The sequence below is a fragment of the Salvelinus fontinalis genome, chromosome 24 (genome assembly GCF_029448725.1).
Source record: "Salvelinus fontinalis isolate EN_2023a chromosome 24, ASM2944872v1, whole genome shotgun sequence".
Classification (NCBI taxonomy): domain Eukaryota; kingdom Metazoa; phylum Chordata; class Actinopteri; order Salmoniformes; family Salmonidae; genus Salvelinus; species Salvelinus fontinalis.
In genome coordinates this window covers 24,166,808-24,238,264 of record NC_074688.1, presented here as the reverse complement: position 1 = coordinate 24,238,264, position 71,457 = coordinate 24,166,808, and the positions used below count along the sequence as shown (strand labels likewise).

The 71,457-nt window shown below is 44.1% G+C and overlaps 3 protein-coding genes and 1 pseudogene across 5 annotated transcripts in view; all 4 read right to left on the bottom strand.

The window, feature by feature from the left end:
* LOC129822195 (multidrug and toxin extrusion protein 1-like) overlaps window positions 1-4,924 on the bottom strand; it is a 13,495-nt gene extending 8,571 nt beyond the window's left edge. For both annotated transcript variants that reach the window (XR_008754462.1, XM_055880262.1), the window contains exons 1-10: window positions 4,684-4,924; window positions 4,216-4,317; window positions 3,535-3,603; window positions 2,325-2,473; window positions 2,030-2,072; window positions 1,311-1,355; window positions 1,123-1,220; window positions 899-996; window positions 241-354; window positions 1-2 (exon numbers count right to left, since the gene is read on the bottom strand). The exon at window positions 1-2 is cut by the window's left edge and continues 66 nt beyond it. Coding sequence is in view for 1 of the 2 variants with exons in the window: in XM_055880262.1 (XP_055736237.1) it covers window positions 1-2; window positions 241-354; window positions 899-996; window positions 1,123-1,220; window positions 1,311-1,355; window positions 2,030-2,072; window positions 2,325-2,473; window positions 3,535-3,603; window positions 4,216-4,317; window positions 4,684-4,842 (879 nt within the window). In the remaining variant the exon portion in view is untranslated. The remainder of the gene's footprint in view (window positions 3-240; window positions 355-898; window positions 997-1,122; window positions 1,221-1,310; window positions 1,356-2,029; window positions 2,073-2,324; window positions 2,474-3,534; window positions 3,604-4,215; window positions 4,318-4,683) is intronic.
* An 8,034-nt stretch (window positions 4,925-12,958) lies between these two features.
* LOC129822193 (Na(+)/citrate cotransporter-like) lies at window positions 12,959-27,796 on the bottom strand. Its single transcript, XM_055880260.1, has 12 exons — window positions 27,688-27,796; window positions 26,207-26,355; window positions 25,863-26,081; window positions 24,927-25,144; window positions 24,545-24,701; window positions 24,299-24,421; window positions 23,967-24,179; window positions 19,369-19,439; window positions 19,066-19,187; window positions 18,070-18,231; window positions 16,680-16,817; window positions 12,959-16,426 (listed from the first exon to the last, which is right to left on the bottom strand). Exons 1-12 carry the CDS (start codon window positions 27,787-27,789, stop codon window positions 16,301-16,303), a joined length of 1,800 nt encoding a protein of 599 aa, XP_055736235.1. The 5' UTR covers window positions 27,790-27,796; the 3' UTR covers window positions 12,959-16,300.
* Window positions 27,797-32,290: 4,494 nt separating this feature from the next.
* Window positions 32,291-37,062, bottom strand: LOC129822192 (alpha-2-antiplasmin-like). Of its 2 annotated transcripts, none has more exons than XM_055880258.1 (9): window positions 36,955-37,062; window positions 36,025-36,098; window positions 35,859-35,936; window positions 35,460-35,766; window positions 34,911-35,054; window positions 33,972-34,160; window positions 33,705-33,847; window positions 33,205-33,409; window positions 32,291-32,985 (listed from the first exon to the last, which is right to left on the bottom strand). In XM_055880258.1, exons 2-9 carry the CDS (start codon window positions 36,085-36,087, stop codon window positions 32,621-32,623), a joined length of 1,494 nt encoding a protein of 497 aa, XP_055736233.1. In that variant the 5' UTR covers window positions 36,088-36,098; window positions 36,955-37,062; the 3' UTR covers window positions 32,291-32,620. The 2 variants fall into 2 exon arrangements, with proteins under 2 accessions (XP_055736233.1, XP_055736234.1); XM_055880259.1 differs by having other exon boundaries at window positions 35,859-35,933.
* Window positions 37,063-38,424: 1,362 nt separating this feature from the next.
* LOC129822494 (WD repeat-containing protein 81-like) lies at window positions 38,425-70,863 on the bottom strand (annotated as a pseudogene).
* Between the last annotated feature and the right edge of the window lie 594 nt (window positions 70,864-71,457).

The window sequence follows — 71,457 nt, the reverse complement described above, 5'->3', positions numbered from 1 at the left end:
ACCTGCCATTGAGAGGTAGTGAGACTGGATATCAAACCAAAGCAGAAACACTAACAGCTAAACAGTGTGTAACGTGTAGAAATACCCACAAGCAAACAGTAAAATCTAGAACACCATTTCACATAAAACAAATAACAATAGAGAGACATGACATTCATAGACTTCAATGCAAAACAACCAGATAGCTAAATAACAAAATAACCAGACACCAAATAGACCTGCTTCCATCTGTTGCCGTACCTGCTAGAAAACCTCCAATCTCATAGGTCCACCACTCCACACACAGCATGATCATGCTAGGAATGGCCAGGTGGACGTATGTGTCCCAGTCTTCCAGGCACTCCCAAGACCAGCCTACAAGGAACACAAGGCTCAGACACTGGGATCCTCACCGAAAGGTTCATGCTCATGTTCTCACAGAAGGTGTTTGGGTGTGAACCAAAACCATGCTGTGTTAATACATTAGGAAGCCAAAAACAGCACCCTTGGTTTGACATTGCACTGCTGTCCCGCAATAAATGCATACTAATAAATGCATCACTTTGTATTGGGTCCATTCAAGTGGCAGATAGTTTACATTTACATTTAAGTCATTTAGCAGACGCTCTTATCCAGAGCGACTTACAAATTGGTGCATTCACCTTATGACATCCAGTGGAACAGCCACTTTACAATAGTGCATCTAAATCTTTTAAGGGGGGGGGGGGGTCGTCTGAAGGATTGCTTTATCCTATCCTAGGTATTCCTTAAAGAGGTGGGGTTTCAGGTGTCTCCGGAAGGTGGTGATTGACTCCGCTGTCCTGGCGTCGTGAGGGAGTTTGTTCCACCATTGGGGTGAGTTTATGGATTTGGTGGTATTTGGTGGTATAAGACCTACTTTAGTGTAATCATGTCTCACCTGCCCAGGTGGCTTTGTGGAGTTCCTTCCATATGATGTAGGTATAGAGCATAGCAGCCAGAGAGAGCTGAGAGATGGTGTTGGCCCACGCAGACCCACTGTCACCCGAAAACAATCCACAACATACATTACATCCTATAGCCCTCAGTGCTAACAACTACCATCCCATCCTATATCCCTCAATGGTAATGAGAGAATAATCACTGTTTGGGGATGACACTCACGCTACACCCAGGTCCAGAAGATAGAGGAAGATGTAGTTGATGAGGGCATTCAGTAGGTTGGCCACCACACCTGTGATGACCTGCGGCCATAGGATTCCCTGAAGGACAATAAAGTCTCATTCAGATCAAATGGTCAGGTGATAATTCTCTTTGCAGGGCGACTGACTGAGGTCTAGGTTAGCTCTAACCTGATTCTGTAGATATCTGGCCTCCAGCTGGTAAATAAAAGTGGCCTGTTAAAAAATGTATGATGAACATGTTTCAGTTTTGACATGGTAAATTCATTATTATCTTCATTGCAGTGGTGGAAAAAGTACCCAATTGTCATACTTGAGTAAAAGTAAAGATAAAGAAAAGTAAAGATACCTTAATAGAAAATCAAGTAAAAGTGAAAGTCACCCAGTAAAATATTACTTGAGAAAAAGCCTAAAAGTATTTGGTTTTAAATATACTTCAGTATCAAAAGTAAATAATTATTTTGAAATTGCTTATATTACGCAAACCAGAAGGCACAATATTCTTGGTTTATGTCATTTACAGATAACCAGGGGCACACTCCAACACTTAGAAATAATTTACAAATGAAGCATTTGTGTTTCGTGATTCTGCCAAATCAGCGGCAGTAGTGATGACCAGTGATGTTCTCTTGATAAGTACGTGAATTTGACCATTTTCCTGTCCTGCTAAGCCTTCAAAGTGTAACGAGTACTTTTTTGTGTCAGGGAAAATGTATGGAGTAAAAAGTACATTATTTTCTTTAGGAAGTAAAAGTTGTCAAAAATAGTAATAGTAAAGTAATGTACAGATACCCCAAAAACTACTTAAGTAGTACCTTAAAGTATTTTTATTTTAAACTACTGCTTAATCGACTGTGTTCACGTGTGTCTGGGTAGATAGATGTACTCACTGGGAGTGCTGGCATAAAAATCTTCACATACATCTGAGACAACCTAAAGTGACATAAGAGAGCGCTATCAGAATGATCCAAAACAGTAATCACATTCTACAAACCAATCTCTACATGTCACTTGTGAATCACAGAAAACAGACACATTCAGAGACATAGCCTGCGTCCCAAATATCATCCTATTCCCTATGGGTCCTGGTCAAAAGTACCACACTATGTAAGGAATAGGGTGCCATTTTAGACATCTATTAGATCTGGGGTAACTGTGTGCAGTGACTGGAGGAGTCTGACCTACCTGGCGACCTCTGGGCTCTGTTTGACTGCCAGGAGGATGGGTTCTGTGTTGATGAGAATAGCCCAGCATGGGAAACAGGCCAGAAGTTGAATGAGGATGGCTCTCTGTAGTATGACCCCAACTTTCAGGAGGTTGCGGCTCCCAAAGGTCTGCAGGGAGAAATAATCAAGTTAATCTTTGAGTGGAATGGCAGGATACTGTAGCTCTGGTCCAGGGTGCTACATCAATCAATCAAATGTATTTATAAAGCTCTTTTTACATCAGTCAATGTCACAAAGTGCTGTACAGAAACCCAGCCTAAAACCCCAAACAGAAAGCAATGCAGATGTAGAAGAAAGCTGGCTAGGAAAAAACTCCCTAGAAAGGCAGGAACGTAGGAAGAAACCTAGAGAGGAACCAGGCTCTGAGGGGTGGCCAGTCGTCCTCTGGCTGTGTCGGGTGGAGATTATAACAGTACATGGCCAAGATGTTCAAAAGTTCATAGATGACCAACAGGGTCAAATAAGAATAATCCCAGTGGTGATTACATGCTGATACTGATGCTGATACTGATGCTGATACTGATATGCTGATACTGATACTGAGCAATAGCAAGCTGTGTATGACCCCCTGGACCAGAGCTATGATGACAATGCTATTGGTAACATTTTGGGGACAGTGGTCTGTATTATCCTTCTCTCTTTCTTTCTCTCGGAGGACCTGAGCCCTGGGACCATACGTCGGGACTGCCGGGCGTGGTGGCTCCTTGCTGTCCCCAGTCCGCCTGGCCTTGCTGCTGTTCCGGTTTCAGCTGTTCTGCCTGCGGTTATGGAACCGCCACCTGTCCCAGACCTGTTGTTTTTCAACTCTTAATGATCGGCTATGAAAAGCCAACTGAAAATTATTCATGATTATTATTTGACCATGCCACATTTTTGAACATCTTGGCATAGTTCTGTTATAATCTCCACCCGGCACAGCCAGAAGAGGACTGGCCACCCCTCATAGCCTGGTTCCTCTCTAGGTTTCTTCCTAGGTTTTGGCCTTTCTAGGGAGTTTTTCCTAGCCACCGTGCTTCTATACCTGCATTACTAGCTGTTTGGGGTTTTAGGCTGGGTTTCTGTACAGCACTTCGAGATATTAGCTGATGTACGAAGGGCTATATAAAATAAACTTGATTGATTGATTGATTGATATTAGGAGGAGGAAACGGACTAGGTTTCATACCTACCTGAGATATGAGTGTGTCACACGCTGATGATAAACCAGACCCAATGGAGATACCTGTAACATTAATCACCTGGAAGACCAGAACAGAGATTGAGAAATTTTGAAATTGGTTGAAACTGTAAATTTCATAGTGTGCTGTAATTTCAACATTTATGCAATACTACCACAGCTAGGTACCAGTCTGTTTGTGCCATCATGTTTGGCATGACACGAAGTGGCAGAAGTCACATTATGGTGTAACGATTTTCGTTGGTGGAAGGAGAGGAGGACCAAAATGCAGCGTGGTAAGTGTTTGTCATATTTAATTAAAACTGAACACTACACAAAACAACAACGAGGAAAAACGAAAATGAAACAGTTCTGCCAGGTGAACATACACTAAACAGAAAACAATCACCCACAACACACAATGGGAAAACAGGCTACCTAAGTATAGCTCTCAATCAGAGACAACGATAGACAGCTGCCTCTGATTGGGAACCACACCAGGCCAAACAGAGAAATAGACAACCTAGACATACAACATAAAATGCCCACCCACATCACACCCTGACCAAACAAAACATAGAAACATACAAAGCAATCTATGGTCAGGGCGTGACATATAGCACAAACATACTGGTACCCAGTATAATATTACCCACAATTGTCGAAATAAACTCATAAGTCAATCAATACTTACAGCTATGGCGAGAGCCACCCCTGCCAGTTTTGTCTTCCCCAAATGGCCACAGAAAACTGTACTGACGAAACTCACTAAAAAGACCATGAGCTGAGCCATAACCTGATGCCGATACAACCACAACATTTGATAAATCAGTTCATGTAGTTGTGTATACTATCAGGAATATGTGTAGTGAATAGGCCTAACACTGAAGTGTTATACATGCATCAAATGTATGGTTTGAGGTCATTCAAAGTAATTCAGGTTAAACAGGCAAGGTGATAGATGAAGCAATGAAAAAACATCTATAGTGTGCCAGATGCCAGTAACCTATAATTAGCCAGTGTGCCAGTGGCCTTAAAGTGAATTCAATATTATATAAGAAACACTGCTAAATAACAATAATAATTGAATCTAGAAATGTACGGTTTCATATAACTTTGAACTAATTGTGGACACAAAAAATGTAATAAAGATGTTTCTTACCACAGGCCCAGCCAATGTTGATAATTCAATCATTTCTTTTTTGAAGTCAACAGGAATCAACCTGCGAATACATCTCAAACAGTTCCCAAATATTGTCAATGAATATGAAGAGCTTTCATTCCCATTCGTCCTACTCTCCACAATTACATTAGTATCCATTTCTAAAGACTGTCATTCAGAAAAGTCTGTATGGTCAAGTAAGAACAAGGTGGTATTCTAGCTACCAGCTTCCAGAATGAGACTTCCGATCTGATGACAGACTATGTCACTTCCTATCTCTGATTTAGCTGTACACAAGCAATCTCAACTAGCATTGTTAAACATGACTGCCAATCCACTGCTGGACAAAGTTCACAGTGTTTTGCCAATTCTGCAACTGCACCAGATGATGGAGCTCTTTCCTTATGAACTCTTCATTTTTTCTCTGAGGCCGTGTTCGAGAGCATCAATTTTTCTCAGTAGCTGATCAATGACTGAGAAGACTGGCACGTCTACTAATAATGAGTAGTCATTTAAGATGATTTGTAGATCAGTAAGTATTTTGTCACCGACTGCAATGTAGTCGATTTCAAACACAACTAGGCACTTTTAACAATGACATTCACAAAGGTCTAAAGCTGTAAAAGCCTCTGAAAGAAAGTCGATGGTAGGTGACAGTCCCATCAGTTGAAAGATCAAACATATGAGGCACTAGAGGGATGACACTTCCTCTGCCTACCTTACTGTAGACTCAGAGTATGGCCCAGTGAACACAGTAGTGTAGATAATAGTGTTTGTCTAAAAGTAACACAAGACCTGGCAGCCTAATGGGCCTCTAAGACAGTTTCAAATATGTTTAAATCACAGTTAAACTATGAGCAATTTCTATCATACAAAAAAAGGTGCTGTCTACAACGAAAACAGGTTCTTCGACTGTCCCCATCGGAGAATCCTTTCAAGAGCCTTTTTTGGTTCCAGGAAGAACCCCTTTGGTTCGAGGTAGAAACCTTTTGGTTTCCTTGTAGGACCATTTCCTTGTAGGACCATACATGGACACCAAAAGAGTTCTACCTGGAACCAAAAAGGGTTCTCCTACGGGACAGCTGCAGAACCTTTATGGAACCCTTTTTTCTAAGAGTGTATACTGTAGGCCTACATTTTGTTTGACACTATATGTACCACAGTGTAGGCTCCTCAGAGGAGGAAGGGGAGGACCATCCTCCTCAGTGAATTTCCTTCCAAATAAAAATAGTGAAACATGAAAAAAGTTATCCTTTTTAGATAAAACTGTACTAAATATATTCACATCACCAAATAATTGATTATAACACTGGAATGGAGGTCTACAGGAGCCTCAACTGCACTCTGTAGTGTAGCACCATGGTGTAGCTGGTGGACAGCTAGCTTCCGTCCTCCTCTGGGTACATTGACTTCAATACAAAATCTACATTACATTTACATTTAAGTCATTTAGCAGACGCTCTTATCCAGAGCGACTTACAAATTGGTGCATTCACCTTATGACATCCATAGGAGGCTTGTGGTTCTCACCCACTTCCATAGACTTACACAGTAATTATGACAACTTCCGGAGGACGTCCTCCAACCTATCAGAGCTCTTGCAACATTCTCTGATCAAAGGATCAGAGAATTAATCTAGTACTGAAAGCATAAGCTACAACTAGCTAGCACTGCCGTGCCTAACATATGGTGAGTAGTTGACTAAAAGAGAGAGAAAGACAATAGTTTAATAGTTTTGAACAAAGTAATTTCTTCAAAAATGAAGAAGCAAGAGAAAAAGAGAGAGGGGGAGAGATTTTGATATATTTTGTTGTGTCTTTTTTCACTTTCACTTACTTAGCTAGTGAATGCAGCTAGCTAGTTTAGCCTATTCAAAACCCCGGCTCAAACAGAGAGGGATGCTATGTTAGCTAGCTGGCTATAGCTATCCAACACTGGAACTCGTCCAAGTCAAGGTAAGCTTTTGGTTTTATTAATTTATTGTCACCAGGACCCGCAGGTGTAACTGCTAAACTGCTTGCTGCTGACTGTACACTGTACTGCATGATTGTAGCGGGTTTGCTAACATGTTAGTTGTAGTAGCTATGTTGACTATGACGTTATTATGGTGACAACCATGTAGGCTGTGTGTAGCGGTTAGCGGTTATGATATGGTTTGGCTTGGAAAGGTTTTTTGCCTGGTCACAGAAAGCTGATGTGTTGTGCACTGAAGTCCACAAACGAAGGGAAAAGGTGAGAGGAGAGTGTGTAGATGTGGGAAGGAATACAACAATGCTTTTTTTATGTGGCTGCTACGAAAGTGAACTGTGTTTGCGTGTGATCAGGGGTGTATTCATTCCACTAATTCTTTTGAAAAAAGTTTCTTAAACAGAAGCAAACGGAACAAAACAGGGATGAACATATATGAATTTGCCCAATAGAAACTCTCGTTTGCAACTGTTGGACTAATGATTACACCCTAGATCAGCTAGATGCAAGCAAAAGCGTGCAAGGCAGTATTGAATGTGTCAATGTCTGTCACCTTAATTACTCTAATTTTTAGGTTTAGACACACCTACTCATTCAAGGGTTTTTCTTTATTTTTACTGTTTTCTACATCGTAGAATAAAATAACACCTATGGAATCATGTAGTAACCAAAAAAGTGTTAAACAATCCAAATATATTTTATATTTGAGATTCTTCAAATAGCCACCCTTTGCCTTGATGACAGCTTTGCACACTCTTGGCATTCTCTCAACCAGCTTCATGAGGTAGTCACCTGGAATGCATTTCTATTAACAGGTGTGCCTTCCTAAAAGTTGCATTTGAGCCAATCAGTTTTGTTGTGACAAGGTAGGGGAGGTATACAGAAGATAGCCCTATTTGGTAAAATACAAAGTACATCTTATGGCAAGAACAGCTCAAATAAGCAAAGAGAAACGACAGTCCATCATTACTTTATGACATGAAGGTCAGTTAATACAGACAATTTCAAACACTTTCTTCAAGTGCAGTCGCAAAAACAATCAAGTGTTATGATGAAACTGGCTCTCATGAGGACCACCACAGGAATGGAAGACCCAGAGTTACCTCTGAAGCAGAGGATAAGTTAGAGGTACCAACCTCAGAAATTGCAGCCCAAAAAAATGCTTCACAGAGTTCAAGTAACAGATACATCTCAACATCAACTGTTCAGAGGAGACTGTGTGAATCAGGCCTTCATGGTCGATTGCTGCAAAGAAACAACTACTAAAAGACACCAACAATAAGAAGAGACTTGCTTGTGCCAAGAAACACGAGCAATGTACATTAGACCGGTGCAAATTTGTCATTTGGTCTGATGAGTCCAAATTAGAGATTTTTTGTTCCAACCGCCTTGTCTTTGTGAGATGGGTCAATGGATGATCTTCGCATGTATATTTCCCACCGTAAAGCATGAAGGAGGAGGTGTTATGGTGTGGGGGTGCTTTGATGGTGACACTGTCTGTGATTTATTTAGAATTCAAGGCACACTTAACCAACATGGCTACCACAACATTCTGCAGCAATCCGCCATCCCATCTGGTTCGCACTTAGTGGGACTATAATTTTTTTTCTTCAACAGGACAATGACCCAACACACCTCCAGGCTGTGTAAGGGCTATTTGACCAAGAAGGAGAGTGATGGAGTGCTGCATCAGATGACCTGGCCTCCACAATCACCTGACCTCAACCCAATTGAGATGTTTTGGGATGAGTTGGACTGCAGAGTGAAGGAAAAACAACCAACAAGTGCTCAGCATATGTGGGAACTCCTTCAAGACCGTTGGAAAAGCATTCCAGGTGAAGCTGGTTGAGAGAATGCCAAGAATGTGCAAAGCTGTCATCAAAGCAACGGGTGGCTACTTTGAAGAATCTGAAATTTAAAATATATGTATATTTGTTTGACACTTTTTTGGTTACTATATGATTCCATATGTGTTATGTCATAGTTTTGATGTCTTCACTATTATTCTACAATGTAGAAAAAAATAGTACAAAATTGGAAGTTCATAGTGTTCAAAACTCTCAGTGTACAATAGCACACACATGGCTAACAACACAAGTTCTGCCGTGCCGGTAACTTTACCAAAGGGCTTTACTTGTCTATAGAATATTTTTTACACAACCTCAGAAAAGAATATAGATGCCATTCTCCCTTTCTTACTGAAGACTTAAATGTATATACAGGTAATAATAGAGGCTATGGGACACAAGGACTTGTTTCAATTGGATAATGAGTGGGTGTTGGAGAGGCAGCAAAGAGGGAGAAAGGCACTGTAATTACATAGGCTTTTCCCTCCTTGGGACGTTAGATCATAGTGACCTGAGCTGTACAATACACCCAACTACTCCTTAACATTTTAAATGACCGAGACTCTGTGGTCAAGATCAGGGCTTAGCCAAGATATTATATTGTATTTCTTCCTTCCTTCCTTTCTTTTTTTTCTCAGTCTCCTCTCTGCCTCTTGAGGTTTCTATCCACCTCCATATTCAACAATAAAGTGCGGTTTTGGGATGTTTATAGCTATCAATGGCCATATCGTCTTGTAGGATTCAACCATTAAGAACCTGTAGTGTCTGTGAATTTGTCTGCTTTCTTGTCTAGACTGTGAAACATACCATCTCTATACGATTCTTCCATGTTATTGAAATATTCTCACCATGTCTCTACTGTGTGTTGTAATGAATTGGAGCCATAGCCCTATCAATAGGAGGTTGTTAAATGTACTATTTTTTCTGTACAATAATATAGGGTTTCTAGTGAATCTCCTGACCTCGCCAGGTTCATGCAATCTCTCTGTGACGGGACAGTGACACATTCTGTTCTCTCTCCCCAGGTAGAGCCATTCAGCCAAAGCCTGTGCTGTGTGTGTGTACTGTGTACTAAGTTTATGGGATCATGTGGGCCTATGCACCAAACCACAAATTACTTAGAAAAGGAGCACACGAAAACAATACTACTGTCAGAGTCAGCTGTTAAAGTCTGCATGTTTTAGTCATTAAGTTGAGAAATAGCTAAGGAGTAGCCAAAGAGGACTGCTACTGAAACTTTGTCATCTCCTGTTTGCTGTTCAAACACGTTCTCTAGAGCCCTGTTGATACCTGCTTCTAACATGCATCCTTGTCTTGATATTGTCCACATTCTGATTGTGTCCACATCTTTATACAGGTGTAGACGATTAAGACGATTAAAAGACTCATTGCGATTGTAATCAGATCTTCCTGAACACCTCCGAAGGTAGTCAGGCACTCATTGTATCTGGATATCAATCAAGTGTAAACAGATATGGATGGTCAAACCATTTAAATCATCATTATACCGGTATCTAAAATCATTGACAGGTAGCACCATTGACTTATGTCATCAATAATTGTCTTAAAATAAATCAATTCATATTATTTTGAAATAATATCTGTCAAACAATCTGCATTCAGGGAGGCACCAGGAAATCAGGAAACCTGGAATCTCCCCCACATTTAGTCAGGAATTTGATTAAATGTACAGCATTTCTTACAAAGGGCTTACTTTGACCATAACTGACAACATTAATTCCTATGATAGTTGTTTATAGGTCACAAATAAACGATTTATTCTATACGGGTTATACAGTTGAAGCCGGAAGTTTACAAACACAGGTTGGAGTCATTAAAACTCGTTTTTCAACAACTCTACAAATTTCTTGTTAACAAACTGTAGTTTTGGCAAGTCGGTTAGGTCATCTACTTTCTGCATAACAAAAGTAATTTTTCCAACAATTGTTTACAGACAGATTATTTCACTTATAATTCACTGTATCACAATTCCAGTGGGTTTTCAATTCCAGAAGGTTACATACACTAAATTGACTGTGCCTTCAAACAGCTTGGAAAATTCCAGAAAATGATGTCATGGCTTTAGAAGCTTCTGATAGGCTAGTTGACATAATTTGAGTCAATTGGAGGTGTACCTGTGGATGTATTTCAAGGCCTACCTTCAAACTCAGTGTCCCTTTGCTTGACATCATGGGAAAATCAAAAGAAATCAGCAGAGACCTCAGAAAAAAAATATAAATTGCAGACCTCTACAAGTCTGGTTCATCCTTGGGAGCAATTTCCAAACGCCTGAAGGTACAACGTTCAACTGTACAAACAATAGTACGCAAGTATAAACACTGTGGGACCACGCAGCTATCTTACCACTCAGGCAGGAGACGCGTTCTGTCTCCTAGAGATGAACGTACTTGGTGTGAAAAGTGCAAATCAATCCCAGAAGAACAGCAAAGGACCTTGTGAAGATGCTGGAGCAAACAGGTACAAAAGTATCTTTATCCACAGTAAAGTGAGTCCTATATCGACATAACCTGAAAGGCCGCTCAGCAAGGAAGAAGCCACTGCTCCAAAACCGCCATAAAAAAGCCTGACTACGGTTTGCAATTGTACATGGGGACAAAGATCGTACTTTTTGGAGAAATGTCCTCTGGTCTGATGAAACAAAAATAGAACTGTTTGGCCATAATGACCAACGTTATGTTTGGAGGAAAAAGGGGGATGCTTGCAAGCCGAAGAACACTCTCCCAACCGTGAAGCACGGGGGTGGCAGCATTATTTTGTGGGGGTGCTTTGCTAAAGGAGGGACTGGTACACTTCACAAATAGATGGCATCATGAGGGAGGAAAATTATGTGGATATATTGAAGCAACATCTCAAGACATCAGTCAGGAAGTTAAAGCTTGGTCGCAAATGGGTCTTCCAAATGGACAATGTTGTGGCAAATTTGTGGCAAGTTGTGGCAAAATGGCTTAAGGACAACAAAGTCAAGGTATTGGAGTAGCCATCACAAATCCCTGACCTCTATAAATTGTGTGGGCAGAACTGAAAAAGCATGTGTGAGCAAGGAGGCTTACAAACCTGACTCAGTTACACCAGCCCTGTCAGGAGGAATGGGCCAAATTCACCCAACTTATTGTGGGAAGCTTGTGGAAGGCTACCAGAAACGTTTGACCCAAGTTAAACAATTTAAAGGCAATGCTACCAAATACTATTTGTGTGTATGTAAACTTCTGACCCACTGGGAATGTGATGAAAAAAATAACATTTGAAATAAATCATTCTCTCTACTATTATTCTGACATTTCACATTCTTAAAATAAAGTGGTGATCCTAACTGACCTAAGACAAGGAATTTTTACTAGGATTAAATGTCAGGAATTGTGAAAAACTAATACTAATGTATTTGGCTAAGGTGTATGTAAACTTCCGACTTCAACTGTAATGAATGTAAGGTTACAAGGGGTTTCTTTACATTCCAGGACCTACTGGGAAGAACACAACTCAAGCCAACAAAAGAATACAAAAACAACCTCTGACATTAATGCTGGCACAGCTCCCCTCCATCTATATTTTTCAAACTGCACTGTAAGTCACGCTCTTTAGAGATAAGCAATGTCTTTAATCTATTTGTATGAGAATAGGTCATTCCTTTATATATAAGAAAGGTACACAGTGTTCTTGGCTGCATTTAACAACGCTTCTGTCCAGACTGAAATGTGGACAAGTGTCACGCCCTGGCCTTAGTTATCTTTGTTTTCTTTATTATTTTAGTTGATCAGGGTGTGACATGGGGGATGTTTGTGTGTTTTTGTCTAGTCGAGGGTGTTTGTAGTGTCTAGGGGGTTTTGGTAGAGTTTATGGGGTTGTGTTCAGTGTAGGTGTTTAGGTATGTCTATGGTTGCCTGAGTGGTTCTCAATCAGAGACAGCTGTCTATCATTGTCTCTGATTTGGAGCCATATTTAAGGTAGCCATAGGCAATAGACGGGTTGTGGGTAATTGTCTATGTGATGTTGCATGTTTGCACTCAGTGTTATAGCAGTCACGTTATTTTGTATTGTTTGTTAAGTGTTCTTCATTATTAAAGGGAAGAGTGTATTCTAATCCCGTGGCGCCTTGGTCCTCTCTTTCACCTATAGACGATCGTGACAACAAGGTACAATATGTTTTCACAATGTTCCAGGAAGGACAGCATTTCATGTGCCATTCCCCTTGAAATAATTTATCCTGGGTTAGTGATTCATTTTCCAAGACAACCAACAATTTTACATTTCATTATGTAACTAATGGCACATGGCTGAATTACGTTATTAGGAGCAACTGAGGTTAAGTAACATTATGCCTCCCAGGCAACACTTACTAAATGTACTGTTCTTTTAAGTGAAAGAGATATACACATAACAATTATGAATAAAAATACATATTTGTCTGTTAAGATTAATACATATTTTATCTTCCTCTTAGTTGTATTTATTTCACACGATCAGTTTGCAACAGTGTATCAAACCAGTGAAATCTGTATACATGATTGCATGAACCTGTAAGGCACTGTACACAGAGATGTATTTTGTCATTTGTATTACAATGGGCTGAACTACACTCCAATGTATTCTGTTACAAGATACTTTCAAGAGCTGTAATTTGTGTTTTCCTTTTTTATAGTGGTTCACCATTTTGTGGCTCCCTTTCACCTTGCATTGGTATCAGAAGTCTGACAGAAATATGGTGTGATAAAAGCATCTGCTAAATTAACTACATGAACAGACTTTTCGTAGCAGGTTTAGGAGAACTTACATAGCAGGTTAGGATAATTAGGTTAAGCTGTATCCCATCTAGACATGACCCTGAAACAAGGCCAATAACAATACCCAGTGTGCTTTGCAGTTCATTTTGGTATGTGCATTTTCACATATACAGTCAGTGCATTCAACTAAGATAAACAACAACTCATCACAGTCATAGCAAGGAAAACGTATCTGTAACCATTGCTGAGAATGTTGTTGCTGTTCGGGCAGACTCCTTGCAAATGTATTTCTGTATATTTGAATTAAATACATTTCAAAATACAAGTATTTTGTAGTTTATTTTTGATATATTGATCTTTATGACATTTTGTAATTGTATCTTGTATTTTTTGCCCATCTCTGACTGTACATGCAAGCAGCCCAGACATTTCCTTTCCATTTTGGCCATTTCAGTGTGCAGTAGCAAACTCCATATACAATACACTATAAACTATATTACATCTCATGAATATACAACTTTTGATCAAGATAATACTACAATAATTAAATTAAAAAGTATTGAAATACACATATTACTGTTATAACAAATGAGAAACATCAACGCGTCAGCACACAGTAAATAACATTGTACAGTGTATTCACATATCTGACTTTTCAATATGTTTGCATTTTCCAGCCCCAACGGTTAAAGTTTAGAAAAAGTATGTACAGAGGCATCTCAAGTTGTACAGTCATACAGTATTCAAAGTTCAAGTACAATGCACCATGTTTCACCATTGAGTACTAGCAAAATCAAAACAAGTTAATCTAAGACTAAGACTTATACATTAGCAAAAAGAGAAGATGACATACATTGTTTGGTCATGGAAACATACACTATATATACAAAGGTATGTGGACACCCCTTCAAATTAGTGGATTTGGCTATTTCAGTCACACCTGTTGGTGACAGGTGTATAAACTCGAGCACACAGCCATTCAATCTCCATAGACAAACATTGGCAGTAGATTGGCCGTACTGAAGAGCTCAGAGGCTTTCAACATGACACCGTCATCGGATGCCACCTGTCCAACAAGTCAGTTCGTCAAATGTCTGCCCCGCTAGAGCTGCCCCAGTCAACTGTAAGTGCTGTTATTGTGAAGTTTTTAAAATGTATTTTACCTTTATTTAACTAGGCAAGTCAGTTAAGAACAAATTCCTATTTTCAATGACGGCCTAGGAACAGTGGGTTAACTGCCTTGTTCAGGGGCAGAACGACAGACCTTTCGGTTACAAGTCCAACACTCAAACTCTAACCACTAGGCTACCTGCCTCCCCGTGGAAACTTCTAGGAGCAACTGCTCAGCCACAAAGTGGTAGGCCACACAAGCTCACAGAACGGGACCGCCGAGTGCTGAACCGTGTAGTGAGTACAAATTGTCTGTCCTCGGTTGCAACACTCACTACCGAGTTCCAAACTGCCTTTAGAAGCAATGTTAGCACAATAACTGTTCGTCGGGAGACTTAACAAAATGGGTTTCCATGGCAGAGCAGCCACACACAAACCTAAGATCACCATGTGCTATGCCAAGCGTTGGCTGGAGTGTTGTAAAGCTCACCGCCATTGGACTCTGGAGCAGTGAAAACGCGTTTCTGGAGTGATGAATCATGCTTCACCATCTGGCAGACTGACAGACTAATCTGGGTTTGGCCGATGCCAGGAGAACGCTACCTGCCCAAATGCATAGTGCCAACTGTGAAGTTTGGTGGAGGAGGAATAATGGTCTGGGGCTGTTTTTCATGGTTCGGGTTAGGCCCCTTAGTTCCAGTGAAGGGAACTATTAACGCACCAGCATACAATGACATTCTAGTTGATTCTGTGCTTCCAACTTTGTGGCAAAAGTTTGGGGAAGGACCTTTCGTGTTTCAGCATGACAATGCCCCAGAAATGTTTTGTCGAGATCGGTGTTGAAGAACTTCACTGGTCTGTACAGAGCCCTGATCTCAACCCCATCTAACACTTTTGGGATGAATTGGAACGCCTACTGCGAGCCAGGCAGTGTGTTCAGGTGTTTACATTTACATTACATTTACATTACATTTACATTACATTTACATTACATTTACATTTAAGTCATTTAGCAGACGCTCTTATCCAGAGCGACTTACAAATTGGTGCATTCACCTTATGATATCCAGTGGAACAACCACTTTACAATAGTGCATCTAACTCTTTTAAGGGGGGGGGGGGATACTTGTTTACATACTTTTGGGCATGTAGTGTAGTTCAGAAGCTATTTTGTGCAAAGGAAAAGTTAATCAAAAACAGTCAACCACAAATGGATTTTAAGCAACTCTGAGTCTTGAGATATAAACAGACAAACAAATATGAGACAGAAACTACGTCTGAGAGTGAGAAGTTGAGAACATGTTCACTGACATTTACTCTTGAGGTGCTGACCTGTTGCACCCTCTACAACAACTGTGATTATTATTATTATTTGACCCTGCTGGTCATCTATGAACGTTTGAACATCTTGGCCATGTTCTGTTATAATCTCCACCCGGCACAGCCAGAAGAGGATTGGCCACCCCTCAGAGCCTGGTTCCTCTCTAGGTTTCTTTCTAGGTTCCTGCCTTTCTAGTGAGTTTTTTCTAGCCACCGTGCTTCTACATCTGCATTGCTTGCTTTTTGGGTTTTAGGCTGGGTTTCTGTACAGCACTTTGTGACATCGGCTGATGTAAAAAGGGCTTTATGAATACATTTAATTGATTTGATAGAGATAATGCTTGGGCATTTTGAATAGGACTGGACATTCTGTATAACACATTACAGCATTAAAAGTACAGTAGTGATACTTTCCACCCTTCATCATTCTTCTCTCCAGTTAAACCCATCCATCCATCGTTCTTTCCACAGGGTGATTCAAGTGTCCTTCGTAGGAAGCTACGTGGCTTTTCTCCCAACACCCAACACACTAACACGACCAGTCACGTTGATGCCTTTCTCAGTAGAGGTCTCTAGCACATAAGGGGCCCTCCATGTGTTCCCCATGGCCTGGCCCGGGGACCCTCGGGGGCCTCACACTCCAGTAGTGTTGGCCCAGGTAGGGAAGGTGTCTAGGTGGAACATGGCCCTGCCCCAGCTATTGATGGCCAGAGTGATGCACAGGATGCCGATGATGTTCATCACTATACCTGTCCTAGCCTGGGAGCAAGAGAGGGGAGGCACAACTGGGTGTGATTTCAGAGTCTGTTAGCAATCATTCATCATTCATACTGAAATCAAATGAACTATAAGACTGGACAACTGTCTCCAACTTATTAGTAAATGGCAATATAAGAAGTTTCCTAAATTGATTACGATTTGTTTGCTATTATTTATTTTTGTTAATTAATAAAAAAAGATTGACAATGCAGTAGATAATATTATCTTTGTAAAATTGTGTACTGTAACTCACCATGTCGGAAACCTTGAGGTAGCCAAATGAGAAGACGATAGCATTGGGCGGTGTGGCCACAGGTAGCATGAAGGCAAAGGAGGCACTGAGAGTACAAGGCACCATGACGTACAGAGGATTCATTCCAATGGACTGGGACTGCAATAAACACATAGACACAGACACACATCTTCAGCTGTCTGAGCCTGGGCTAAGGAGGAGACTCTTAGTGTGAGTCCCAAATGGCACTCGTTTCCCTACATAGTGCACTACTTTTGATCAGAGGCCATGCGCCCTAGTCAAAAGTAGTGCACTATATAGGGAATAGGGTTCCATTTGGGGTGCAAACCTAATGACAACACTCTAGTCTTCTGTGCAGCTTTTCTGCACCGTAATCACTGGCTCATAAGTATCTAATTTTAGTGTTTGTAATTCTAGGGTTCAAAATCGTCCATTAGGCGTGTGCAATAAAGATGCATGCTATGTTGTTTGCGATCTGAGTCAAGGCAGGCAAAATGGAAACGCACCACAGATTTCTCCAGAACGGTGTAGAATCACAATATAATAGCAGAACATAGATTAGAATGTAAGCATCTGAAGATTTGTTTAGTCTCCCCCAAAAAATTAACACGACAGTAATTCTTTTGAAAATTAATACTGGCTGAAATAATTTTTCATGTCATAATTCTCATCCCTCTGTCATGCTCTTCCTCAACGGATATAATGGATGTTATATTATATAGTTGGATTCATTTTTGTATTAGTCTGTTACAGACACATAAAACAGCTAGACCCAAAACCACACGTCCTAGTAATCTCTCTTTCCCAGACTTTGCTGTAAGTAGTAGTTGGTTCACTAACCCCATTTTTCTTCCTACAGTATCCTTCTCCCTCTTTCACTCACCCTTTTCCACACTGGGAGTAGTTTCAATGCTGCACTCTTATAGGGGAGACTGGTAAGTACTGTACTTCACATCAAGGAGCTACAGTATTGCAGCATTGCAAGTCGTCTACTACTACTGCTTCTGCATGTACTCTACATGTCTGAGTGTCAGAGCAGTTTACCAGACTGGACAGCTATTGTATTCCTGCTTACAGTTGTGTAGTAGTGTAGCACTGTGTAGTATTGTAGCATTGTGTAGTATTGTAGTATTGTGTAGTGATGTAGCAGTGCAGTGCAGTATTGTAATATTGTAGTATTGTAGTATTGTGTCGTATTGAAGTATTGTGTAGTGATGTACCAGTGTAGTATTGTAGTATTGTGTAGTATTGTAGTATTGTGTAGTGGTGTAGTATTGTGTAGTGGTGTAGTATTGTGTAGCATTGTATATTGGTATTGTGCCGTAGTGTAGTATTGTGTAGTAGGGCTTAGTATTGTGTATTTAATACAGATTTGTGTGTTAAGTCTTACCATTGAGGCGAGGACAGGTAGGAAGAGAGTGGCAGTGGCCACGTTACTGGTGCACTCGGTGAAGATGGCGATCAGCAGACACAGGATAATAGCAATGGCCCAGGGTGGGATAGTGTGGAGGGGAGTCATCTGGTCCCCCATCCACATAGACAGACCTGACTCCTGCAGGGGCACATACATAACCATACAATGAGTCAAACAACCATGGCACTCTTCTTATGCTGTCAGATACATTACCAGACCCACATACATCTACATATGTACAGGTAACTGCCAAAACAAAGGAAATTTGAGTAAATGAGGGATATAAAGTACATTGAAGGCAGGTGCTTCCACACAGGTTTGGTTCCTGAGTTAACAAGCAATTAACATTGCATTAATATGCAATATGCTAATGGGGCCCAACGCCCTATTAAGACACTTTATGTTGGTGTTTCCTTTATTTTGGCAGTTACCTGTACATACTGTGTACAGTATGCAAAGACAGAAAGGTGGATTTTAGTGTACTCGTTTCCACTGAAGTGACTAAGTAAGCAGCTGATATGTCACCTGTGTGATCCCACATGATATGCCATATGTGTCATCGTATTTGGGAAGTGTACAGGGTGGAGCTGTGTTGACTAATCAAAAATGGCCTTTTGTCACAAAGATCCTGATGAAATGTAGGATGATTCAGTTCTCAGTGGAGATCTGACTTTTTTGGTAAAAATGTTTCTGTGGAAAGCAAACAAGGATTACACCGTACAGATATCGAATCTTAATTTAAGCCAGTTTGCTACAGCATAGAAATAATCCTGCAGCAACAGGAAATTAATTATTATGTGGATTATAATTAATGGTCATTTTAGAAGGAGTTGCTACATTTTTTGTACAAACTTCAGAGGCCTTTTTAAACCTCAAATACACTACAAGTTTTAAATGTCCTGCATGTCAGGAAAGTTCTCCTGCAACAGGGAGATCCTACATTTGTATGTACATACTGGCCCTGTCTCTCACCTCGCTGCCCTTGGCCAGGGCGAACCCTCCCCCCAAGAGGAGAACGATGCTCCAGGGTAACTTCTTCTGGGCCACCTTCCAGGTCAGCAGAGCTGGTGTGGGGCCAGCCGGGTGCTGATGCTCTGTAGAGGGGTTAACAAATCACTGTTACAGACATGCCAATGTAATGGTCTTCAAGTCTTCATGTCCTTAGATACTAAAGTAGCATACTGAATATCAGGTACCGTGCTTGTTACATTTTATGTGTTGTTTAAAAACATGGTTTACCAGTGTCAAAGCTTTGGGACCTCCTGCAGCAGAAGCGTGGGGGCTTAGAAGGCAGGACGAAGAGAAGGACAGCGATGAACACTGCCACTGTGGCATCAGTTACATATCTGGAGGGAAGAACGGATAAAGAAAGGGTAACTATCTGTCAGCATTCAGACACACAATTCATGTTTTCTTGCTTCTTTTTTCTTGTGAAGTATTCAAGTATGTGGGAAGTGAGAAACATGACGATGCTCGTCGAACATCTCATCCCAAAATCATGGGCATTAACATGGAGTTGGTCCCCCGTTTGCTGCAATAACAGCCTCCACTCTTCTCGGAAGGCTTTCCACTAGATGTTGGAACATTGCTGCGGGGACTTGCTTCCATTCAGCCACAAGAGCATTAGTGAGGTCGGGCACAGTTGTTTGGCGATTAGGCCTGGCTCGGAGTCAGCGTTCCAATTCATCCCAAAAGTGTTCGACGGAGTTGAGGTCAGGGCTCTGTGCAGGCCAGTCATGTTCTTCCACACTGATCATGACAAACCATTTCTGTACGGACCTCGCTTTGTGCACAGGGGCATTGTCATGCAGTAACAAGAAAGGGCCTTCCACCAAGTTGGAAGCACAGAATCGTCTAGAATGTCACTGTATGCTATAACGTTAAGATTTCCTTACACTGGAACTAAGGGGCCTTGCCCGAACCATGAAAAACAGCCCCAGACCATTATTCCTCTTCCACCAAACTTTACAGTTAGCACTATGCATTGGAGCAGTTAGCGTTCTCCTGGCATCGGCCAAACCTAGATTCGTCCGTCAGACTCCCTGCCAGATGGTGAAGCGTGATTCATCACTCCAGAAACGCGTTGTAACGGTTCTGACCTGTTTTATGTTGTTTTTGTATGTGTTTTTGGTCAGGGCGTGTGTTTTGGGTGGGCAGTCTATGTTTTGTATTTCTAGGTTGGTTTTTGTGTTCGGCCTGGTATGATTCTCAATTAGAGACAGGTGTGTATCGTTTGTCTCTAATTGAGAGTCATACTAAGGCAGCCAGGGTTTCACTGGGGTTTTGTGGGTGTTTGTTTCCTGTGTTAGTGTTTGGGCCACACAGGACGGTTTCGGTTTTGTCACGTTGGTTGTTTTTGTATTTTGTATTGTTTTGTTCACTTTCATTAAAAGAATGAACACTAACCACTCTGCGTTTTGGTCCACACCTTCTGTCAGCGAGGACAGCCGTAACAGAAACACCCACCTAAAGAGGACCAAGCGGAGTGGAGAAGGGCAGCGACAGCAGCAGAGACAGAAGGAGGAATGGACATGGGAAGACGTTTTGGACGGCAAGGGTTGCTACACATGGGAGGAGATCCTGGCTGGAAGGGATCGCCTCCCATGGGAGCAGCTGGAGGCAGTTAGGAGAGCAGAGGCATCCGGAGAGAGGAACCGGAGTTATGAAGGTACGCGGCTAGCACGGAAACCCGAGAGTCTCACCCAAAAATTTCTTGGGGGGGGGGGGCTAAAGGGGAGTGTGGCGAAGCCGGGTTGGATACCTGAGCCAACTCCCCGGGCTTGCCGTGGAGTAAGAGGGGGTCGTACTGGTCAGACACCGTGTTATGCGGTAAAGCGCACGGTGTCCCCAGTACGCGTGCTTAGCCCAATGCGGGCTATTCCACCTTGCCGCACTGGGAGGGCTAGGTTGGGCATCGAGCCGAGTGCCATGAAGCCGGCCCAACGTATCTGGTCTCCAGTACGTCTCCTCGGGCCGGCGTACATGGCACCAGCCTTACAGGTGGTGTCCCCGGTTCGCCTGCATAGCCCAGTGCGGGCTATTCCACCTCGCCGCACTGGCAGGGCTACGGGGTCCATTCAACCTGGTAAGGTTGGGGAGGCTCGGTGCTCAAGAGCACGTGTCCTCCTTCACGGTCCGGTATATCCGGCGCCACCTTCCCACCCCAGCTCAGTACCACCAGTGCCTACACCACGCACCAGGCTTCCAGTGCATCTCCAGAGTCCTGTTCCTCTTCCACGCACTCTCCCTATGGTGCGTGTCTCCAGCCCAGTGCCTCCAGTTCCGGCACCACGCACCAAGCCTCCTGTGCGTCTCCAGAGCCCTGGACGCACTGTTCCTTCTCCCCGCACTCGCCCTGAGGTGCGTGCCCTCAGCCCGGTACCTCCAGTTCCGGTACCACGCACCAGGCCTAGAGTGCACCACGAGAGTCCAGTGTGCCCTGTTCCTGTTCCCCGCACTCGCCCTGAGGTGCGTGCCCTCAGCCCGGTACCTCCAGTTCCGGTACCACGCACCAGGCCTATAGTGCGTCTCAGCCGGCCAGAGTCTGCCGTCTGCCCAGCGGTGCCTGAACGGCCCGTCTGCCCAGCGGTGCCTGAACTGCCCGTCTGCCCAGCTCCGTCTGAGCCATCTGTCTGCCCAGCGCCGTCTGAGCCATCTGTCTGCCCAGCGCCGTCTGAGCCATCTGTCTGCCCAGCGCCGTCTGAGCCATCTGTCTGCCCAGCGCCGTCTGAGCCATCTGTCTGCCCAGCGCCGTCTGAGCCATCTGTCTGCCCAGCGCCGTCTGAGCCATCTGTCTGCCCAGCGCCGTCTGAGCCATCCGTCTGCCACGAGCCATTAGAGCCGCCCGTCTGTCCCGAGCCAGTAGAGCCGTCCGTCAGTCAGGAGCCGCTAGAGCCGTCCGTCAGTCAGGAGCTGCCAGAGACGTCCGCCAGTCAGGAGCTGCCAGAGACGTCCGCCAGTCAGGAGCTGCCAGAGACGCCCGCCAGTCAGGAGCTGCCAGAGACGCCCGCCAGTCAGGAGCTGCCAGAGACGCCCGCCAGTCAGGAGCTGCCAGAGACGCCCGCCAGTCAGGAGCTGCCAGAGACGCCCGCCAGTCAGGAGCTGCCAGAGACGCCCGCCAGTCAGGAGCTGCCCGCCAGTCAGGAGCTGCCCTACAGTCCGGAGCTGCCCTACAGTCCGGAGCTGCCCTACAGTCCGGAGCTGCCCTACAGTCCGGAGCTGCCCTACAGTCCGGAGCTGCCACTCAGCCCGGACCTGCCGGAGTCCCTCAGCCAGGACCTGCCGGAGTCCCTCAGCCAGGACCTGCCGCCCCTTATCCCGGTGTTGCCCCTTGTCCCGGTGCTGCCCCTTGTCCCGGTGCTGCCCCTTGTCCCGGTGCTGCCCCTTGTCCCGGTGCTGCCCCTTGTCCCGGTGCTGCCCCTTGTCCCGGTGCTGCCCCTTGTCCCGGTGCTGCCCCTTGTCCCGGTGCTGGTCGCTCATTTAGGTGGGGTTAGTGGGAGGGTGGTCATTGGGAGGGGGATAAAGAAGCGGGGATTGATTATGGTGGGGTGGGGACCTCGTCCACCGCCAGAGCCTCCACCGTGGTCAACTGCCCACCCAGACCCTCCCCTGGACTTTGTGCTGGTGCGCCCGGCGTTCGCACCTTGAGGGGGGGGTTCTGTAACGGTTCTGACCTGTTTTATGTTGTTTTTGTATGTGTTTTTGGTCAGGGCGTGTGTTTTGGGTGGGCAGTCTATGTTTTGTATTTCTAGGTTGGTTTTTGTGTTCGGCCTGGTATGATTCTCAATTAGAGACAGGTGTGTATCGTTTGTCTCTAATTGAGAGTCATACTAAGGCAGCCAGGGTTTCACTGGGGTTTTGTGGGTGTTTGTTTCCTGTGTTAGTGTTTGGGCCACACAGGACGGTTTCGGTTTTGTCACGTTGGTTGTTTTTGTATTTTGTATTGTTTTGTTCACTTTCATTAAAAGAATGAACACTAACCACTCTGCGTTTTGGTCCACACCTTCTGTCAGCGAGGACAGCCGTAACACGCGTTTCCACTGCTCCAGAGTCCAATGGCGGCGAGCTTTCCTCCACTCCAGCCGACGCTTGCATTTACGCATGGTGATCTTAGGCTTGTGTGCGGCTGCTCTGCCATGGAAACCCATTTAATGAAGCTCCCAATGAACAGTTATTGTGCTAACGTTTCTTCCAGAGGCAGTTTGGAACTCGGTAGTGAGTGTTGCAACCGAGGACAGACAATTTATACACGCTACGCGCTTCAACACTCACCAGTCCCGTACTGTGAGATTGTGTGGCCTATCACTTCGCGGCTGAGCCATTGTTGCTCCTAGACGTTTCCACTTCACAATAACAGCACTTACAGTTGACTGGGGCTGCTCTAGCAATGCAGAAATTTGATGGACTTACTTGTTGGAAAGGTGGCATCCTATGACAGTGGCACGTTGAAAATCATTGAGCTCTTCAGTAAGACCATTCTACTGCCAATGTTTGTCTATGGAGATTGGATGGCTGTGGGCTTGATTTTATACACCTGTCAGCAACGGGTGTGGCTGAAACAGCCAAATCCACTAATTTGAAGCGATGTCCACATCCTTTTGCATATATAGTGTATGTCAATATAATGTGTGTCAATATAATGTTTTTGTAATGGTCTCAAGTCTTCTATGTATTGATTAGGGCTGGGTCTCAAATGGCACCATATTCCCTTTATGGCACACTACTTTAGACCAGAACAATATGGGCCCTTTATAGTGCACTGTCAAAAGCAGTGCACTATAAAGGGAATAGGATGCCATTTGGAAAGCATACTAGGCGTGTGTAATATGCTGTGCATGTACAGTGTAGTATTTATGAACAGTAGACAGCCGTACTCTGCGTCAGCGTTGAAGATGTATGTGGCCCAGCCTGCCACGAAGCCAGGATCTCTGGTGAACCACAGAACCACCAGACAACTGAACAGACCCAGCACACTCAGCTCTCCAAAAGACATGGAGCCCAGCTGACGATGCTGCTCCTTGATCACATTGTACACAGCTATCTCTTTCTCTGTCTTCACTGCCCCACAGCCCCACGTCTTCTTAAAACTGGTAATAGAGGGAGAGAAAGGGGTTGAGGCTTAAAGGGTGACTTCAGTAGTAAATTGAATTGAGTAGGATGATCTCTGACTGAAACATAAAACATGTCCTGTTAATCTGAAACTCACTTGAATCCCATGAAGACAAACTGCAGCCAGAGCCAAGCCAGGATCAGCATCAGGATCATGTTGGGGAAAGCAAAGCCGAACCAGGACGCAAAATTGATGACATCTCCATTGTTAGGAAACAGTCTGAGGGAAACATCAAATATTATTAACATTAGCACATAAAGAAAAATATGATTTGAAAGAATCATGATTTGAAAGATGTACTGAAATACGCTGAGGACACAATCCATAGCTGAAGGTACCCACTGGTTCATCTGTCCCTTGAGCACCAGATTGGGGCCAGTCCCTGTGAGGGTGGCAGTGCCCCCGATACTGGCTGCATAGCAGACACACAGTGTCATGCCCTTACACATCTTCTTCTTGTCTGCAGCTTCCTTACGCCGGATAGCCTCCACAAGTGGATCTAAACAGGTCACCACAACTGGACAAATAGTCCAAATAGGACCATTAACATAGCCCAAGTAGTCACAAAGCAAAGAAAACTAATTTGCATTGCACACTGCTCATACTTACGCTCCTTGATAAGCTTACTTGATAAGCCCTGAGTTCATTCAATGGATAATAACCCCTTTCAATAAACTCACAAATGAACTGTTCATGAATTTGTCCTTCTCTGCTCAGTGCTCACCATGTCCCTCTGCCTGTTTCTTTGTCTGTTTGCTGTCAGTGGGGTCCTGAGGTTGGGGGTTCTCCTCAGTACTGAGGATCACAGGCATCTCAGTCTCTGTGTAGTTGTTGAGCTGCTCCAGAACAGCCTGGACGATGGGCACCATCATGGCTGTGGTGGCTGTGTTACTGATCCACATGGACAGGAAGGCTGTCACCCCCATGAAGCCCAGCATCAGACTGGAGAGACAGGAAATCATAGACTGACATAGAGAATCATAGGAATTACAGGATCTCTATGGAGGAAACACAGGCCTCAGCAAAGAAATGTGGAATAAGAATTTTCTGTAAACCTTAACTTAAAGCATAGCATACAGGTTTAATGCTTTATAACTTGCTATAAGCAGGTATGAGCTTTTAGAAGGTCTTATAACAAGGCTTATAAAATGTTATATTCATCTACACTCTTAGAAAAAAGGGTTCCAAAAGGGTTCTTCGGCAGTCCCCATAGGAGATCCCTTTTTGGTTCCAGGTAGAACCCTTTTTGTTTCCAGTTAGAACTCTTTTGGTTTCCTTGTAGAACCCTTTCCACAGAAGGTTCTACAAGGAGGGTTAAAGGGTTCTCCTATGGGGACAGCCAAAGAACCCTTTTAGGTTCTAGATAGCGGCTTTTTTTCTAAGATTGTATGTAAAAACAAATCAAAGTCTCTCAAAGGGCTTAATACCCTCTGACACAGAGAGAGTCAAATGTTAGGTAATATTTCCACATCATGTATAATGGCAAGGTCAATACAATATAACATACCTGTAGATAGTCATAAAGATGAACTGATTTCCCTTATCTAGAGATAGATATAGTCACATACATAGCAGGGGATTTGTATTGATGGGTTAGTTAGTTAGTTAGTTAGTTAGTTAGTTAGTTAGTTAGTTAGTTAGTTAGTTGAGGGTCACTCACAGAGCGGGGCGCACCCCTACAAAGAGCAGCACTCGGAGGGCAATGCGTTTGTGCAGGTTCCAGTGCTCCACTGCCACCGCCACCATCAGTCCTCCCACAAACAACATGTTGGTGTCCTTCAGGTACTGCATACACACCTGGAAGACACACACAGATAAGTGACTCATGGGTCCACGGTGCATTTGTGTATGCACATGCAAACATCTACCAATACTGTCTCTACTAAAACAATGTACAGACACCATTGCGAAGTATATTGAATGTCAGTAGGCTACTATAGTACAGTTTGATTAGTACAGTTTTATCGTAGTTTCATTTATCATGTTATTGAAAGATGTCTTCACGGCTTGCAATAAAGGCTTACGTCTTTGGACTGCATGATGCCAAACATGGGGAAGAGGACAGCAGGGAGCAGGGCAGTGACAGCCAGCGGTAAGGCCTCTGTACACCAGTACACTGCCATCAGGATGATCACATAGGCACATTCTGCCTCCTGCACAACAAATACATATGATCCAACAGGTCACCAACAGGTCAGAACATCCAACACCACCACACCTGGAAATGAATACTGCTGGCTCATACAGATTAAATACCCTGCTTCTCGCAGCAGGACAATAATCCTGCAGCAACAGGAAATGTGAATTATTTTCTGAATGATAATCAATGGATTTTTTTTTTGTTAGGGCAAATCAAGTTTGACATTTTAAAGAGAAAATTATCAACTTTAGAAGCCTTTTCAACCCTTGAATACACTACAATTTGCATTTCCTGCTGCTCAGGAATATTCTCTGTGACAACAGAGTGATCAAATTAAGATAGCAGAGCTGTATTGTTGTTAGGGACAGAAAAATTATATGGCACAAAATTAACATATCATCCTAATGGGATAGATTATAGCTGATTGGTACTGAGACATGTTGATTGGGGTTAAAGATCACACTGTGTTGTAATCCATGGCAGCACTTGTTTGTCTTAACTGTACACTGATCAGACCACACGTATCACTCAGCAGTCCTCTATGATGTGTGTGTGACAGATTAGTTGTGATAACGTTAGTATTGATTCTGATACACTGAAACTACGTACCAAGGATAAGACAAAGATAACATGCTTATAGCCCCATGTGTGATGCAGTAGTGGCAACACAAGGACAGAGTCTCAGCTTCAGAGGCAACAGGGGCTCTAGTCAAAAGTAGTGCACTATAGTGAATAGGGTGCCATTTGGGATATAACCTATGAAAGGAGGATTCAGTGTAACTAGTGTTACCACGCTGGACATGACCTGCCATATAGGATTAAAACAACAGGGAGGATGGAAGGAACAGGGAGGATGGTAGCCTAATGGTTAGGAATGTTGAACCAGTATTCAAAAGCTTGCAAGTTCAAATCCTTGGGCTGAGTTGGGGAAAAATCTGTGAATGTGCCATTGAGCAAGGCAATTAACCCTACTGTAAGTCACTCTAGATAAATAAATAGATGTCTTTAAAGAAATGGTTCAATGCTGTAACTCACAGTTCAGGCTGCATCAACAGGTGCAAGGCTGAACAAAACCTAAGTTCAATGACTAAATGTCTCTCAACCACAGAATGCAGTTAGACCTGCATCAGTACCGTGTCTAATTGAAAGTTTATGATACATGTAATTATACAAACATCGTTCAAATATAGAAAAGTAGTCAGAAATGACCAACTCCTTTGCATTTAACAAATTAAACAATATCATTAAACAAAAATGTGAAACCCGCTTACAAGACACATCAAATATATTTTCAACATAAAAACGTGTGTATAAATCTGTGCAAAACGTGTGGCAATTCACATACCTTTGTTCCAATGACTAAAGGCAGCGGGAGAAGAAGTAACGGGGAAGAGAATAGAACGATCTCATTCTTCAGATTCCGAAGGGATTTCAGAAATGCTGCCATCCTTTGACTTAAGGCGATACTGTAGCAAAGAACATTGGAGTACTAGGGACCGGTTGTTTTACGTCGAGCAGCTCGGGGGAGGGGGGGAAGTGAAAGAGGGAGGAACGGGGAGTCCCGCAGCAGATATATATTTTTTTATTTAACATTTATTTAACTAGGCAAGTCAGTTAACAAACTCTTATTTACAATGACAGCCTACCCCGGCCCAACCCCCACTAACCCGGACGACGCTGGACCAATTGTGAACCGCCCTATGGGACTCCCGGTCACGACGGTTGTGATCCATCCAAGGCTAGATTTAATGGTGGTGGGATCCAGAATACCTTTACTACAACTTTTTCAATATCACATCAATTAAGATTAATGACGGATTTTGTTTATCTCCGAGAGAATAAACAAACGATAACAATTATGTAAGTAAGCTATGACCAGTTATCTCAATATTTATTATATAATTAAATTGAACATTTGTTTATAGCTTTTGATTATAGCTGTTTCAAATGGAACTGATTACTCAAATTCTGACAGAGAAATGAGACCCTTTACTAGCTGTACACCTCATAGATAACAACACATTTACTTGCCTAAAACGAATAATGTTTGCAATTGTACATGATTAGCCAAAAAGTGTAATGATGTTCTGTGACCATTCCCTGTGTAGTTCTCTGGGCCTGCACAGACAGCAGCAATCAGTCGTGGAAAAAGTATCCAATTGTCATACTTGAGTAAAAGTAAAGATTTCTAAATAGTAAATCACTGAAGTAAAAGTGAAAGTCATCCAGGAAAATACTACTTGAGTAAAAGTATTTGTTATATACAGTACCAGTCAAAAGTTTGGACATACCTACTCATTCAAGGGTTTTTCTTTATTTTGACTGTTTTCTACATTGTAGAATAAAATAACACCTATGTTATCATACCAAGTCCATATTATGGCAAGAACAGCTCAAATAAGCAAAGAGAAACAACAGTCCATCATTACTTTAAGGTCAGTCAATCCGGAACATTTCAAGAACTTTTAAAGTTTCTTCAAGTGCAGTCGCAAAAACCAAGCGCTATGAAGAAATTGTCTCTCATGAGGACTGCCACAGGAAAGGAAAACCCAGAGTTACCTCTGCTGCAGAGGATATGTTCATTAGAGTTACCAGCCTCAGAAAATGCAGCCTAAATAAATGCTTCACAGAGCTCAAGTAACGGACACATCTCAACATAAACTGTTCAGAGGAGACTGCATGAATCAGGCCTTCATGGTCGAATTGCTGCAAAGAAACCACTACTAAAGGACTACAATAAGAAAAATAGACTTGATTGGGCCAAGAAACAATGGACATTAGACCGGTGGAAATCTTTTTTTGGTTCCAACCGCCGTGTCTTTGTGAGACACAGAGTAGGTGAACAGATGATCTCCGCATGTGTGGTTCCCACTGAGAAGCATGGAGGAGGAGGAGGTGATGGTGCTTTGCTGGTGACAATGTCAGGGATTTATTTAGAATTTAAGGCACACTTAATCAGCTTGGCTACCACAGCATTGTGCAGCCATACGCTATCCCATCTGGTTTGCGCTTAGTGGGACTATCATTTGCTTTTCAACAGAACAATGACCCAAAACACAACTCCAGGCTGTGTAAGGGCTATTTGACCAAGAAGGAGAGTGATGGTGCTGCACCAGATGACCTGGCCTCCACAATCACCCAGCCTCAACCCAATTGAGATGATTTTGGATGAGTTGGACCGCAGAGTGAAAGAAAAGCAACCAACAAGTGCTCAGCATTTGTGGGAACTCCTTCAAGACTATTGGAAAAGCACTCCAGATGACTACCTCATGAAGCTGGTTGAGAGAAGACCAAGAGAGTGCAAAGTTGTCATCAAGGCAAAGGGTGGCTACTTTAAAGAATCTCAAATATATTTAGATTTGTTTAACACTTTTTTCGTTACTCAACTCAGCAAAAAAATAAATGTACCCTTTTCAGGACCCTGTCTTTCAAAGATAATCTAAATTACTTCACAGATCTTTATTGTAAAGGGTTTGAGCACTGTTTCCCATGCTTGTTGAATGAACCATAAACAATTAATGAACAAGCACCTGTGGAACGGTCGTTAAGACACTAACAGCTTACAGACAATAGGCAATTAAGGTCACAGTTATTACAACTTAGGACACTAAAGAGGCCTTTCTACCGACTCTGAAAAACACCAAGAGAAAGATTCCCAGGGTACCTGCTCATCGATGTGAACGTGCTTTAAGCATGCTGCAAGGAGGCATAAGGACTGCAGATGTGGCCAGGGCAATAAATTGCAATGTCCCTACTGTGAAACGCCTAAGACAGCGCTACAGGGAGGCAGGACGGATAGCTGATTGTCCTCGCAATGGCAGACCACGAGTAACAACACCTGCACAGGACCGGTACATCCGAACATCACACCTGCGGGACAGGTACAGGATGGCAACAACAACTGCCCGAGTTACACCAGGAATGCACAATCCCTCCATCAGTGCTCAGACTGCCCGCAATAGGCTGAGAGAGGCTGGAATGAGGGCTTGTAGGGCTGTTGTGAGGCAGGTCCTCACCAGACATCACCGCAACAACGTCGCCTATGGGCACAAACCCACCGTCGCTGGACCAGACAGGACTGGCAAAAAGTGCTTTTCATTTACGAGTCGTGGTTTTGTCACCAGGGGTGAGCGTTTATCGCGTTTATCGACGAAGGAATGAGCGTTACACCGAGGCCTGTACTCTGGAGCGGGATCGATTTGGAGGTGGAGGGTCCGTCATGGTCTGGGGCGGTGTGTCAGAGCATCATCGGATTGAGCATGTTGTCATTGCATGCAATCTCAACGCTGTGCGTTACAGGGAAAACATCCTCCTTCCTCATGTGGTACCCTTCCTGCAGGCTCATAATGACATGATCCTCCAGAATTACAATGCCACAAGCCATAATGCTCATTCTGTGCATAAAATCCTGCAAGACAGGAATCTGTTTCTGTTTTTCAAACTAGACACTCTAATGTACTTGTCCTCTTGCTCAGTTGTGCACCGGGGACTCCCACCCCTCTTTCTATTCTGGTTGGAGCCAGTTTGCGCTGTTCTGTGAAGGGAAGAGTACACAGCGTTGTATGAGATCTTCAGTTTCTTGGCAACTTCTCGCATGGAATAGCCTTCATTTCTCAGAACAAGAATAGGCTGATGAGTTTCAGAAAAAAGGTCTTTGTTTCTGGCCATTTTGAGCCTGTAATCGAACCCACAAATGCTGATGCTCCAGATACTCAACTAGTCTAAAGGCGACCAGTTTTATTGCTTCTTTAATCAGGACAACAGTTTTTAGCTGTGCTAACATAATAACGTAATTGCAAAAGTTTTCGAATGATCAACTAGCCTTTTAAAATTATACATTTGGATTAGCTAACACAACGTGCCATTGGATCGCAGGAGTGATGGTTGCTGATAATGGGTCTCTGTACGCCTATGTAGATATTCCATAAAAAATCTGCCGTTTCCAACTACTATAGTCATTTACAACATTAACAATGTCTACAATGTATTTCTGATCGATTTTATGTTATTTTATTTTAATGGAATTTTTCTTTCAAAAACAAGGACATTTCTAAGTGACCCCAAACTTTTGAATTTTTTCATATTTTTTTCTCACAAAATCCATCATGATGGACTTTGAGTCCGAGGCAGATTTGTTCCTTGTGAGTTGTGACTTTAGTTCACACAGGGTGCAGACCTTTCAAAGTTAACATTTTTAATTGCTTGTTATAGCACCACCATGGGCCCTTGGGTCTTTACCATGTTGCTAAATTGCACAATCCTGGGCCTTTAGATCGCACAGGAATTTGCATTTTTTTCACCATAATGCATCGCTGCTTTAACCCCTTGCAATAATGAACCGGAACAAATACAGTAGGGTTTCACCAGCTTTGCTGCTGTTGAATCCCTAATTATGCCAATTTTTTTCTCACCATATAAAATCCATAGAATCCCAGGTCCTTACTAACCCTGAGCTGAATCTCAAAGGATCTTATATCGCCACCTCGTGAGTTTTTTGAATAGCTGCAGTTCAGTGATCCATTGGTAATTTGTTTGCCTACCTGGATTTGTGTGGCATGATCTGTATTCTGAAAATACCCAATTTTAACAGTAAATAAGGGAAAAAGCTCTTTGCAATGTTTTGTGAGGAATATTGTGTAGGTTTACAATGGCATCTTTGTTATGCCCTGGCTGAGAGCTTGACCTAAGTAACAGAAGTGCAGGACAGAGAAAGCTTGACATGAATTGACCGTTTTTTCAAACCCATTTGTTAGTTTCTTTTAATCTAGAAATAAAACAGCACTGCAGTGTTGACCTAAAGCATTGATAGGGCATGTTTGTTATTCATAAATTATGCACAAAATAAAATGTAAAATATAGGGCCAAAATTTAAAAAACACCAAATAATCTCACAGGATTTAGACATGTTTAATGTCTCATCAAGTAGCGTAATAAATCCGGACACAATATTGCATTTTCATGATACATTTAATCCAAAACATCAGATAGAAATACTAGTATTTTTAATCAGCAGTAAACTTCATTAGAGAATGTGGGGCACCTCAGTGTGTTGTGTATTTAAAAGAAAAGAAAAAAAGAAAAACAACCGTTGCTTGTTTATATTTGACACACTTAGAACAATTGTTGCATTTCAATCCAGCTGACCATTTGGATAACTTGGGCTGTTGTCATGCATTGGAGTTGCTCATCTGGATTTGCTTCCTCTCTGACAGACAGCAGTGCAGTTCAAGGTCAATAGATAATGGTCTCAATCTCCCCACAGTGAATGAGGCTTCAGCTTACTTGGGTGGCCCACCAAAAGAGTGATGATAATGCTTGTCATTCTTGTCATCAATGGGGAACCGTACTTTATCTAGGTTGGCAGACCCTCCACTACTCTGCATAGCAGAAGCTCTAGGGTTAGGGTTGGTGATGATGCCCACGAAGACTGGTGCTTGTGTCTTATCGTCCATGAGGGCAAAGAAGAAGGGCTGGTTGAGAGTAAAAGAGGGGTTGGACCGTGAGATGACCAGGCTGGTAGCTGCAGCAGCCTCTGCTCCCTCCTCAGTGATCTCCATACTGGACTTGTGCTGCACACTGGACACCAGCAGAGGGCCCTCAGCTATGGCTGCCAGGTTGGGACTAGCAAACAACTCCCCCATACCTGAGAATAAGACAATCACACACTTAGGTATAAGAGAAAGAGTGGCAGTTCTAAAGTTTTCAAAAGACTTACAGCTTCTGGCAGTAATTTCAATTAGCGTAGAAGAATAACATGGGACAATTGTTTTAAATCTTTATCTCTCCTTCCCTTGTGCTTCAAGCCTTATTATACTCACTTCACATATTAATCTATGCTGCTGATGGATCTTCCACTACTTACCAATATTGGTCAGAGCCTCCTGCAGGTCCTGGCTGTAGTCCAGTTTGAATTTGGGCAACTTGACCTGCATGGGTCTCTCTCTGGGCAGGCGGTTGTACAGGTCAGAAATGTTGAGCTTTGCTGCGAGGGCTGACACGTTCACCTGGCCATTCATGGGCATCACTATCAGCAGGCTCATCTGATTGTTGAAGGGGAAGCGAGCCACCTGCACAGGAAGACAAGGACAATGATGAGAAATAGACGGTAATGTAGTGCAACAATTTTGTGCCTCAGGAAAGTAGGAAGGTGAATAGAGAAATTAAAGGAGAGAAATTACAAAAAGAAGACAATATGTCAAAAAAAGGAGACAAATACCATTTGGGAATCATATCTGAAATATAATATAACAGTATACAGGTACAGTATATACTACATGTAGAGAGTGATGGATGGTAAAATTATGAAAAACATAAATAGTCAAGCGGGGGGGGGGGGGGGACAAAAGGGATTGAGAGTCTTACCTGAGCTTCCAGATCATTATCAATGAGCAGACTTAAGGGGTATTTGGGCCCCATCATCATGTCAACGTTGACCATGTGCTTGTCGTCAATGTAGAAGACATCTTTGGAGGTAAATCGTGGGTCAAAGCGAGCCTTCCATTCTCCTATTTTGGCCAATGGGTGATTATGGAGATATTAGGAAGAAAAAAAACATTTAAGGACAGACAGACTGATAAAGCAAGGCAGGAAATAGAATTGTGAATTTATTAGATAGATACTATGACAAACCTTTGAAATGGACAGCATTGATGAGCATGAGAAGCAGATTGGGTGGCAGACTGGTCAGGAAGTCAGTCACTTTTCCATTTGTGGCCCTCTCTACCCACTCGTTGACCTCAGCCAGCCCTTCCAAAGTCACTGGTTCTGAGTCATATACATCCTGAGACTGATGAACAAACTCTGGTTTGGGCTCAAACCCTGAAACCAACATCAAAAGACTCAGACATAATCATAATGTTATCGTGAAGTCATAAAGTCAGTAACACATCAGTACTTTCTTATTTAAATCTGGCCATTTAGAGTATTGTTTCATTCAATGTCACTTGTTTGAACTTCTGAACACTCAATCATAACATGTGTCTATTGTCATTAGCTTCCTTCCATTTCCAGGTCCGTTTCCTTTATGTTCCATCAACTCTTACTCAAGTAACCAGTGAAGGGTTGGGGTCAGTAACATTTCAACTCCCTTTCCTGCAGTCAAATGACCAAATTGCCCTCATGGGTGGAATGTTATTCATATTTTTCACAATTTCATAATTAATAAACATGATTTTAAACGTTGAAAATCCGATCTTTCTTTGTCAAATGAATTTGTTATATTTCAGTCTTCTGTGATGTATATAAACTGTAATATTGGGAAGTAAACTCAAAATTCACTACATTTCAACTCTATATCTGACATTGTACAGGTGTCTTCTTTTCTTTAAGCCCATAAATGTGTGTGAGGTGTATACTTTTGTTTCAAAGTAGATTTGTTTAAGACTATCAAGAAACACTGTGTGACCCTGATTTAGCCCACTGCAGTAAAAGGTTAAGAAAATAAACAAATTCCAATGGTTCCTCTATGAAAAGCATTGAAGAGAATTGGAAATTGAATTTCAGTATACTTCATGAACTAACTGGAATGTAAATGGAATTGACCCCAACCCTGAAGCAGAAAGCACTGACCTGGTTGCAGGTAGAGGCGTGTGGCCACTTGCAGGTCGCTCTTGCGGAGGCGTTCCAGGAAGTAGTGTAGAGACATGTGGTAGCAGGGCAGAGTGTCTCCATGGAGATGGTGCATGAGCAGCTCCTCTGTCTCATTCATGGCTCCTAAGATACATAAATAGACATGATGATGATGATGTAACATGCTGCAGCTTATTGATAGTGTTATTGATTATTGGACTGCAATGTTAAGGCACAGGCATTTAGCTGCACATTTTATTCCTGCTGTTATCTGTACATGTGACAAATACAATTTGATTTGAGCTCTTAACATTTACAACAAACAAGTACCTGTTCAATTAGGTTATGTTGAGTCTAAACGTGTCCAATGGTCAAAAGTAGGGCACTATATAGGGAATAGGGTGCTATTTGGGACATAGGCTACGAGGTTGTGATGCTGGTACTGTAAACCATGCCAAGTACAGTTGATACTGAAAGAGCATAGATACCTACATTCCTAAAACGTTTTAATCACTCCTAAAAAAACACCAAAAACAGAACATGTCATACCCAGAGCCAGCTGGGAGAGTGCCAGGGATATGCTGAGGGGGGATATAATGACATTAGGCTGCTCAGGTCCTGTTTTCATCTGGCCCAATAGCTTCATGCCCAGCCTCTGGATGGCACCAGCTAAGGCCTGCCTGGATTTTGGCCTGCGAGCCTGGGCCCTACAACCCCCATCCTGCCCCTGATTTTCCTCCTCAGATGAGCCCCCGCCCAAGGCACTGGTCGTCACAAGGGGATGAGCGATGCTCGTATATGAGGTGGGACTTGTGTTTTGAGGCTCCTGTGTACTGGGTGCAGAAGTCCCTGATTCCTGGAAAAGTGGATTGTGTGGGGTTAAGAAAATGTAGAGTGAAAAGGCACGTGGATGGTATGAGAGCTGTGCATTCTGCTTTGGCAACAGACCTCTTTAGGGTGGCTGGGCATCAATGGGATGAGAGGAACCAGAGGGATTGGAGCATCATTTGACACCTCTCCATTCTGCTTGAAGGGAAAAACAGGGATATGAGAATGCACATCATTCAGAAAAAGTAGTCACGATTGATGTCGATGATTAATTTCAGTGCTTTACAGTTAGCCCTTGTCTGCAGACACAGAACAACAGGAGTGATAGTAGACGAAGGTCCATGTCCATGAACAGCCAGCCTGAAACAACAGAGGGTAACAAGCCATTACTCAATGAGACTGGCCCACTCAATGCCTGTCAATGGAATGAATGACAGGTGAAGGACGACAGGAAACTGACATTTATGCTCGATAATCCAGTCTTTCGCAATGACAAACGCAAAACAGTTCTATCAACTTCTTTAGCATGGTACAGCAGTGTATCTCATTTGAAAATAGAAAACATTACAAAACAAACATGTATGTCCTGAGGTATATCATACAAAACATTCTCACCAGTATAGTTTTTTATTTTCTTACTTAATTTGTGAGGCACATTTAGAAGTCTATAATTCCGTCTCTCCCTCTAGCCTCCCTCTCTGTATGGCAACTACATTCTTAATTTAAAAAGAACACCTGAAAGATAGTGACCAGGTACAAACAGTAACATTTTGGGCTCTCTTGCTCTGGTAAATCTGGTTAGCAAGTCCAGCAGCTGGTACCACCAGCTAGCTATACTATCTGTATCTACATAATGGCAAGCCTTGCCACAAGTACACATTGAGAGGAAACACTTTAATATTTTATGACCAGGGACATTAAAACCACTTGCTATTTCTTCATAACAGACCAAAAACAGGAAAACAACATTTAAAAAACAGTTTGCAATTAAATGGAAAGTTTGGTGACATTTGGTTTAAATGAACAAACATAATCAAAGGGCAACCTCAAGTGTTATACTATTACTATAATTATAAGTATACTATATTTTACTATTAGGCCTACTACTATTACACTGAGGCAAAGGTTTAGCTGAAACCTTATGACTTGTATAAATGAAAGTGTAAGTCAATGAAATCATAAGCCATATCATAAATTCCCAAATGTCCGTTCTTACCTTGACAAAATTAAGATGGGAAACCTGCTATCCTGTCTAAAGAGACACACACACACTGAATGTGTAATAGCAGAATTCTTCCTTTGCAAAAGACTAGGAGTTGCTCAGCAGTCTGTTAAATTTCAACTTTTATTGATTTGTGCTTCATATATGTCACTACCTGTTTGTAAATGTAAATATTGAGACCGATTCAGGGGTCAAACAGTGAGCCTGACAGCCTGAAACTTTAAGCAACTCCAAACCTGGTATTAAGCAACTCCAAACCTGACAAAATTGGCATTAGACTGATTGGATGGGTAGAAACTGAACGTAGACACACTGCATAATAGACAAAACGTTTTACCACTCAACAATAAACAGTAGGTGGTATCTACCAGATCACATGACTGCAGCTGTGCTGACAGACATTTTTCTAAAAAACATCAGGAGGGGACTTGGTCCAATAAGAACCCTAAATATTACGCTCTCTGAGTTGCTTGCAACAGAGAGGAGAATAAGAGAGGAGGATTTGGTGAGGATTGACCTGAAACCTGAAACAAGCACATTGTGTAGGTCATATTTTATTAAATCTGTACTTCTCTCATCAAAATGTTGTAATGGACATCAGTTTGACCAGTTCTGATTATCAAGGTGTTACTTAATTCCTTTTGAAAACAAAGTACATTTTTGATTATTAGACAATACAAAAGTCACAGGAACCATAAAAAAATCTGAGGAGCGAGCCTCGTGGGAACATGGTGACCCTTGTGGCCTGTTAAACAACTGCATGAGCCAAGGTTGACGTTTCTCTCCAAAATACTATATTTTGTTGAGGTCATGGATGGTAATGCACATCATAAAAGAGCAGAGGAGCACAGACACCCTTGAGAGCAGAGTAGACTGTCTTGAAGATTGACTAAGAACAGGAGTGAAAACTTTGGCAACAGGTGTTATAGTGGAAGAGATAAGCATCCCATTCAGGATAACAAGGTACATACACTGGCTTTTTCTTGCCATTATTTTTCTTATACTGCCAATTTGTGATTACATATAAGGCATAGTTATTACAATACAAAAGTCAATTGGGTCTTGACTTGGATTCTTTGTTCCTATACCAGTCGATGTAATGGACAAATTAGAGTCCAAACACATTGCTTGTTTAATGTCTGAGTGGGTTTCATCATGATACATTACATAAAAACAACCTTTCTTTAATTAGGCCTACAAACTGATTATTTCTAATCGGCAACCATGGTTCAGAATTATTCAAAAGAAATGTTAACAACGCTAATATTAAACCATTAAATTGTAAAATAATCTTAAAATGTGATCGAGAATAGCTTGATAAATGGCGCTCCTTATTGTGCAGTAGGATCTGACCATGTGACCTTGGCACACAGCAGTTACAGGTTGAAGAATCACATCGTGACTCTGCCATCCCTCTTGTCAAGTCTTCAGCTTGTCTGCATTAAGTAGATGCATTAAAACTTGTAAAATCAAATGGTCTTGTGTTGGTTTATTTTTTACAATTTAGAAACAATGTACGGTGAGATAAAGCATTACTTCTTTAGAAAGACATGGAAAACAGACTTTTTCTCATCTAGAAATACAGCATAGTTATTCAGTGCATCTGATACATGGTGTGATCTAATGTCAGGGAGATAATGACAGGTGTGGGTGTGTGAAATGTGAATCAGTCTTTTTGGTGTTGGTTGAAAGGTATGCATCTATTTGGAAAGTACCAACACTACATCAGAGCCATGCTCCACCTTCCTGAGCAGTTCCTTTTGAAAATAATATTGACCGAGTCAAGGATAAGAATCTTATTCATAATATAGGATGTATAGATAAATGATAAAAGTCATAATCAAGTGTTTAGTTGCCCCATACGGTAGACCTATCCTCGAATGAGTGATGCAAAACTTCATCTTTATTTTGGTCGTTGACTATAGCAGAGCTGACGGGCAAAGTCCTCTCAGTTTGAGGCTCATATAAGTAGTCTTTAAGTAGTCCTCTCTCTCCATAGTAAAAACACGTTTTGAGGACCTCACCACTTGCCTCATCAGCGAGTCTAGCCTCGATCCCACACGGGGAGGAGCGGAGAGAGGCTCAGGATACAGGCAACACGCTATAGGAATAGGACACCTTCAGCAAAAGTCAACAGCAGAGTCTATAGCTAGCTGAGGCAGTTTGTTATACGTTAGCCCCTAAGCTAGCAGCCTGATGGCCCCATTATCTGAACCCAGCAGCAGGAGCCTCTTGGTGGGTAGCACAGCAAGGCTGGTGAGGGTTCCACGAAGGTTCTCCAAGCTGAGCTTGGTGCTGCTGGCTGGGCTGGCAGAGATGTTCATCATGGAGTACACCCTTATCTTGTTGGCCACGGTGCCCGCCATGAACTCTGACCCGTACAGGTTGAAGGCATGGACCGGGTTGGAGGGTCACTTGTACTGGTGGAGGGGCTTGTGCTCCAGGTCTTTCCACACAGTCAGAGTGTGGTCAGTGTACAAACTGATGACCAGGTTTCCCTCAGCAGCCCGCAAAACACACAGGAGACCACAGTCAGAGAGCATTATGTGTGTTTACACTCACAAACACCCACACCAACCCACGCTCACACCCACACACCCATGCGCTCACCCTGACATAACTGGATTAAAAAGACCACTTGTATATTCTTTGCCAGGACATTACACATTTTTTTATTTCATTTAACCTATTTAACTAGTCAGTTTAGAACAAATTCTTATTTATAATGATGGCCTACCAACAGGCAAAAGGCCTCCTGCGGAGACGTGGGCTGGGATTAAAAATAATAAATAAATATAATATAAATATAGGACAAAACACACATCACGACATGAGAGAAAACACAACACTCCATAAAGAGAGACCTAAGACAACAACATAGCAAGGCAGCAACACATGACAACACAGCAAGGTAGCAACACAACAACATGGAAGAAACACAACATGGTAGTAGTACAAAACATGGTACAAACCGCACAAAGGGCAAGAAGGTAGAGACAATAATACATCACACAAAGCAGCCACAACTGTCAGTAAGTGTCCATGATTGAGTCTTTGAATACAGAGGAGTATCCAGTGCAGTGATGTGTCCTATAAGGAGCATTGGTGGCAAATCTGATGGCCGAATGGTAAAGAACATCTAGTCGCTCGAAAGCACCCTTACCTGACGATCTATAAATTATGTCTCCGTAATCTAGCATGGGTAGGATGGTCATCTGAATCAGGGTTAGTTTTGCAATTGGGGTGAAAGAGGTGCGATTACGATAGAAGAAACCAAGCCTAGATTTAACTTTAGCCTGATGCTTTGATATGTGCTGAGAGAAGGACAGTGTACCGTCTAGCCATACTCCCAAGTACTTGTATGAGGTGACTACCTCAAGCTCCAAACCCTCAGAGGTAGTAGTCACACCTGTGGGGAGAGGGTCATTCTTCTTACCAAACCACATTACCTTTGTTTTGGAGGTGTTCAGAAACAAGGTTATGGGCAGAGAAAGCTTGTTGGACACTGAGAAAGCTTTGTTGTAGAGCATTTAACACAACATCCAGGGAGGGGCCAGCTGAGTATAAGACTGTATCATCTGCATATAAATGGATGAGAGAGCTTCCTACTGTCTGAGCTACATTCTTGATGTAAATTGAGAAGAGCGTACGCCAAGGATCGAACATTGGGGTACACCTCTGGTGACAGGCAGTGGCTGAGACAGCAGATTTTATGACTTTATACACTGCACTCTTTGAGAGAGGTAGTTAGCAAACCAGGCCAAAGACCCCTCATGAGAGACAAATAATCCTTAGCCGACCCACAAGAATGGAATGGTCTACCGTATCAAAAGCTTTGGCCAAGTCAATAAAAATAGCAGCACAACATTGCTTAGAATCAAGGGCAATGGTGACATCATTGAGGACCTTTAAGGTTGCAGTGACACATCCATAACCCGAGCGGAAACTAGATTGCATACCTGAGAGAATACTAGACATCAAGAAAGCCAGTCAGTTGATTATTTACAAGTTTTTCCAACACTTGTGATGAACAGGGCAAAATAGAAATAGGCCTTTAACTGTAAGGATCAGCTTTATCTCCCCCTTTAAATAAAGGACAAACCGTGGCTGCCTTCCAAGCAATGGGAACCTCCCCAGAAAGAAGAGACAGATTAAAAAAGTTGGCGATAGGCTTGACGATGATAGGGGATACAATCTTCAGTGGCGCACCTCAAACATGGGAGAACTGACAGAGTAATCCATAAATATTACAGCAATGAGGAGTCTAGGTCATTTCTGGATGGACCAGTGAGACTCAGTATAGCCTTTCTAATGAGTAACTCCTGTCCATATTTACCTGAACTTGAGCCTCTAAAGCCAGAGACACAATCCTTGACCCCACCAATCAGGGTTAAGTCAAGTTTGCTCAGCTTTAGTGCTTTGTTGACTACTTCTGAACAAACCCTCTGGGTACAACTGTCACTTGACTCACGATAAAATTTCACCACCACCACCACCAATATGGAATAGCAGAATAAAACAGTAAGCTGCAACTCTGCCTGGTGTTTATCAGCTGACTGACTGCTGAACATTTTAGAGCCCTACATACTCCCCTGAGAGGAACATGTGAAGGACTGACTGGCCAGAGATAGTGACTGCGTCTGAAATGGCATCCTATTCCCTGTATAGTGCACTACTTCTGACCAGGGCCCAAAGGGAGAGAATAGAGTGGCATTTGGGAGGCAAGCCAGCATGTCTAGCAGTAGAAACATGTTGATGGGAAAAGGCCCATTATGTAACAAAGCTCTACAGGCCAAATAACTGACTGTGTGAGAGAGTGGGAGCAGTCAATGCTAGGAGACAAGGTTCACTTTATATCCCTCATATCCATTGTTTATGCCGCTGGTGAAATCCAATAGCTAACCACAGTAAAAAAAATCACTATCCAACGGGAACATGAATCCGTATTGATTTGAAACCACTGCTCTAGCAATAGTCAGTGTGAAATTACCAAAAACATGCACGTGCAGACACTGAACACACACCTACACAACCCCCCCCCCCACACACACACACACACACACACACACACACACACAAACACCTCTTAATCTGCAGGATGTCTCCCTCGTGAGCGGGCCAGCCTCTCAGCACCAGGCCTGTGCGTGCGTCTAGCAGCACGATGAAGCCAGAGGAGAAGCCTGTAGCCAAGGTGCGTCCTCCAGGGCTCAAGGCCAGGTAGCGGATCAGACCGGCACTCACGTTGTGGTACGCCAGCCGTTAGCTCTGCTGCGGAGGATAAGATCATTAGAGTTGCCAGCCTCAGAAATCAGCAATTAACTGCAGCAATTATAAATTCAATCAGCAATTAGTGAGTAGGTGTGTCCAAACGTTTGACTGGCACTGTATATAAATTATATTTATGTTCTATATTTAAGGGAAGAGCATTGACTCTGGCATGTCAGGCAGGCCAAGAATAGGAAGATTAGAAGCAATAGGAAAAAGCTATTCTATTCCATTACACTGATAAATAACATGGGATAATAAATTAGAAAAGCATGGTACCGCCCCAAATGGCACCCTATCCCTTACATAGTGCACTACTTTTGACCAGACCACTAGATTAGCATAAAAAGGTTGGAGACTAAATAGGGGAGTGAGCAGGGTAGTTTTTCTCTGGGTTTGGTAGGTACCTGCAGGCCTGGGTCGATGAAACGGAGGAGAGTCTGCACTGCCAAACACTACACTACAGTGAGGAGCAGGCATGGTGGTCACTGCTGTGATGGGGATCTTCCCATCCAGGGCCTCATAGGAGCAGATCTGTTCACCTGGACACACACAGGAAGAGGAGAGCTTTATTTCCCAATATATTATGTATGTTCGGAAGCTTTCACATTTTATTTACCTAATTTCTTATTATAATTAAATATGTAGTGGAATTAAAATAAAATCACTCCGTTAAATGAAAAACATTCTGTGTACTCCAACAAAACAGAAGCAGAGAATCAACTCAACACGTCTCCTCCCCACTGACCTGTGAACTGGTCCCAGAGGTGCACGGTGCCATCACAGCTGACCACCTCCTGGAGCGCCTCCAGTTGGCCAACATAGAACACAGACTTCTTATGATCCGTGTAGGTCAGCCTTGGCTCCACCTCCCGCGTGACGTCGCCGTGGTTATAGAGACGCCACAGCTTCACTGTTTTGTCCGTGCTACCAGACAGGAAGTAGTTCTCCCCAGCAAGCGGAGCCAAACACTTAGCCATGCCCGAATGGTCCAGGAAGCTATGCTGGCAGATCTGGTGGATGTCGAAGTGGGGATCCTGCTGTTTGAGACCGATCTCATACTGCCAGCAGGCCAGCCAGTTGCCCTGCAGGGAGCGGCCACTGCGATGGAGCTCCTGTTTCAGAGCGCTGTCCTCTGGGGTAGGACCCACCACCCAGGAGGAGGGGCCTAGGGATGGAGTGGTGAAGGTGCAGGCAGACGAGATGACAGGCTGAGTATGACTAGGCCGGGGGTGGCCCCAGTTGTCTAATGAGCCCAGGTTGGGGCTCCCACCCCCCGGCTCAGAGTCCCAGGCCACCTGGATGCGGTTGCCCACCAGATGGCTGCCAAAGGTACCTGACTCTGGGAGAGTGTCTGAGCCCAGGGGCGTGGAGGAGCTGTAGGGGGCAGGGAAGGGGCTGCGACCCACATGGCGTCCCAAACCAGGGGAGGGGACAATGGAGCAGGTGGTGGGGGGCATCTCCTTGGACCCTGCTGGTGGGGTGGCATCAGGACTGCTAGGACTCACACTGGAGTGGTAGGACTGGGCCAACCTCCAGACCAGCTCATGGTTGGAAACCAGCTTATGGATCGCTACATCACCTGGGAGGGCCAAAGGACACAATGCTTTGACAACCATCAAGGACAAACAGTTGAAGTCAGTAGTTTACATTCACCTTAGCCAAATACATTTAAACTCAGTTTTTCACAATTCCTGACATTTAATCCTAGTAAAAATTCCCTGTCTTAGGTCAGTTAGGATCACCAATTTATTTTAAGAATGTGAAATGTCAGAATAATAGTAGAGAGAGAATTATTTATTCCAGCTTTTATTTCTTTCATCACATTCCCAGTGGGTCAGAAGATTACATGCACTGAATTAGTATTTGGTAGCATTGCCTTTAAATTGTTTCACTTGGGTCAAACATTTTGGGTAGCCTTCCACAAGCTTCCCACAATAGGTTGGGTGAATTTTGTCCTGACAGAGCTGATGTAACTGAGTCAGGTTTGTAGGCCTCCTTGCTCGCACACGCTTTTTCAGTTCTGCTCACACAATTTTCTATAGGATTGAGGTCAGGGCGTTGTGATGGCCACTCCAATACCTTGACTTTGTTGTCCTTAAGCCAATTTGCCACAATTTAGGAAGTATGCTTGGGGCCATTGTCGATTTGGAAGACCCATTTGCGACCAAGCTTTAACTTCCTAACTGATGTCTTGAGATGATGCTTCAATATAACCACATAATTTTCCTGCCTCATGGTGACATCTATTTTGTGACGTGCACCAGTCCCTCCTGCAGCAAAGCACCCCCACAACATGCTGCTGCCACCCCCGCGCTTCACGGTTGGGATGGTGTTCTTCGGCTCCCCCTTTTCCTCCAAACATAACGATGGTCATTATGACCAAACAGTTCTATTTTTGTCTCATCAGACCAGAGGACATTTCTCCAAAGAGTACGATCTTTGTCCCCATGTGCAGTTGCAAACCGTAGTCTGTCTTTTTTGTGACGGTTTTGGAGCAGTGGCTTCTTCCTTGCTGAGCGGCCTTTCAGGTTATGTCGATATAGGACTCGTTTTACTGTGGATATATATACATGTGTACCTGTTTCCTCCAGCATCTTCACAAGATCCTTTGCTGTTGTTCTGGGATTGATTTGCACTTTTCACACCAAAGTACATTCATCTCTAGGAGACAGAACATGTCCCATGGTCCCATGGTGTTAATACTTGCGTACTACTGTTTATACATGTGAACGTGGTAACTTCAGGCGTTTGGAAATTGCTCCCAAGGATGAACCAGACTTGTGGAGGTCTACCATTTTGGAGGTCTCTCTGATTTCTTTTGATTTTCCCATGATGTCAAGCAAAGAGGCACTGAGTTTGAAGGTAGGCCTTGAAATTCATTCACAGGTACACCTCCAATTGACTGAAATGATGTCAATAAGCCTATCAGAAGCTTCTAAAGCCATGACATTTTCTGGAATTTTCCAAGCTGTTTAAAAAGGCACAGTCTACTTAGTGTATGTAAACGTCTGACCCACTGGAATTGTGATGTAGTGAATTATAAGTGAAGTCTTTACACAATTGTTGGAAAAATGTATTGTGTTATGCACAAAGTAGATGAACTAACCGACTTGCCAAAACAATAGTTTTTTAACAAGAAATTTGTGGAGTGGTTGAAAAACAAGTTAATGACTGCAACCTAAGTGTGTGTAAATGTCCGACTTCAACGGTGTAAGGAACATATATAATTCAGATTTTAAGCTGGATTGTATGCATTTATGAAATTGTTTGAGTGTGTGCGCGCGTGTGTCTCACTTACAAAGACAGTAGAAGGGGATGTGGGAGGTGTATGCCATCTCAGGGTTAAGCACGGCCTGCAGCTCCTCCAGAACCCCCAGCTCACACGTCACCTCCGACCCCTCCGGCGTACACACATCCAGCAGGATGCATTCTCCCACCTCCCTGCAGGGGGAGCTCTCCATCTGCGCCACACAGAGGACAGCTCAATGGAATTAAATAATTTAAAAAAGTCTCACAACTTAACATACGTTAGGAGACTGAGCTCATATCAAAACTGACATATTTGAATTTCCTAGCTTTTAACCAGCCTAACTTCACTTAAAACGTTTCTGTGTTTAATATATAGTGTCAGAATGCCTACCTTCCAGTAAGGCCAGTGTTTCCCTGTCCCTGTAGGCACTGCAGCAGGGAGAAGACAGTGAAGAAGCGTTTCAGGGTTTCTACCATGTGTTGCTGCACCATCTCCCTGCCGATGCGCAGACAGATGAGTCTTCAGACACACAGCCGAACGTGTCTGCACTCCACTGGGGAACCTGAGGACAGAATACAGAGTGGTAGATTCAATAGAACACTGTTTAACATTATACCCAAATCAAATCAAATTTTATTTGTCACATACACATGGTTAGCAGATGTTAATGCGAGTGTAGCGAAATGCTTGTGCTTCTAGTTCCGACAATGCAGTAATAACCAACGAGTAATCTAACCTAACAATTCCACAACTACTACCTTATACACACAAGTGTAAAGGGATAAAGAATATGTACATAAAGATATATGAATGAGTGATGATACAGAACGGCATAGGCAAGATGCAGTAGATGGTATCGAGTACAGTATATACATATGAGATAAGTAATGTATGGTATGTAAACATAAAAGTGCATAGTTTAAAGTGGCTAGTGATACATGTATTATATAAAGATGGCAAGATGCAGTAGATGATATAGAGTACTGTCACGCCCTGGCCTTAGTATTCTTTGTTTTCTTTATTATTTTAGTTAGGTCAGGGTGTGACATGGGGAATGTTTGTGTTTTATCGGTTTTGGGTGGTTATATGGTAAAGGGGGTGTTGGGTGTAGTGTATGGGTTTGTGTTGAGTGTATGTGTCTAGCTGTGTCTATGTTGGTGTAGTTGTCTAGGAGAGTCTATGGTTGCCTGAATGGGTTCCCAATTAGAGACAGCTGATTTCTGTTGTCTCTGATTGGGAGCCATATTTAAGGTAACCATAGGCTTTAGTTTGGTGTGGGTAATTGTCTATGTTATACGTTTGTAGCCTGTATGTGCACTACGTTCATAGCTTCACGGCCGTTTGTTTGTTTGTTTGTTTGTTTGTTTGTTTGTTTGTTTGTTTGTTTGTTTGTTTGTTTGTTTGTTTGTTTGTTTTGTTAGTTTTGTAATAGTGTTTTGTTTTCGGTTCTCCTTCTTCATAATAAAAAGGAAGATGGCTTATTTTCCTAATGCTGCGTTTTGGTCCGTCAATCCTCCACACGATCGTGACAGAATTACCCACCAATACAGGACCAAGCGGCATGTAAAGCGGCAACAGGACCCACCTACACAGGATTCTTGGACATGGGAGGAGATACTGGATGGTAAGGGGCCTTGGCCACAACTGGGAGAATATCGCCTTCCTCGTGAAGAGCTGGAGGCAGCTAAAGCCGAGAGGAGGCGATATGAGGAGGCAGCACGGAAACAAGGCTGGAAGCCCGTGAGTACAACCCAAATTTTTTTTGGGGGGGGGGCCTTAAAGGGAGTGTGGCGAAGTCAGGTAGGAAACCTACGCCTACTCCCGGTTCGGTACATTCCAGCTCCACGTATCGGCCGGGCTAGATTGAGCGTTGAGCCGTATGTCATGAAGCCGGCCCAACGCATCTGGTCACCAGTGCGTCTCCTCGGGCCGGCGTACATGGCACCAGCCTTACGGATGGTGTCCCCGGTTCGCCTACATAGCCCGGTGCGGGTTATTCCACCTCCCCGCACTGGTCAGGCGACGGGGAGCATACAACCAGGTAAGGTTGGGCAGGCTCGGCGCTCAAGGGAGCCAGTACGCATGCACGGTCCGGTATTTCCGGCGCCACCTCCCCGCCGCTACCCAGTACCACCAGTGCCTCCTCCACGCACTAGCCCTATGGTGCGTGTCTCCAGCCCTTTACCACCAGTGCCTAAACCACGCACCAAGCCTCCTGTGTGTCCCCAGAGTCCTGTGCGTCCTGTTGCTGCTCCCCGCACTAGCCCTGAGATGCGTGTCCCCAGCCCGGTACCACCAGTTCCGGCACCACGCACCAGGCCTACAGTGCGCCTCAGCCGGCAAGAGTCTGCCGTCTGCACAGCGATGCCTGAACTGCCCGTCTGTCAAGCGCCATCTGAGCCATCCGTCTACCCAGCGCCATCTGAGCCATCCGTCTACCCAGCGCCATCTGAGCCATCCGTCTACACAGCGCCATCTGAGCCATCCGTCTACCCAGCGCCATCTGAGCCATCCGTCTACCCAGCGCCATCTGAGCCATCCGTCTGCCCCGAGCCATTAGAGCCGCCCGTCTGTCCCGAGCCGCTAGAGCCATTCGTCAGACAGGATCTGCCAGAGCCGCCAACCAGACAGGATCTGCCAGAGCCGCCAACCAGACAGGATCTGCCAGAGCCGCCAACCAGACAGGATCTGCCAGAGCCGCCAACCAGACAGGATCTGCCAGAGCCGCCAACCAGACAGGATCTGCCAGAGCCGCCAACCAGACAGTATCTGCCAGAGCCGCCAACCAGACAGGATCTGCCAGAGCCGCCAACCAGACAGGATCTGCCAGATCCGTCAGCCAGCCATGAGCGGCCAGATCCGTCAGCCAGCCATGAGCGGCCAGATCCGTCAGCCAGCCATGAGCGGCCAGATCCGCCAGCCAGCCATGAGCGGCCAGATCCGTCAGCCAGCCATGAGCGGCCAGATCCGTCAGCCAGCCATGAGCGGCCAGATCCGTCAGCCAGCCATGAGCGGCCAGATCCGTCAGCCAGCCATGAGCGGCCAGATCCGTCAGCCAGCCATGAGCGGCCAGATCCGTCAGCCAGCCATGAGCGGCCAGATCCGTCAGCCAGCCATGAGCGGCCAGATCCGTCAGCCAGCCATGAGCGGCCAGATCCGTCAGCCAGCCATGAGCGGCCAGATCCGTCAGCCAGCCATGAGCGGCCAGATCCGTCAGCCAGCCATGAGCCGTCGTCCCTCAGTCCGGAGCTGCCGTCCCTCAGTCCGGAGCTGCCGTCCCTCAGTCCGGAGCTGCCGTCCCTCAGTCCGGAGCTGCCGTCCCTCAGTCCGGAGCTGCCGTCCCTCAGTCCGGAGCTGCCGTCCCTCAGTCCGGAGCTGCCCCTTATCCTGGTGCTGCCCCTTATCCTGGTGCTCTCCCTTATCCTGGTGCTGCCCCTTACCCTGGTACTGCCCCTTACCCTGGTACTGCCCCTTAGTCCGGAGCTGCCCCTTAGTCCGGAACTGCCCCTTAATGCAGTGGGGTTAATGTGGAGGGGGGTCATTTGGAGGAAGCTAAGGAGGCGGTTAGTGACTGTGGTGGGGTGGGGACCACGACCAGTGCCGGAGCCGCCACCGTGGAAGGAAGCCCACCCAGACCCTCCCCTAGACTGTGTGCTGGTGCGCCCGGAGTTCGCACCTTAAGGGGGGGGTTATGTCACGCCCTGGCCTTAGTATTCTTTGTTTTCTTTATTATTTTAGTTAGGTCAGGGTGTGACATGGGGAATGTTTGTGTTTTATCGGTTTTGGGTGGTTATATGGTAAAGGGGGTGTTGGGTGTAGTGTATGGGTTTGTGTTGAGTGTATGTGTCTAGCTGTGTCTATGTTGGTGTAGTTGTCTAGGAGAGTCTATGGTTGCCTGAATGGGTTCCCAATTAGAGACAGCTGATTTCTGTTGTCTCTGATTGGGAGCCATATTTAAGGTAACCATAGGCTTTCGTTTGATGTGGGTAATTGTCTATGTTATACGTTTGTAGCCTGTATGTGCACTACGTTCATAGCTTCACGGTCGTTTGTTTGTTTTGTAATAGTGTTTTGTTTTCGGTTCTCCTTCTTCATAATAAAAAGGAAGATGGCTTATTTTCCTAATGCTGCGTTTCGGTCCGTCAATCCTCCACACGATCGTGACAAGTACAGTATATACATTATATTAAGTGGCATTGTTTAAAGTGGCTAGTGATACCTTTTTGATCAATTTCCATTATTAAAGTGAGCTGGAGTTGAGTCTGTATGTTGGCAGCAGCCACTCGATGTTAGTGGTGGCTGTTTAACAGTCTGATGGCCTTGAGATAGAAGCTGTTTTCCGTCTCTCGGTCCCTGCTTTGATGCACCTGTACTGACCTCGCCTTCTGGATGATAGCGGGGTGAACAGGCAGTGGCTTGGGTGGTTGTTGTCCTTGATCTTTATGGCCTTCCTGTGACATCGGGTGGTGTAGGTGTCCTGGAGGGCAGGTAGTTTGCCCCCAGTGATGCGTTGTGCAGACCTCACTACCCTCTGGAGAGCCTAACGGTTGTGGGCGTAGCAGTTGCCGTACCAGGCGGTGATACAGCCCGACAGGATGCTCTCGATTGTGCATCTGTAGAAGTTTGAGTGCTTTTGGTGACAAGCCGAATTTCTTCAGCCTCCTGAGGTTGTAGAGGCGCTGCTGCGCCTTCTTCACAACGCTGTCTGTGTGGGTGGACCAATTCACTTTGTCCGTGATGTGTACGCCGAGGAACTTAAAACGTACTACCCTCTCCACTACTGTCCCGTCGATGTGGATAGGGGGCTGCTCCCGCTGCTGTTTCCTGAAGTCCACAATCATCTCCTTTGTTTTGTTGAGTGTGAGGTTATTTTCCTGACACCACACTCCGAGGGCCCTCACCTCCTCCCTGTAGGCCGTCTCGTCATTGTTGGTAATCAAGCCTACCACTGTAGTGTCATCCGCAAACTTGATGATTGAGTTGGAGGCGTGCATGGCCACGCAGTCGTGGGTGAACAGGGAGTACAGGAGAGGGCGCAGAACGCACCTTTGTGGGGCCCCAGTGTTGAGGATCAGCAGGGTGGAGATGTTGTTACCTACCCTCACCACCTAGGGGAGGCCCGTCAGGAAGTCCAGGACCCAGTTGCACAGGGCGGGGTCGAGACCCAGGGTCTCGAGTTTGGAGGGTACTATGGTGTTAAATGCTAAGCTGTAATCGATGAACAGCATGCTTACATAGGTATTCCTCTTGTCCAGATGGGTTACGGCAGTGTGCAGTGTGACGGCAATTGCGTCGTCTGTGGACCTATTGGGGCGGTAAGCAAATTGGAGTGGGTCTAGGGTGTCAGGTAGGATGGAGGTGATATGGTCCTTGACTAGTCTCTCAAAGCACTTCATGATGACGGAAGTGAGTGCTAGGAACAATGGTGGCCCTCTTGAAGCATGTGTTAACAGCAGACTGGGATAAGGATTGATTATTATCAATCTGTAATGTCTGTAAACACACCAGCCAGCTGGTCTGCGCATGCTCTGAGGACGCGGCCGGGGATGCCGTCTGGGCCTGCAGCCTTGTGAGGGTTAACACGTTTAAATGTTTTACTCACGTTGGCTACAGTGAAGGAGAACCCGCAGGTTTTGGTAGCGGGCCGTGTCAGTGACACTGTATTGTCCTCAAAGCGAGCAAAAAAGTTGTTTAGTATGTCTGGGAGCAAGACATCGTGGTACGCGACGGGGCTGGTTTTTCTTTTGTAGTCCGTGATTGACTGTAGACCCTGCCACATACCTCTCGTGTCTGAGCCGTTGAATTGCGACTCCACTGTGTCTCTATACTGACACTTAGCTAGTTTGACTGCCTTGCGGGGGGGAATAGCTACACTGTTTGTATTCGGTCATGTTTCCGGTCACCTTGCCCTGACTAAAAGCAGTGGTTCGCGCTTTCAGTTTTGCGCGAATGCTGCCATCAATCCACGGTTTCTGGTTGGGGAATGTTTTAATAGACGCTGTGGGTACAACATCACCGATGCACTTGCTAGTAAACTCGCTCACCGAATCAGCGTATTCGTCAATGTTGTTGTTCGCCTCAATGCGTAACATATCCCAGTCCACATGATCGAAGCAATCTTGAAGCGTGGAATCTGATTGGTCGGACCAGCGTTGAACAGACCTGAGCGCGGGTGCTTCCTGTTTTAGTTTCTGTCTATATGCTGGGAGCAACAAAATGGAGTCGTGGTCAGCTTTTCCAAAGGGAGGGCGGGGGAGGGCCTTATATGCGTCGCGGAAATTAGAATAACAATGGTCTAGAGTTTTGCCAGCCCTGGTAGCACAATCGATATGTTGATAGAATTTGGTGAGCCTTGTTTTCAGATTAGCCTTGTTAAAATCCCCAGCTACAATAAATGCATCCTCAGGATAAGTGGTTTCAGGTTTATATAGAGTGGGATGAGGTTCTTTCAGGGCCGTCAATGTGTCTGCTTGGAGGGGAATATACACGACTGTGATTATGATCGAAGAGAATTCTCTTGGTAGATAATGTGGTCGGCATTTGATTGTGAGGAATTCTAAGTCTGGTGAACAAAAGGACTTGAGTTCCTGTATGTTGTTATGATCACACCACGTCTCGTTAATAATAAGGCATACAGCCCCGCCCTTCTTCTTACCAGAGAGATGCTTGTTTCTGTCGGTGCGATGCGTGAAGAAACCAGGTGGCTGTACCGACTCAGATAGCGTGTCTCGAGTGAGCCATGTTTCCTTGAAACAAAGAACGTTCGTCTCTGATGTCTCTCTGGAATGCTACCCTTGCTCGGATTTCGTCTACCTTGTTGTCAAGAGACTGGACATTGGCGAGTAGTATGCTCAGGAGCGGTGCGCGATGTGCCCATCTACGGAGCCTGACCAGAAGACCGCTCCGTCTGCCCCTTCTGCGGCGCCGTTGTTTTGGGTCGCCGGCTGGGATCCGATCCATTGTCCTGGGTGGTAGACCAAACAGAGGATCCGCTTCAGGAAAGTCGTATTCCTGGTCGTAATGTTGGTGAGTTGACGTTGCTCTGATATCCAATAGTTCCTCCCGACTGTATGTAATAAAACCTAAGATTTTCTGGTGTAACATTGTAAGAAATAACACAAAAAACGAAATACTGCATAGTTTCCTAGAAACGCGAAGCGAGGCGGCCATCTCTGTTGGCGCCACTATTTCTAATGTGTCCATAATATTTGTGATTTCCTTAAGGGCATGGTGATGATAGTTTGTAGAGTGATTTAATTTATGGTCCATTGAGGTACTTAATACTGTGTTATAGTCTGCCATCATAATGATTTGATCGCTTGTTGCTTGTAAATTCAATAAATTGGTATAAATATTTTCAAAGAATTATGGATCATCCTGAATTTGATCATTTAGATTAAAGAGCCAAATCTGTTTTTCCATCCACTTGCATGTTTAAAAAAGGTCCACCTTCCTTGCAAATCATTCCAGACTGTTTGCACATTCGGATCTACATTTTTTAATTAATATCACACCTTTTGAGTTCCTCTGTCCATGACAGAAATTATTTCACCCCACCATTCCTTTTTCCATAACAACTTCATCTAAGGATGTAGAGCGAGTTTCCTGTAAACATGTTATATTCCTTCTCTTTTAGCCATGTAAAGACTGATTGTCTTTTCTTATAAAAATCGGCTAAGCCGTTACAATTATAACTGGCTATACTTATTTATCATAACTAGATACTATTCTCAGTCTACATTCACCATAAATAGTGCTCGTAAAGTTACTACCATTAGAGGTATTACAACGGTCAAAAATAGAGATTTAAAATGTCCAATTTTTTGCTCAATTTGCTCAAATGTCTGACATTTTGCTCAATTGCCCTCAGCTATGTTTAGACTGTTGCTGTTCATGTTTTGCTGTGTTCTAGTGTACTATGGAATATATTGCCTTCTTATTCTTGACACTTCTCCCAGTCATATTTAAGGTTAGAACTACCTTTCTAAGTGTTCTGATTCTTCTAGCTTGGAGTTGTATTTTTATGATAACATAGCTACAGTATTTCACCTTTTAATGTGTATAGTATTGCTTACTAGGTGTGTCTAATCAATGTTGTAACCACTCCCTCTTCCAATTAGGGCTAATTGGAAAAGCTGTTCAAAAGAGGACATTGTATTATTTTTTTTGTACTCCCTGATGAAGGCCATGCAGCCGAAACGCAGCGGTTTGAAAACTTTGTTTCTATTGAACATGCCATACTAATAAAGTCAATTTAATTAATTGTATGAAGAGTGCATTGGTCCTTTCTTTTTGATGACCAATTTACCCCTTTTACCAAAGAGCACCTTCTATCTACCAAAATGTATTATTGTGTACCTTAGTAGCGCTTCCCTTCCTCTTCTTTTTCCTGGTCTGATGTTTAGTATTCAAGAAACAGGTTCTAGCAATATGCACAAACCAACTGGTGTTTAAAAATATACATATATATATATATATATTCCCTTGCCTGTTTGCCAATGCCACAGATGTTAGAAAATTAAGTCAGGATATTATGTGTGTAGTAGATTTGAGTAGGTTGATGTGTATAATATTGGATGTGATTTCGTGAGAGTGATGTCTGGATAAGACTAAAATGTGTGATAAATAAATAATTACCCAACCAATTTGCATGGTTGAGTGTAACATGAAGTGAGTGAGTATAGCCTTCATATTCAGGATGTTAATTGTAATCTATATCAACATTATAGTTGCATCATAGTTACATTAAACATCATTCTCATAGAAAAACACATCCCAGCATTTCCATAGTAACTGACGTTTCACATGATTATGAAAGAGACATTGCATTACGATAGAGACGGCTTCACTACAGTACAAATGTATCCCGTACAAGCTGGTATTATTCCCCAACGTCCCTGTTCTGATGTCTTCCCATTGCTTGTTGTAAACATAGATAAACATGTAGACAAAGACATACAAAAGATCAAGACAGACAAAAAAATGATAGAAAAGTTGGACAATAGAGGAGAGAGGGATAGAAGAGAGATGGCGTGTGTGTGCACATCCGCATTTGTAATCGAGTGTGTTTGTGCGCGCATATCAACTTCATTTTGTTCTGATATTTTCCAGCACCCATCATTTTTTCCTGTAACCTGAAGTCCCCATAGAGTTTAGTACAGCCATGGTGTTATGGAACTGTCTTGGAAAAGCTGTCCGTCTATAAAAGAGTTAATCCACAATGAGAAAGGCACACTTACTCCTCTCCCTCTGTTGCCTCTGTACAAGACACATCCTATTGCAACGTTCGTTTCTCTCCAGGGGAAATTTGTAATTGAGACCGAATTTGGTCCCTTTAAGCTCCCTTCCCCTGCTTTTGATCAGCTTCTTTTATTGGTAGTGTTCAAATTTTGCGATAATAGGATGGGGATCCTTGGTCTTGAAGCTCCAAGACTATGCACTTGATAGAAATCGACCCGGTTTAGTCTCTAGAGAAAGTTAAGGTGGACTGCATGAACTCTGATCGCTCCCTTTGGATTATTGGATGCGTCCTCAGGAATCTTCTTGCATGCTACGCTTTGTATGTCTAGTAGCGACCCCCTCATCACCCTGCTTTCCCTGAGTAGACAATCCATGTTCAAATAGAGTGCTTTTACTTTGGCTGTTAGTGCCTTGTTCTCTCCTTGGATCATGAGAACTTCACTCTGACTAAATCCAAGCTCCACCTCAGTGTGTTGCATGGTTGCATGGTTGCAAGTGTTGCATGGTTTCCGGCAAGAGCATTAGCCTCTACTTCAAAGGTAAGTAAATCGTCTGTGTCTTTCTTTTGTCGGGTTAGAGTTATTTTGTGAAGTAGCCGGATCTATTCACGATAGAGTATGTTGTCCCTCCATAGCATAAAGCTGTTGGCACTCAGGATTTCCTTCGTATTTGTCACGTTCCTGACCTATTTCTGTTAGTTTGTTGTATGTGTTAGTTGGTCAGGACGTGAGTTTGGGTGGGCATTCTATGTTTTCTGTTTCTATGTTGGTTTAAGGGTTGCCTGGTATGGCTCTCAATTAGAGGCAGGTGTTTGGCGTTTCCTCTAATTGAGAGTCATGTTTAGGTAGGTTGTTTCACAGTGTTTGTTGTGGGTGGTTGTCTCCTGTGTCAGTGTTTGTCGCACCATACGGGACTGTTCGGTTTGTTTGTACATCGTTCTTTTTGTGTAGTCTATTTTCCCTGTTCGTGCGTTCTTCGTGTTATATGTAAGTTCGTATAGTTCAGGTCTGTCTACGTTTTCGTTTCGTTATTTTGTTAATTATTCAAGTGTTTTCGTTTCGTGTTTTTTCCGTCTTGTTTAAATAAATCATGTCATTTCACAACGCTGCGCCTTGGTTCAATCCATGCTCCTCCTCTTCGGATGAAGAGGAGGAGGACTACCGTTACAGTATCCAGGTTGGCACAAAACTGCAAGCAGTTGTAGAAACGTTTTTATTTTATATATTTTTTATTCTGGGCCTTCAAAGTTTCCCACGTCAGTGAGCTCCAGACAGATAGATCTGTAGGCTATTTGCACAAGGGATAAGAAGTAATCAGTTAGGCCTTTTTGATGACGTTCCCACCAGATCAGATAATTACATTTTTTCCCCCTTTCATGCTGATTGGTTATCGAAAGGGAAAGAGTTGGCTCTGTTGAGGCTCTGTTGAGGAACTATTGTCGTTCTCAATGGATGTAAAGACAGACTTTGTATACTTGCTGTTCGAGGCAAATAAAAAAATACTTTGAGAAACTGCCCAGTGATGGTGAGTTAAGACAATCAGAAATACTATCAGATCCCCAAATGGGCACATTATAAGCCTACAATTGCACGCAGGCCAGGTAACCTAGGCTTACTTCTATGCAGAATCAGGTGCCTGCCCTTCCTCAAGATTGACAGGAGCGCTCCAAACAAAGACAATTAATAAATTGACAACTCATAAATGGAATGAAATAAACCAAAACTGTAGCCTAGGTCCTACAATGACAATGGTAAGACTGGAATAATAATATATTGAATGCATGAACAGAAATTACAATAACCAAACAAATATCATAGATTATAAATTCTGGTAATTAATGGTAAATGTACTACTGGTATACATGTGTGCCATCCCTGCAGCCTCCAAATGGATTAGTCCACTGAGACAGGCATGAATCGGACATGAATGTATATATACATTTTTTGTATATATATTTGCCTCTGCTCGACTAAAATCTTGTTCGACCAACAGCCTATCGACCAAAATGTGCCAGATGTCTGTGTCAGGGGAGAAGTTCCAGGTGGTATCTGTGGGAAGCTTGTGGAAGGCTACCCAAAACGTTTGACCCAAGTTAAACAATTTAAAGGCAATACACTCAATTAGTATTTTTGGTAGCATGTAAACTTCTGACCCACTGGGAATGTGATGAAAGAAATCAAATAAAAAATTCTCTATTATTCTGACATTTCACATTCTGAAGTGGTGATCATAACTGACCTAAGACAGGGGATTTTTACAAGGATTAAATGTCAGGAATTGTGAAAAATTGAGTTTAAATGTATTTGGCTAAGGTGTATGTAAACTTCTAACTTCAATTGTATGTCATTCTATAGTGCCTACGGTTGGAAATGGAAAAGTCACTGTTTTTATCCCTCAACAAGTGTATGCACTTTCTCGTCTCCCTCTATCCAACCATGCCCTGAGAAGCACCAGTTTGTGGCTTCGGTGGTGTCGGAGGTGAGCAGCCTGGAGAGTGTTGGGATGAATAGTTTGTATGAGAAGAAGCCTGTGGTAGGAGACCAGACAGCAGGACCAGTTCTGGACTGTTTCATCTACATCGCACACCTCTATGCATTTCCTGTACTCACCTACCAGTACCTGCCCTGCATTGGATACCTGGTAATACTGTCTTATTTCATTGCCCTCGCTATGGGTGCATCTCAAATGGCTCCCTATTCCCTATATAGTTGACTATTTTTTTTACCAGGGCCATGTGCCATTTTAGTAGGGCTGACCCCATTTAGTCGTCTGGTCGATTGTTTGAGTTTTTTTATTTTTACAGGGACATTGCACATTAATCAACGTTTCAGTAAAAGTGCCGGTTTTAGCCAGGCGGCTAATTTTTCAACAGCAGTCCCTGGGCAGGTTATTAAAAACAATTGCAATCATTGAGCAGTGAGCACACGCAGAGCAACATAGGACAAGCAAGACATAGCATACAGACAGAGCAACATAGAACAAAAAGCAACAAGACAAAGTGTTTCCACACCTCACAAGCTACAGACAACATGGAAAGCGGCAATACACAGCTAGGGATTATGTTCGCAAATCTGATTGACCTTTAGCCATGTCGTCATGTTTTTTGTGAAAGTCTGATCGGTGGTGCAGTTATGTGTGTCTGATGACAGTATTCCAGACATGGGAAGCTCTCAGAGAGAAAGCAGATTGACTAAAAGTGCTTTTCCTTTCTCATGGCAGACCTTGTGGATCTGCTGCCATATGTTTGGGTTTTCTGTTTAACAAGAGTAATGAGTGGAGGGGGAGCCAGGCCATTTAGGATCTTGAATACAAGACCTGCATTGGTGTATTGCACAAGATTTTCCCAACTCAGGAGCTCATGCTTTCTGAGGATGTAACAGTGATGATGACTATTGGGCTTCCTATCAAACACTTGGAGGCTGTTTGTAGACAGACTGAATGGGTTTTAATGTTGTACAGCAAGCTTGGGCCCAACTAGTTAAGCAGTATGTTAAGTGGGGGAGTATCATAGATGTGAAGTACAGTTTTGCTACCTCTGTAGTCAAACAATTTCGTATAAATCGGAAATTAGCTAGGTTGAATTTGGTTATTTGAATTACCTTTTTTCACCTGCTTTTTAAGAGAGGTTGGAATCAAGTATGATGCCAAGGTACTTCAAATCAGATCACAATAAGTTTGGTGAATTTTGGCCCATTCCTGACATAGCTGGTGTAACTGAGTCAGGTTTGTAGGCCTCCTTGCTCGCACACACTTTTTCAGTTCTGCCCATTCATTTTCTATAGGATTGAGGTCAAGGCTTTGTGATGGCCACTCCAAAACCTTGACTTTGTTGTCCTTAAGCCATTTTGACACACCTTTGGAAAGATCCTTGGGGTCATTGTCCATTTGGAAGACCCATTTGCGACCAAGCTTTACATTCCTAACTGATGTCTTGAGATGTTGCTTTAATATATCCACATAAATTTCCCTCCTCATGATGCCATCTATTTTGTGAAGTGCACCAGTCCCTCCTGCAGCAAAGCACCCCCACAACATGCTGCTGCCACCCCCGTGCTTCACGGTTGGGATGGTGTTCTTCGGCTTGCAAGCCTCCTCCTTTTTCCTCCAAACATAACATTGGTCATTATGGCCAAACAGTTCTATTTTTGTTTCATCAGATCAGAGAACATCTCTCCAAAAGTATAATCTTTGTCCCCATGTGCAGTTGCAAACCGTAGTCTGGATTTTTTATGGCAGTTTTGGAGCAGTGGCTTCTTTCTTGCAGAGCGGCCTTTCAGGTTATGTCGATATAGGACTCGTTTTACTGTGGATATAGATACTTTTGTACCTGTTTCCTCCAGCATCTTCACAAGGTCCTTTGCTGTTGTTCTGGGATTGATTTGCACTTTTCGCACCAAAGTACGTTCATCTCTAGGAGACAGAACGCGTCTCCTTCCTGAGCAGTATGACGGCTGCGTGGTCCCATGGTGTTTATACTTGCGTACTATTGTTTGTACAGATGAACGTGGTACCTTCAGGCGTTTGGAAATTGCTCCCAAGACTGAACCAGGTCTTGGCTGATTTCTTTTGATTTTCCCATGATGTCAAGCAAAGAGGCACTGAGTTTGAAGGTAGACCTGAAATACATCCACAGGTACACCTCCTATTGACTCAAATGATGTCAATTAGCCTATCAAAAGCTTCTAAAGCCATGACATCATTTTCTGGACTTTTCCAAGCTGTTTAAAGGCACAGTCTACTTAGTGTATGTAAACTTCTGACCCACTGGAATTGTGAAACAGACAGATTATTTCACTTATAACTCACTGTAATAATTGTTGGGAAAATTACTTGTGTCATGCACAAAGTAGATGTCCTAACCGACTTGCCAAAACTATAGTTTGTTAAAAAGAAATATGTGGAGTGGTTGAAAAACAACTTTTAATGACTCCAACCTAAGTGTATGTAAACTTCTGACTTCAACTGTATATAATCCCTGATTTAATAGGGATATCCTCATTTAATAGGATCTCTATCATAAAGCAGTAACATTTATTTTTAAGTGTAAACTGGTTGATTGTTTCATATTTCAACCAGGAAAATAGACAGTGTGGTTACATGGTGTTTTCTGTAATATAGTATGTAACAACTGTTACAGCAAACTCTCTCAGTATTTGAAAATCCTGTCCTTTCGGTGCCAACTATCCATCAATTACTCACCAATGTAGCAGATGGTGAGCAGCCGGAGCAGATTCCTGGCCACATATCGAGACATCACTGTGGGTCCAAGCTTTGCAGACAGCAATCTAACGGTCTTGCAGACCGTGTCTGTAGGGAGAAATCAGTTATCAGTGTTATACAGTCAACACAACAATAACAACTGATATTCTCCGCACCCAAAACCAAATCTCTCACTAATCGATTTGGGTTCTGGACGAAAATGCTTTGCAATCTCTCCTAACAAAATCCCGCCACCTCTGCCAAAGCCCATTCCCAGTGGGGGGGAGAAATCAAACACAATCAGCATCTAAAACATGAAATATGCTGCCATGCCCGGTCATGTGGGGGTAAAGTTCAGTTCAGCATTCATTTGTCCTAGCCTGGGTAAAAAAGTATGTTTGTGCTAAAATTCACTCTGAACATTGTTTGGCATAAGACAGAGCACTTTACTCCTACCTACATGTACAAATTACCTTGACTAGTCTGGACCCCCACACACTGACTCAGTACCGGTACCCCCTGTATATAGCCTCATTATTGTTATTTTATTGTTACTTAAAAAAAATATATATATATACACACAGTGCCTTCAGAAAGTATTCAGACCACTTGACTTTTACAACCTTCTGTTACATTACAGCCTATATCTAAAATGGATTAAAAAAAATATAAAAAGAAATGGTGGAAAAAGTCAAGGGGTCTGAATACTATCCGAAGGCACTGTATATGCATGTACGTATACTACCGTTCAAAGTATGCGTACTACCGTATGCATACTACCGTTTAGGGTCACTTAGAAATGTCCTTGTTCTTGAAAGAAAAGCACATTTGTTGTCCATTAAAACGATCAGAAATACAGTGTAGACATTGTTCATGTTGTAAATGACTATTGTAGCTGGAAACGGCAGATTTTTTATAGAATATCTACATAGGTGTACAGAGGCCCATTATCAGCAACCATCACTCCTGTGTTCCAATGGCACGTTGTGTTAGCTAATCCAAGTTTATCATTTTAAAAGGCTAATTTATCATTAGAAAACCCTTTTGCAATTATGTTATCACAGCTGAAAACTGTTGTTCAGATTAAATAATCAATAAAACTGGCCTTCTATAGACTAGTTGAGTATCTGGAGCATTAGCATTTGTGGATTCGATTACAGGCTCAAAATGACCAGGAACAAAGTACTTTCTTCTGAAACTCGTCAGTCAATTCTTGTTCTGAGAAATGAAGGCTATTACATGTGAGAAATTGCCAAGAAACTGAAGATCTGGTACAACGCTGTGTCCTACTCCCTTCACAGAACAGGGCAAACTGTCTCTAACCAGAATAGAAAGAGTGGGAGGCCCGGTGCACAACTGAGCAAGAGGACAAGTACATTAGTGTCTAGTTTGAGAAACCGATGTCTCACAAGCGTTTCTTTCAAAAACAAGGACATTTCTAAGTGACCCCAAACTTTTGAACGGAAGTGTATTTATGTATACACAGTACCAGTCAAATGTTTTCTACATTGTAGAATAATAGTGTTAAAGAATGCCAAGAGTGTGCAAGAGAATGCCAAGAGTGTGCAAAGCTGTCAAGGCAAAGGGTGGCTACTATGAAGAATCTCAAATATATGTAGATTTGGTGAACACTTTTTTGGTTACTACATGATTCCATATGTGTTTTTTCATAGTTTTGATGTCTTCACTATTATTCTACAATGTAGAAAATAGTAAAAAATAAAAACCCTTGAATGAGTAGGTGTGTCCAAACTTTTGACTTTTACTGCATATACAGTATATTAGAATATTTCTTTGGTAAATATTTTCTTAACAATTTTCTTAAAACTGCATTGTTGGTTTAGTAAGCATTTCATGGTAAGGTCTACTGTTGTATTCTGCGCACGTGACAAATAAAATGTGATTTGATTTTGATTCGAAGGAGGGTAATGTTAGCACAAAACAGGTCTGGATTTCAGGCTACATTTGTCCAGGGCAAAGTCCACCACTGTAGCATTCAACTTTGTATTTTCTGGATGTGTGTATAAAGACAATTTCACTCAGTAGACTACTGTAGAGATTTCATGACGAGGCATTGTTTAAGAATAAAGGGTGCTGCTGTAACTCTGCTGGTCTGTCTGTCTGGGGCATGGGTTCAGGGGGATAGTAGAAGGAGGGATAAAGGGAGTGAAAGTACCAGCCCTGACATCTGGACTGAAATGAGATCGCTGAGAGACATGGTGGTGGAACAGACAGTGGAGCTGAGAAACATGGAGGCCAAACTGATGGAGAGTGAGAAATAGGTGGAAGAGCTGAAGACAGAGAACACCGGTAGAGTATCATTTGTCATCATAGGACCTACACTGAAAAGAGCACTACCGCAAACCAACTCCAACCAAAAGGTGCTTCTCATCCAGATGCAAATAGTGTGCATGATACATCTACTGTATGATGGAACATACAACTTTTAAAACAGATGACGATGTTAATTAGTGACTAAATCAATTAGTGACTAAATCAATGGAGGCCTAAGAAAAAATGTGGTAAAAAATGTGGAAAATTGCATCGCGTCAGCTAGGATGGATTCTATGCCAGAATTAAGGCTATTGGCTACCTGACGGGCTCACTTTGTTGAACTTGTCATCTTCTCGAATCTGCAGGACATAAAACAAACAACAATAGAGGTACGATCAATGTTGATTTTTGGACATAATGTAGTATTTTCATATTTTAGTATAGGCTTTTCAAATTAATTTGAAATTCCTGTTCTTTTTAGAAGATTTCACAAAAACTAGCATATCTCTGAAATGTCAATGGAGCACTGAGCGTATACCAAGTGTCTGATTTTCAAAGCCTTTCACATTTAATTCAGATACTGTAATGCCAATTTATCTTTTTGCGACCCGCGGAAACAACTTGTAAGATGACCACAAAACTAAAAGAAACCTGAACTGCTATGTCAACAGAGCTCGGATATAATGTTAATGACATGTTAGAGAAAGACCCCACTCAACTATTCAGAACATGAAGAATCATATTTGTCTAGGTAAAATGTATTTTATTAACATAGGGAAGTGAAACTTCATCACCAAAGCGCATTTTCACCAACTCTGAGCAGAGTGAGACGACACCCTATATCACAAAACCTTTTTTCCCCCACACAAACAGCAGAGATTATTTTACTGGAACTCTCATTAGAAGTTGAAAACATGAACAATGGAACATTAGCCTATTTAACATCGTTAAAGAGACCGACTTTGGGGGTGATATAGTAAGACTGCTTTTGGGGTGATGTTATTGTAAAAAGAGCTGTAGTAACAATAGGCATTCATACACCAGATATTTGCTACAAACACTGAAGGGTAGGGTACACTCCAGACTGCGACAGTAGGATTTGGGAGGTCTTCCAAGTTCACTTTTGAGCAAATAGACCTAATTGTTTCTCAATGTTGAATGTTTTTTCCCCCTTGGTACATTAACCAGTGAGAGAGCCAGGTGTGGGATCGGAAGACAGAGAATGTAGGTAAAACAGATGTGAACTTAACACAAGTTTTACGCAAACAACTAACTATTGTTCAACAAATCTAGTTCAATATGTTTATTGAACAAACTTGATGTTTTGAACAATAGTTACAAATGGTTAATGTTGTGTTCTCTCCTGTGTCCGCGGCGCAGGCAGACCCAAGGTGGCATTCTACACCTCTTTATTGAACTTGGGAGCAATGCATGTCGGACCCTTCAACAGTGAAAACCACATTGGTCTACAAAACCGTCATCAAACATTGGCAGGGCATCTTCAGTGCTTACACACCAACGTACATGTCCATAAGAGACCTACATTGTTGATCCATTTCTAGGTTAGACTACTGCAATGCTCTACTTTCCGGCTACCTGGATAAAACACTAAATCATCTTCAGTTAGTGCTAAACACGGCTGCTAGAATCTTGACGAGAACCATTTTTAAAAATCATATTACTCCAGTGTTAACCTCTCTACACTGGCTTCCTGTTAAGGCAAGGGCTGATTTCAAGGTTTTACTGCTAACCTACAAAACATTACATTGTCTTGCTCCTACCTATCTTTCCCATTTGGTCCTGCCATACATACCTACACGTACGCTACGGTCACAAGACGCAGGCATCCTCATTGTCCCTAGAATTTCTAAGCAAACAGCTGGAGGCAGGGCTTTCTCTTATAGAGCTCCATTTCAATGGAATGGTCTGCCTATCCATGTGAGAGACGTAGACTCGGTCTCGACCTTTAAGTCTTTATTGAAGACTCATCTCTTCAGTAGGTCCTATGATTGAGTTTAGTCTGGCCCAGGAGTGTGAAGGTGAACGGAAAGGCACTGGGGCAACGAACCGCCCTTGCTGTCTCTGCCTGGCCGGTTCCACTCTCTCCACTGAAATTCTCTGCCTCTAACCCGATTACGGGAGCTGAGTCACTGGCTTACTGGTGCTCTTCCATGCAGTCCCTAGGAGGGGTGCGTCACTTGAGTGGGTTGAGTCACTGACGTGATCTTCCTGTCTGGGTTGGCTTCCTGTCTTGGGTCATGCCGTGGCTGAGATCTTTGTGTGCCATACTCGGCCTTGTCTCAGGATGGTAAGTTGGTAGTTGAAGATATCCCTCTAGTGGTGTGGGGGCTGTGCTTAGTCAAAGTGGGTGGGGTAATATCCTGTCTGTTTGGCTCTGTCCGGGGGTATCGTCGGGTGGGGCCACGGTGTCTCCCGACTCCTCCTGTCTCAGCCTCCAGTATTTATGCTGCAGTAGTTGGTGTGTCAGGGGCTAGGGTCAAGCTGTTATATCTGGAGTATTGAACCCTGACCTGTTCACCGGACGTGCTACCTGTCCCAGACCTGCTGTTTTTAACTCTCTAGAGACAGCAGGAGCGTTAGAGATACTCTGAATGTGATCGGCTACGAAAAGCCAACTGACATTTACTCCTGAGTTGCTGACCTGTTGCACCCTCGACAACCACTGTGATTATTCTTATTTGACCCTGTTGGTCATCTATGAACATTTGAACATCTTGGCCATGTTCTGTTATAATCTCCACCCGGCACAGCCAGAAGAGGACTGGCCACCCCTCAGAGCCTGGTTCTTCTCTAGGTTTCTTCCTAGGTTCTGGCCTTTCTAGGGAGTTTTCCCTAGCCACCTGCATTGCTTGCTGTTTGGGGTTTTAGGCTGGGTTTCTGTACAGAACTTTGAGATATCAGCTGATGTAAGAAGGGCTATATAAATACATTTGAAATAAATTTGATTCCTCCCCATTTTCCTCTCTGAAACAGGTATCTTCACAGCACCAGTGAAAGGAGTATACTACTTCAGATTCACCATCATGGACCGCCGGGGCTCTGCTTTGCTGGGTCTGAACTTGTATAAAGGTGAAAAAACTCCACAGCGGCAACAACGAACCCATTTCCAACACTGTGGTCCTTGACTGGGGGACGTGGTGTACATGAGTCTCCCTGCAGGCTATGGACTTCCAGTCACTACACCACCTTCCTGCTCTTCCCTATGTGAAGTGAATGCATTGACCGCTGTATGATTTAGCCTACGGGCATAACCGACAGCTTCTCTGTATACTGTCATAACTTGTAACCCTATAGTGTCTAATGAAGACACTGTACTTAGTTCTTTCTTCAGCAAAGACCAGAGATCATATGATAAGCACATAGTTTCTAACCTAATAATAAAACATGCAATCATTATCTTTTCCTGTCATGAATTCTGAACAGAATGGGTTCTGTAACTCAGAGAAAAATTCTAACAGATCTAGAGCATGTGGTTATGTTTCTGGAGCTCAGAGCAGAATTCTAGAATCAGACTGCAGGAGTGACATGAGTGGTTAGGTGTTGATATCCTCTCACTCAGATAGGCTTATTACACACTCTGCTAAACTCACATCTACCCACTCGCTCTCATACTCAGACACACACACACACACACACACACAGTGTGGTTATGATATGTTAGTAGAATTTCACCTAGAAGGATCTTCTGCTCTTTTTCCTCCGAGTCCTCTGACGTGTCATGCTCTTCTTCCTCCTCTCCCACCAATCCATGCCATTGAAAACTCACCCTCCAGGGTGGCCACTGTCTCCTCTTTGCAGCCAGATACAGTCAGTTCTAGGCTGGGACCACTGCACTCCCCTGTCCCTCTCTCCTTCCCTTCCTCAGTCTGTCTTAGTATCTTCCTCCAGCTCCCCTCCCTTGCTGGTCTGCTTAGAGACCTGGCTGCTGTCAGCTGACTTCAGACTGGCTCGGTCCCAAGTGGAGTCAGCGTCTCCGATAGAGACCTCGCTAGTGCTGCCCTTGTCGCTCAGCTTCCCCAAGCTCAAAGACTCCTGGTCCTGCTCTGACTCTGCAGTTTCCCCCCAGTAACTCCCCCTGCTCCATTGTTGACGTAGAAGCCATTCTGGAAGTCCTCACCCTCCGAGAGGAATACCTGGTCGTTGAGGCTGACACCTGAGGAGTAGTCCACCAGCCCTGGATCTCCCCCCACCCCTACAACCCCAGCCCCTCCACCTTCAAACTCACAGAGCCTGAGGACAGCCTGACTTCCTGGTAGTCCTCCTCCTCTCCCAGGTCAAATTCCCCTCCCCTCAGGCCTTTGCTGGCCTCCCTTTGGGGCCCGAAGCCCGAGCTGCTGCTCTCAAAGCCAGAGATGATCTGGAGCACATGTGGCAGGAGGCTGGACAGGAAGGCTGTTGAAGGAAATAGTTTCCTATATGTTCATTAACCAATTTAATTATAATAAAGCAAACACTCTGTCCGTTTCTAAGAATTTGTAAGATCCTTATTTGCATAAAATAGACAAGGACCAGCCACCAAATTAATCAATAGCATTTATTCTCGAGAGAGCTCTCACGTGCATATACAAAACCGTTATTTTTATCCCTTCTATTACTAACGCACATACATACACACAATATCTGGATTATCTCCTGAAGTCTTTTGACAGTTTATTACCACTTAGCTGACAGTTCCAGTCCCCCCCCCCCCCCCCCCCCCCCCAGATACGGAAAACCTAGAGGGGCTTGAGCTGTCTTCCCTTATCTCCACAGAGTTATAGCTTAGTCGGTTCAAACATAGGTTAATTGTCACGTTCTGACCTTAGTTCCTTTGTTATGTCTTTTGTTTTAGTATGGTCCCGCCTGAGCTGCCCATCTGCCCAGCGCCGTCTGAGCTGCCCGTCTGCCCAGCGCCGTCTGAGCTGCCCGTCTGTCCAGCGTCATCTGAGCCGCCCGTCTGTCCAGCGCCATCTGAGCCGCCCGTCTGTCCTGAGCCGTCAGAGCCGCCCGTCTGTCCTAAGCCGCCAGAGCCGTCCGCCAGTCAGGAAATGCCAGAGCCGCCCGCCAGTCAGGAGCTGCCAGAGCCGCCCGCCAGTCAGGAGCTGCCAGAGCCGCCTTCCAGAACCAGGAGCTGCCAGAGCCGCTATTCAGTCATGAGCTACCCTTCAGTCATGAGCTGCCCTTCAGTCATGAGCTGCCCTTCAGTCATGAGCTGCCCTTCAGTCATGAGCTACCCTTCAGTCCGGAGCTGCCCCTCAGTCCTGAGCTACCCCTCAGTCCTGAGCTGCCTTTCAGTCCTGCGCTACCCCTCAGTCCTGAGCTAACCTTCAGTCCGGAGTTGCCCTCAGTCCGGAGCTGCCCCTCAGTCCTGAGCTACCTCTCAGTCATGAGCTACCTCTCAGTCCTGAGCTACCCCTCAGTCCGGAGGAGTTTTTTCAGTCCAGAAGCGTCCTTCAGTCCAGAGGCGTACTTCAGTCCAGAGGCGTCCTTCAGTCCAGAGGCGTCCTTCAGTCCAGAGGTGTCCCTCAGTCCAGTGGGGTCCTTTATTAGGGTTCCCAGGCCAAGGTCGGCGGCGAGGGTTGCCGTTCCTAGGAGGCCACGGAAGCGGGTATTGACTATGGTGGAGTGGGGTCCACGTTCAGCGCCAGAGCCGCCACCGCGGACAGATGCCCACCCAGACCCTCCCCTATAGGTTCAGGTTTTGCGGCCGGAGTCCGCACCTTGGGGGGGGGGGGGGGGGGGGGGGGTACTGTCACGTTCTGACCTTAGTTCCTTTGTTTTGTCTTTTGTTTTAGTATGGGCAGGGCGTGAGCTGGGTGGGTTATCTATGTTATTTTTTCTATGATTTTCTATTTCTGTGTTTGGCCTGATATGGTTCTCAATCAGAGGCAGGTGTTAGTCATTGTCTCTGATTGGGAACCATATTTAGGTAGCCTGTTTTCTGTTGGGTTTTGTGGGTGGTTGTTTTAAGTCTTTGTGTGTCTGCACCAGATAGAACTGTTTCGATTTTCACTTTGCTGTTTTTGTATTTTGAGTTGTTCACTTTCGTTAAATAAGATGAACAATTACCACGCTGCGCATTGGTCCTCCGATCCTTCAAACTTCTCCTCCTCAGACGAGGAGGAAGACGACAGCCGCTACAGAACCACCCACCACAATAGGACCAAGCAGCGTGGTAACGGGCAGCAGCAGCAGTGGCCGAAAACACAAGACTCCTGGACTTGGGAGGAAATACTGGACGGCAAGGGACCATGGGAACAGGCTGGTGAGTATCGCCGCCCCAAAGCTGAGCTGGAGCTGAGCTGAGCTGAGCTGACCTCTCCTCCTCAGACGAGGAGGAAGACGACAGCCGTTACATTAATGATCCAATTAGTTTTCTTTAGGTACACACAGACATTCCTTTCTCCCCCTGTACATGCTATATAACCTCTAATCCTAATGGTTAAGTTTCTGGGTAGAATTATTTAATAATTTATCTTAAACCTTGAGAAAATATCTTAACAAAGGCCTGCAGGCCCAGTCTGACAATCAGCCGCAGAACCAAGCAGTCTGTGTAGAGGTAGAAGCAACCTCTGAGGCACCGCGAGATCCTGAGCCTGCATGTCCCTCTGGTAGAGTTCTGCTAGACAGGGTAGACACTGTGGAGCTCCTGTCCTCTCCTTCCTGGAGTCAGATTGGTGCCAGATTTTTGCATGGAGGCTCTTCACCAGGAAGTTGTTCAGTTTCTCCAGCTCTTCCAGAGGTTGAAGGGGACTGAAGCCCTCAGGCAGGGTGATCTTGAAGTCATCTGTGTTGTTTGCACCACTCTCACTCCCCTCTCCGTGCTCCTTGTTTATGGTGCCCCATCTCTGTAGCATGGCATTGCATATGCCAGAGCCCAGGTGGCATTACCTGATGCCCCCTCCCTAGGGATAGAGCTGGGCGACTGGGACACCACCATGGCTGGGTGCTCTCCTCCAGTCTTCCCCCCCAGCCCGTGCGGTACTGATGAGAGGTAGAGGGACGGAGGAGGTAGTGGAGGTGCCAGTGGAGGTCCCTCCACTGAGTGAGTCCAGAGCCTCCATACCTTGTCCTAACTCTTCATCTCGGTCCATCATGGTCCAGCCACTGGACTCATACCTCATGGCCTCTGGGACCATTCTGTCCACCATGACGTCTAGCGGTGGGATCTGTAGAGGAGGCACATTGAGAGTGGAGGGGCCCAGGAGAGGGGGTTCAGGTGGCGAGTACTGGTAAGGTGCAAGGCGGGGTGGGTGGGGCTGGTCAAACAGCTGGACCACCCCGTACCTGGTCAGATGGGTGTGGTTGTCCACCAGGTGCAGGCACACGTTCTCGGCCTTGACGGCTTCTTTACCGGACAGCTTGTAGCCGAACGTCAGGTCTATCCGGTAGTGCAGCTGCTGAGACAACTCTATGCTCTCCAAGAGGCATCTGTGCACCCCGATGAACTCCTCACAGGAGTTACACCACGGGGGAACTTCCAGATCCGGCATGTCAGGGTGGATGGAGCGGAATATGGAGGGATCTGTGTAGAACTCTGGGATACACTCATCCGGAGTCCAGCTCTGGATGTGATCCATACTGGCTGGGTATTCATTCGGTTCCCACTGAGAGTTGACGTGGCTGCACAGCACTGACTTGGGTGCCTGCCGGGCCCTGTAGACATAGTAGGTGATGTCTGACAACACATCTGAGATGTGATGGGGCACGTGTAGGTGTTCAGACTGCCCTGAACCACCGGCGCCTACAGACCCACCCAGACCCAGCTCTCCTATAATACTGCCTGCCCCACCTCCGTTATCCACCGCTGCTGCAAGGGCCTCTTTGGTCATCTCATAGGTAAAGTCCAGCTGCTTGTCTCCTTTGTTCACCCTGAACTTGGACGCCTGAGGTCCTGGAACCTCCCATATGGCACAGTGAAGTCCACCACCCAGGGCAGGACCGGGTGGTAGTTAGGGTCTCCCTCCCGCCGTCCAGCTAACTTGTTCAGCTCCATCAGGTAGCGGAAGTTGCTGACTCTACCATGGACCCAGTCCAGGACCAAGGACTTGAGCTCATCAAAACAATCTCTGCACAGCCTCTTATCACGGTCACACCTGGGCTCTGGTCCCTCACCTTGAAGCTTCTTGGGACTTTTCGCTCTGTAACATAGCAGTCAGCCTCTCTGTCCTCCCCCAGCTTTTCATAATGGGCCAGGGTGACCTTGAGGTGGCTGCAGAGCTGCTCGTCCACCGCTATGTCCTGCAGGGAGAGCGTCTACAGGATAGCCCCGACGCCTGACAGGCCAGCAACGCGATCAGTAACTGGTAGAGGATGAACTGCACTGTGGCATGGCTGTTGGCCTGCTTGGCTGGGCTGTAGCTGAGGATGTCGTGGAGTGAGTACTGGGTGTAAGGGAGAACCACGTAGAGCATCTATGCTGACTCCAGTAGGCACTCAGCAGAGAGGACGTTAGGACACAGTTGGTCTGATGGGTGCTTAGTGAAGGAGGAAGAGCTGGTTGGGGAGAATGGGTTGTCTTTGTCCTTGTCTCTGGCAGGGGAGAGGGATGAGACGAACGTAGAGCAGAAGAGCTTCTGCAGCGCTTGGCACAAAGCATCTATGTCTGCTACATGCATCAGCTCTGTAGCCCCTGCATAGGGCTGCACGTGGCTGTGATGAGCCTCGCCAAATCAAATCAAATTTTATTTGTCACATACACATGGTTAGCAGATGTTAATGCGAGTGTAGCGAAATGCTTGTGCTTCTAGTTCCGACAATGCAGTAATAACCAACGAGTAATCTAACCTAACAATTCCACAACTACTACCTTCTACACACAAGTGTAAAGGGATAAAGAATATATACATAAAGATATATGAATGAGTGATGGTACAGAACGGCATAGGCAAGATGCAGTAGATGGTATCGAGTACAGTATATACATATGAGATGAGTAATGTAGGGTATGTAAACATAAAAGTGCATAGTTTAAAATGGCTAGTGATACATGTATTACATAAAGATGGCAAGATGCAGTAGATGATATAGAGTACAGTATATACATATACATTATATTAAGTGGCATTGTTTAAAGTGGCTAGTGATACATTTTTGATCAATTTCCATCAATTCCGTTATTAAAGTGAGCTGGAGTTGAGTCAGTATGTTGGCAGCAGCCACTTGATGTTAGTGGTGGCTGTTTAACTTCTCTGCGCTACGGATCCCTTTTACGGGATCATTTTCCTAAACAACCGCTAGAATTGCAGGGTGCAAAATATTACTAA

Excerpts from the sequence above, each read along its gene's own strand:
- LOC129822193 (XM_055880260.1), bottom strand. The coding sequence starts at position 27,789 with ATGGCAGCATTTCTGAAATCCCTTCGGAATCTGAAGAATGAGATCGTT. Across the intron at positions 25,145-25,862 it reads GTAGGGGTGCGCCCCGCTCT|TCTGATGCTGGGCTTCATGG; the intron begins GTGAGTGACCCT and ends CTGTCTCTCCAG. Across the intron at positions 19,188-19,368 it reads CCTGCCTTCTAAGCCCCCAC|AGCATCAGCACCCGGCTGGC; the intron begins GCTTCTGCTGCA and ends ACCCCTCTACAG.
- LOC129822192 (XM_055880258.1), bottom strand. The coding sequence starts at position 36,087 with ATGGACATGGACCTTCGTCTACTATCACTCCTGTTGTTCTGTGTCTGC. Across the intron at positions 35,767-35,858 it reads TGCCCAGCCACCCTAAAGAG|GAATCAGGGACTTCTGCACC; the intron begins GTCTGTTGCCAA and ends CCACTTTTCCAG. Across the intron at positions 32,986-33,204 it reads GGAGGCTCTGACCAATATTG|GTATGGGGGAGTTGTTTGCT; the intron begins GTAAGTAGTGGA and ends TCTTATTCTCAG.